Source organism: Cajanus cajan, chromosome 1 (assembly GCF_000230855.2).
Source record: "Cajanus cajan strain Asha chromosome 1, NIPB_CcT2T_4, whole genome shotgun sequence".
Lineage (NCBI taxonomy): Eukaryota > Viridiplantae > Streptophyta > Magnoliopsida > Fabales > Fabaceae > Cajanus > Cajanus cajan.
The window spans coordinates 9712665-9784753 of NC_138517.1; the positions used below are offsets into that span (position 1 = coordinate 9712665).

Consider the following 72089-nt stretch of genomic DNA (forward strand, 5'->3'; position numbering starts at 1 on the left):
TTAAATATTGGCTAAAAATCTATTTTAGTCCCTTATAATAATTGTTTGCTTCAATTTAGTCTCATTTTTATTTTTTGTCTCAATTTGGTCCCTAATAAATTAATTGGTTGCAATGTCAGACTTCGTCCAAATGATTTAAATAGAGTTAACTGTTGGTCATGTGGATGCCACGTAGATGCATACGTGGATGCCACGTGGATGTCAAATTTCTTGAATACACATGGAACCAGAACGGTCCGTTCTGAGTGCACTCTTGGTGTGTTAATTTTGCATCTGAAACGGACCGTTCTAGATGCAAAATTAGCACACCATGAGTACATCAAAATGGGTCGTTCTGAAACCAGAACGACCGTTCTGGTTTCAAAACGAGCCGTTCTGGATTCAGAACGGGCCGTTCCAGAACGCCAATAAGTGGAGACAATAGAATATTCTATATTATTTTTATTAAAAAATATAATAATTTTGAAAAATATTTTTTTACGGTAAAAATTTAAAATTACTTATTTTTATAAAATACAATTGTCTTATAAATAGAGTGATAACTTTTCCTTTTTCTCTTTCTGTCAGAAGAAATATTTAAGTGTCACTTTATAATTTTTTGCAACTTATTTAAAATTAGAGGAATAAAATGATAAAAATTAATAGGATAAACATAATAAAATTATTAATTTGTTTTCTTTTAGTGTCCTCTAAATTTTTACACTCATTTAAAACAAAAATATTTTATATGTTATTTTGAATTAATTTAACGAAGTATCATATGATTTTTAATTTTTAAATTTTTTTTTATAAATTTGATCTATACATGAAAAGCTTTTTAATTTAACAATTAAATTTTTAAAAATTTGATATAGAACATTAATTATTAAGTAGAATAAATCTATCAAGACTTACTCTTGAAGTAAGTAAATTTTTTTTTCATTAACAATGAAGATAATTTTACCATAAAATAAAAAATAATTAAACAATAAAATAAAATATATAAAAAATATTAATGTATTTATTATATTAGATATAAGAAGATAATTAAAATATAATTAATAATATATATTTTATAAAATTATTAATATTTTATATATAAAAAAAAAGAATGAAAAAAATTTTAGTGGGGGCAAGTGCCCCCACTATGATTAACTTAAATTTGTCCCTGCATGTGGTTGTGTGGTGAAATGTTAGTCATGTGTATTATCTTCCTTTATTTCAGGTTGTACCTCTTCAAGAACAGGTTGTTGTTGTTGGGGCATATCGTTAATGACTTCAAGAAAAAATACCATGTCATTTCATTCTTTACTGTATAGTGTCAATTTGGTAGTAAGTGGTTCACTCCAATTTGACTAATGAAATAAAATTTGTTACCATTGTCTTTAGTGATACATTGCGTTGTCCTTAATGATACATTGTATAGCCTACTGTTTAGCAATTGAAGTTATCAATTCCCATTAACAATATTACCAAATTCAATGTTTGAAATGTTTTGTACCTTGGGTCTTTTTCCTTCCACGATTCACAATCGTGAACTATAATCATTGACAGTTTGTGTTTGGTATTCTGGAACCAGAATGACCCGTTCTGGTTGAACTCTTAGTGTGTTAATTTTGCACCTGGAACGGGCCGTTCCGGATGCAAAATTAACACACCAAGAGTGCACCCAGAACGGCCCGTTCTGGTTCCAGGTGTTTTCAAAAAATTTGGCATCCACGTGACATCCACCTATGCATCTACGTCATTCACGTGGTCAACAAGTAATTCCGTTTAAATAATTTAGACGGAAGTCCGATATTGCAATCAATTAATTTATTAAAGACCAAATTGAGACCAAAAATAAAAGTGGAACTAAATTGAAAAAAATAATTATTATAAAGAATTAAAATAGGTTTTTAGCCTTAAATATTTGTGAGAACATTATTTTTATCTTTAAGAAAAAATTAAGAGTCGGCCCTGCTACTTAATCAAAGTTCTGATTCCTTTATCTATATCCAAAAGTTGTCTTCTGTTTTAATATGCATTGGTTTTGACGAGAAAGTTTCCAAACAATATAATCAATTGGTATAAATCAGAAACGAGCAAACAACACCAGGTGAGTTTATTAATTATAAAATGTTTATGCTTAATTTATTTATTTTCCGTATCACATGAAAGCTAAATAATTATAAATAAAAAATTCATTTGTTTAATTTCCATATCACATGGCTTGGATGTGAGATTAACTTCAAGAACCAAATTTATAAATGTTTGGTGAGGGTGATTGAAAACGTGGTTAGTAATTATTACTTATCTCCAAAACGGCGAAACCCAATCAATTCACGCAATTAAATTTCTTGGTCAACCTTTAGCATTTAACATGATTTATTTTTACATTTTATTTTATAATATAAATAGATAAAAAATGTAAAATATATCATTATTCTTTTTTGGAATATTTTAATTAATTGTATGATTTATACGATTAATTGTTAAATTATTATTAATTCTAAAGATCAAGAAATTTTGGAGAGTTGAGTGAATGTTAAGATAGTGTTAGTTATAGTTGAGTAGGTTTAGTTTAAGAAAAATTATATAATTTTTTTAAGACATGAATATTATAAATTAATGTTTTAAGAAAAGTTAGTAACATAAATCATGGGAGGAGAATAGATAATTGATTCTTTTTCTTTTTCTTCTTGAGCATCGGTTTTCTAAAATTGTTTATGAGTAGAATATGATGATTCTTGTATCTTAATGAATGCATATTGTTTTTGATGATGAAAATGAGTGACATGTTGCATATATGTATCATTACTTGTTGCATATTGGATTTAGGCTGAATTTCAGGTGGATTGGGAAAATCATGTTTTTGCGTAAGTATAAAAATTGTCATCGCATTGGACACACCTTTTTAGTGTCGAGCATGGTTTGAAGTCAAGGGTTTTCAATCTCTTAATGTCAAGCACAAAATTAGTAGCATCAAGTGAGAGGAGAAAGAATCCCCATAGTCCACTAATGTAGACCTTCCCTTCTTCATGACTGTCCACTTTCATCACATTAGCAGCAAAACCTTGCAAACCACATGGCCTTCTTCTCAATTCATGATAACCTTTACCATCATAGTAGTAACAGTACTATAGGGGCCAGAATTCCAATAGCCTACTCCAAAAGCTTTCAGCAACAATTCCACTAGCATAAAGGCTCAACTTGGCTAAACAAAGGAAAAATATGTCCAAGGGTTGGCTTAATTGGCTACTACTAGCTTTAGAAAAAAATGTCTTAATCATTTCTATGCATCACACAAATCATGACTTGTAAGAGACTCAACCCTAGTTGGAGATGGTTTAGATAACACAAACCTGTGTAACTCATCATAAATTATATGATGGCTATGTCCACTCCATGTCCATTAAGAATTGCATACAAAAGGCTGGCCCTTAGCATGTTAATACCTGAAATGTGGGTAATGGGCATGACAATGTAATATAAGATTTTTTTCCAAATGCGTGAAAAGGTCTTTAGATCTTTTTCTTAGAATCTTTACTGGTTTTTCAGTCACTTAATATTGTATAGGAACATCTAGGTAAATAGAGTAAGTTAGCCACTATACCAACATTAATTTGATAATTTTTCTTATCACCTACAACATCTTCACTCTCATTTAGATTTTCACTTATCCCTTTTTCTTACCACAATGCATCTCTTAGTAGTGATTGACTAACAATGCTTCTTAAAATTGACCTATGTATTGGCTGAGAATTTATTATTATGTTATTCTACTAACTACTTTTCCAATTGCCCCACTTGTATTTCCAAATTCCTTAAAGAGGCTTTAATTTTTTTTTGGTTGGTTGTGGGAACCTGCATAAATTGAGTGGTTGCCTCCTCTATTTTTGAAAATCTATCTGGTTGATAAGACTGTTGACTCTGATAAAGGTTTTTGAGGAAGTTGTCTTTGTGATGAGCCTGCTTCCTACTTCCACCCAAAATATTGATTTTGATTACTTCTCCAACCTTGTTTCTGGTTATAGTTGCTGGAGAAATTGCCTTGCCTCCCTGTAAAATTCATATAATTAAGCTCTTCCCCTTGCTCCTGATCAACAATGGTACAATGGCCATTTGGATGGTCCCCTACACAAAAATCATATTTTAAAACTTGCTAAGGTTGAGAGCGTGAAAATGATCTTACTTGAACCCTAGACATTTGTTTCTTCAAGTCCTCCATTTGTTAAGAAAGAAATTTATTTTGAGCTAAGATTACATTCTATGTATCTAGTTCCAAAATTCATCTTTTGGTGGGTTGGTTTTTATCATGGTGAGCTTGATAGTCACTGGCTGCCAAAGTATCAATAATAGTGATAGCTTCTTTAGAATCCTTCATCATCATTAATCCACCTGCAGAAGCATCTAACAACATCTTTGTTTGTGGTTCCAACCCATTACAGAACATATTCAGTTGTGCAACATCATCAAACTCATTATTTGGGCATTTCCTCAATTAAAACTTGTATCTCTCCCATGCTTCACATAAAGGCTCATTTGCTCCTTGAGAGAAAGTTGCAATGGCTAACTTGGCATTTATGTATCTAAATGGAGGAAAAAATTTGGCTAGAAACTTCCTTTAACTTCCTCCCACGTAGTTAAACTCTGATTTGGGTGAGATTGTAACCATGTCTTTGCTCTTTTTGTTAAAGAAAAAGGAAACAATTTGAGTTATACTACTTCTTCATCCTCCCTAGGTACTCCTAGAGTGCCATAAAGCTCATAAAAGGTAGATAAATGAGTGTAGAGGTCTTCATGATCCATCCTTGAAAAATGATTAGAAGTGACCAGTGAAAACAAGGTCAACTTCATTTCTACTCCTTTTGTGGGCCTGACTATGCTAGGGAAATGCCTAGGTCCCAACTAATGTGTGTATTCCTCTAAGAGCCTTCTTGGGCTGTTGTATAATCCTTCACCACCGGGTTGTCTTGCACCACTTGGATCTGCCATTGGTTCAAGTTGAGTTTGTTGAACTAAGATTAAAGTGGATGTACCTTCTTGTTGTTGCCTTTCCTAGTTTAGATTCTTTTGCTTCCTTTTATTTTTTATTGTTGTTCCTCCTAGTTGTTATTTCTAGCTTAGTATCCAATTACATCTGCTCAGCTAGAGTTTTCCCTTACATACATAATGAAACTAAACAAAGAAGTTAGCATAAAAGCAACAAATATTAAATCTAACTACTAGAAATATATACAACTTAGATAAAAACAAACTTAAACAAGGATAACTTAAATTATAAAATATCTTGACACAAGTCCCTGACAACAAGGCCAAGAACTTGATGAGATTTTGAGACAAGCGCATTAAGCCACTATAGTATAAGAATTAAACACAGGTTGTCGAACCTCAAGGACTTCGAAGATACTTATAATTAATGATATCCTAGTAAAAAATCGAAATAAAAAGTTCACAAATATTGTAAACATGACGTTGTTCAGATTTCAATAATGGAATTAAAAAAAAATTGTAAACAAAAAAGTAGTAACTTAGAAAGATAATAGTTGGTAAGTTATTGGTATTAAACTTCACTAATTTCACCCTTATGTGTTCTTAAGACATCTAGATATGATTTAGATTATCCAATATCATTCAGTTCATTAAATTCATTCCAAATCAATTCCTTGTATTCAGAAATTCTAAGAGTCTAACTCAATAAATGATTCCTCTATTTATCAAATTAGAAACCTTGAATTAAGTTTAAGAACTTATTTAACTAACAACTCTAAATCTATTCTTAGTCTTTACAGTAGTTAGGTGATTTGATTCAAAACTAGGTTTAGAAAAGGTTTTTCAACCAAAATCCAAATCAAAGATCAAAGATGAGTGATCAATTCACCTTAACAATAAAAACAGAATACAAATCACAAACACTAAATAATAGATCATCACATATATGAATCAAAAGGAATACATAAGAGTTTGATGGTTTACATTTAATCCCAACAAAAGAAAAGGATCATCCACTCATTATAGTGAGAACCAATCCAGAATACATGGAGAAAGAGTATAAGAAGAAAATAAAATCCTTAGAACCCTCGTTCCTAGTTGGTTCATAGACTTTTTGTAAACTCTGTTGTTTTTGCCCTCCTCTATTCTATTTCCCCCTCCATTTTGTCCCTCTTAACTTTATATATGTAACAAAATAAAATAGAGTATGAAGGACAGAGAGTAAACCACTCAACCTTTTTTAGACGGTTGAGCAATTTGAAGGATTCTTCAAGGTGAAGTAACTTCAAGGGCTAAGTTGTTTTTAATTCGTTGAGCCCTTGGCAGTTAGATTTTTCATCCTCTTTGGACCCAAACTGCTCAACCCTTTCTAGATGATTAAGCAATTTTGGGTTTTCTCCAATTCTTATTCTTTGCCTCTGAACCGCTCATCCCTTTACAAATAGTTGAGCGATTTTGAGTATGCTTTGAGACCTTTGATCTTCTTTAATACTTGCAATAGACAAATCCAAAACTTTATAAATAAAACTTTATCAACTTTTTAGAAAGTACTAATTTGTACAACCTTTTGATTCTTCCTAAATTTATAGGGGTTAAATGAAAAGAAACATCTTAATTTAAGCTAGATAAGTGTTAAAATGATCAAACATTTTAGGTACAATAGACACTTATCATTGCCACTAGCAAAAACTAGCATTGAGCCTTAGTAGGAGGGAAATGACCTAAAATATCAATACCTTACATAGCGAACAACCACGAAGATACTATGTTGTGGAGGGACTCAAGAGTAATGTGTATGAGATTTCGGTGCTATTGGAAAGGAATACACATCTTAATGTATTTAACTAAGTCTTGTTAAATAGTTGGCTAGTAGTACTCAACCTTGAGTATTTGGGCTGCCATAGACTTCCTTCTAGTGTGCATACCACTAGGGATGGCAACGGGGTGGGTCGGGTACGGGTTTTATGATACCCGTCCTCGTCCTTGCGACACAAACTCATCCCGTACCCGTATCCGTACCCGTTTGGTATGTGATTTTCATCCTCATCTCCGTCCCCATCAGGTATCGGGTATACCCGTACCCGTACCCGTACCTGTAAAAAATTATTTTTTTTTGCAAAAAAAATATAGAATATTTTTAAATTATTTTTCTATTATATTATAATTATAATTAGATTATTTCTTTATCTCATATTTTAATCAAGAGATTTCTTAATAATTACACAACTATAAATATTTCATATTATAATAAATAATTACACATAATAAAATATTAAATTTTTTTAATGTAATTAAATCGGGTATGGGTATGGGTACGGGTACGGGACGAGTATGTATATACTCGTACCCGTACCAGTTTAATTTATCGGGTTTTACCCATACCCGTACTTGTACCCGGTCAAACCGAGTATTCCCCGTTAAAGTCAGGACGGGTTTGGGTATTATCCACGAGTACAAGTTTATTGGCCATCCCTACATACCACCTAAGAGCTTGTTAAAGACTCATCCAAGGACAATCATCTCTTTCATGCCTTCTTTTGTAGCACACATAACGTTTGTCCCGATCACAAGATCTAGTATTACCCTTTTGCATAAACTTACGTTAGTGCTCGACTTGTATCAAAATTTCAATTTTATCTTTTAAGGCAACACATTCTTAAGTGGTGTGACCAAAATCGCAATGATAATGACAATGTTTAGTATGATTGACCTTCTAAGGAATGGGTACTAACTTGATTGGGAGTATCAAGTCACTGCTTAATGCTTCAATCGGGATCCCTCAAACGACTATCATTCAAAGGTGTGTACTAAGAGTATCTTAGTTCCTTTGTGATCTCTCATCCTTTTGGACTGATCCCTTTCCCTTTTGTCTCCCTAGGTTTGCCTTCTCCTTGCCTTATTCCTTATCGGAACGTTCCTTGAACTTGGCAAGCTCTTCCATTTGCATATATTTTGCTGCCCTCCTAAGGAGTTCTTCCATAAATAGCACCAGCTTTTTGTATAAGCTATCAAGGAAATGATCCAACCTCAAAGTCAACAACATCTTATGCATTGCAACCTCCTCGACTAAGTTGGAAATTTCAAATGTCACCTTCCAAAACCTATCCATGAATGAATAGATTCATCTTTACCTTACTTAACACTAATAAGAGCGACTGATATCATAGCATGTGGCCGACTAGCACCGAATAACGTGGTAAACTGGGAGACCATTACTCTGACAGAGTTAATCAAATGAGAAAGGAGGTGAGTAAACCATCTTAAGGCCATCTCTTTTAGAAAAGTGGAGAATAATCGACACATTGCTGCTTTAGTGTTAGTGAGCATGCTAACTTGAGAAATGTACAAGTTAACATGGTTTTCTGGGTTAATAGTTTCATCATACTTATTCAAACACAAATTTTTCCAGCCCGTTGGAAGGGTTACCTTCATAACTTCATCTATAAAAGGATGTTTGCGAAACTCTTCCAAAATGGTGGCAAAGTGAGGTGTTGGCATCCCAACCTAATGAGATGCTTGGGTGATTTAAATCTCCCAAGAGATTGGTACTTCAATCGACTACATGCTAGAAGGTAAAGTAGAGTCACCTGAAGAGTTAGATGAATTTGGTCGCTAGGTGGGGTTGTTGCTAGTAGTGATGATCTTGATACAACTTTGCAACTGCATGATCAATCATCACATTTCAGAGTTTTGAAGCCTAAGGAGTGTCATCTCCCCCTCATGTTATTTTTGTTTCCTTTCACTCTGCTCGTGCCATTGTTGTAGCTCCCCTTGCAAATCTACCAACATACGAGTGTTGTTTGGTATCTCATGGTTCCTGCTTGGTGATCCATCTATTCTAGCCATTTGCTTTGTCCATAAGATCCATTGGAATAGATTTTCTACAACCCCATGGTGAACGCCAAATGTACTTATTGTAAGAGTACCTATCCTCATCCAAAGTTTTCAATCTTTGGTCTTTGGTCTTCAGATTGGTAGTTGTACTTACAAAACTGACTCTAATGCTAAAGTTAATGATAATTACAGTGTATGAGTGTAATCTCAAGAGTAAGCATACCTTCTAAAGGTGAAATGCAAGTGTATAAATTAGAGAGAAAATGATACTGTTAAACAATAAGACATTTAAATGCATTCAAAACATTTTATTGTCATGTAACAATCGAATTTTACAATCTACTACTTGATTATGGAGGGATTTGTTTGACAAACCTAGTACTACTTGGCTATGGAGGATACTCTGTCTAATTAGTCAATGGATGCTCAAACCCTTACCATGTAACCAAGTATTAACATTAAGATGAGAATTAACAAGTCTACAATATGGGAGTTTGGGACTTATCGAGTACATCATCTATCAAGGTCATGGCTAAGGCAAGGGCAATAAGGTCTTTGTCTTAGGCCCCCAACCAATTTTTTTTAATATATATGTATATAATTAAGAAATATATTTAACTATATTATTTATAATCAATTTATTAATACATAAAATTATACAATTGTTTTAAAAAAAATATGTTTATACATGTATTATTCTAAAATTATTAGTTTAAGAAATTTTATTATAATTAAAAACTTATATTATATTTGTTTGAATTGAATAAAAAATGTTATTAAAATAAATATAAAGGTTAAATTTCATAAAAATATTATAATCTATAAGAAAATGATAGTGAATATAACAATAATGGTAATGATAAGAGTACTTGATTAAAGAGTAATTTTTCTAATTTTTATAAAAAAAATATTTTAAAATATTTTATTTTATTTTTTTACAACTTATTTAAAAATTTTAAGATATGAAATTACTTTGAAATTTTTATTTGAATTTCAATAAATAAGATTTTTAAAAATAATATTGTATTATTAAAGATTATGACTTTTTTTCTCTCTAAATTGAAATAACTAAAAAAATATTAACAAGAAAATTAGTGTTTCATTATAAATATTAAACTATATTAAAAATTTATTTTTTAAATGTGTTATATATATGTTAATTTGTAGAATATCATAAATAATATTTTTCAAAATTAATTTTTTCAGATTAATTTGAGAATATGTTGTAAAATAATTATTGAAAGAATTATCATTGAGATGTTCAAATTTTTAAAATATTAGATTTAATTGACAATTTATTGTGAAAAAAAATATAAAAAAAAAATCAATTATTTGAGAATAAATTTTAAATAAAATTTTTATCTTAGACCTAAAATTTCTTAGACACGGGCCTCTCATCCATATATGTGATCATGTTACCTATATTTTTTTTCTCTCATTTAAAAATGTCCACTCATTAAATATATATATATATATATATATATATATATATATATATATATATATATATATATAAGTGAAAAGTAATGTTATTATAATAACATAAAATAAGTGAAAAGTATTAAGTTTTGTTTGACTATTTTATTTACTTATTTTATGTTATTATAATAACATTACTTTTCACTTGTATATATATATATTGTTGTTAAGAAGTAAAGTAATAGTGTTGTTCTCAGAAGAAGCCAAAGTTACGAATTCAGCTCTTGAAACAATGAAGGACTCCTCTACCGGCAACTACGCTGGCCACCTTCCGGTCAGAACGGTCATGCAACTCACCATTCTGCTTGTTTGGTTTTCTGTGTTGTGGATGTTTCTCCATAACTCTTCCTTTATTCATTACTTATCAAAAGTAAGTCTCTATAATTTTTTTTATATATATAAATATGATATCATTATGAAATATTTACAAACTTTGAATCTACTTGACCACGTTTAATGATATTTCAACTTTCAATTGTTTTTTTCATTTCCAAGACTTTGAAATGAATGTTATTTATGTTTTTGTCTGTGTCAACTTGTCTTTTGCAATTTCCTTTTTGAATATTATTCTTGTGTAGATGTTATTATCAATAATATCATGCACGGATACGCCAATTTCAGTATGTATTTATATAGGCATATTAAATTCGTAAAAAGAATCAAAATTTTCGATACAAATAAGATATGATATGCACTACATAGATCTAGCTCGGATACAACAAGATAATCATACGTTTGACTTCCTTGTCCAAATTTATATAAATCAGTAATTCACACTCAAGAAATTGTGCATATGAGAAATAAATTTACCTTCTCCCATTTCCTCATTGGATTATGGGCATTGCATATATTCATACAGAGATCTGAATCTTTTTATTTCAGGTATGTAAAAGATAACGCAATTGTGTCTTTTATTCCTCTTTTTTACTTTACTATTTTCTTTGGCTTTTTGTGCAATGCACCCAAATGATAATATCAATGTTAATTTTCTTATATTTTTCCTCCGCCTAATGTTGAAATATGTTCTAATATCATTCTAATAATGTCCATCTAATAGTTCATTCTAATCCTTTCGCAATGTCCACTGCCAAATCACCATTGCACTTATTGTATAATATTAATTTGAATTGCATAGGATATTTCTTATTTTAATATGTATTTTTTAATCTGTATTGCATAATTTTTATCGTCTAATATTAATAAAAATATATGTATCGTTACGTAAAAAAAATTATAATTGATTAGTACTGATTTAGTTATTATCACGCACGTAAAAATTAATCTTGCAAAAAAATATTAATAGTTTTATATTTTTAACAATATTTAATGAATATATATTCTTAAATTGAGTTACTTAAATATGTATCTTAAATATATATATATATATAGAGAGAGAGAGAAGTTAATCACCTATACACTGCTAATGTAAATTTTTTTTACACTGGCAACCAATTATATCTTTTAATTGTGTCATGTCACTGTAAACACATTTACTTTTAACATTAACATAACACAACTAAAAGATATAATTGGTTGTCAGTTAGTGTATAGGTAATTAACTCATATATATATATATATATATATATATATATATATATATATATATATATATATATATATATATATATGAGGAGAGTTCAAACGACACCGGTGTAACTTTTACTAAGTGTTACATCACTCAATAACTTTATATTAAATGTAAATTTTGAAAATTCAACCGTTAGATTGAAAGTTCATATCTCTTAGATCATATATGTCAAATTTTATATTAATCTAAGATGATTTGATACTTCATTCTCATAAAACAAAAATTGACGTAATATATAAATTTCAAAATATACTAAAATATGAACACTTTGATTACCTTCAAGTTATTGTTCAATTTTAACAAAATTTAACATATATGATCTAAGATATATGAACTTTCAATCTAACGGTTGGATTTTCAAAATTCACATTTAATATAAAGTTATTGAGCGGTGTAACACTTAGTAAAAGTTACGGACCCTCCTCTATATATATATATATGTATATCACTGTTAGTGAATAATATTAGTAGCTTGATAATGTCACACTCTAAGCTACCATTTGATAGTTGCATATTAGTGAGAGGTTGGAGTTCGCTAGATAATGTATATAATTTTATCAATAACAGGGATTGGATATTGGTTTTATCTTTTTGTCAAACATATTACAAGCCACTTGTTAATTAACCTTAGCTTTTTGACTTGTCTTATTATAACTTTCATGTTTATTTTGTGAAATATGAACTTAGGTTACCAAGTGTTTGATAGTGGGTTTATGCATCAGGCTGATCATGATCCAAAGCTAAAGAGTGTTCTCAAAAGCGCGTCTATGAATAATAAGACGGTGATAATCACAACTTTAAATGGTGCATGGGCTGAGCCAGGATACATATTTGACCTCTTTCTTGAGAGTTTTCAACTAGGAATCCAAACACAAAAACTTTTAAATCACTTGGTGGTAATAACATTGGACCAAAAGGCACATGCTCGTTGCCTTGCTTTGAACAAGCATTGTTACCAACTTGAAACTAAGGGTGACAATTTCACAAGTGAAGCATTTTTCATGACCCCAAAATACCTACACATGATGTGGAGAAGAACTGAATTCCTTGGTTCTGTCCTTGAAATGGGGTACAACTTTGTGTTCACGGTACATATATATTTCTTCTTTGCAAAATAGCTTCTTATTAAAATCTTCATATTGCATACACCCAACTACATAAGATAACAACAATTTAGATTCAAAGTTAAATACACAAATTTAATACATTGTCAATGTAATTATTTTTAATATATCGTCAATCGTTAAAAAATTGTATGGTAATTTTATTGATTTTTAAAATAGAATTAAATGTATTTTTGGTCCTTAATTTAAATATCATAGTTGTATTATTTTAATCTCTCAAGTTTTAACTAAGTGTTTAGTCATCTTTCAAATATTGTTATTATGTAAATTTCAATTTATTATATTACAAATCTAATGATTTTGTTATCAATGTAATATTAATGAATTGATATGACAAATGATTTGGTAAATGATGTAGATATTGATGTATTAATAACAAAACATGATGATGTCACTTGTGAAAAATAAAAAAAAATGAATTGTCAAAATATTTAAATAGGAATAAAATATAGAGCTCTTACTAACACATTTTGATCTTATTTAGTGATTAAGTATTATTGTTGAAGGTAAGAGTCGTGTATTTAAATCTTATTTTAAATATGTTGACGATTCTTTCTTTTATTTTTACATTTTATATATATCACCATCTCATACCACTGACACATCAATATTTGCAACATATTATTTATCATGTCACTTCATTATTAAAGGATGACTAAAAATGAATTTAAGTCTTTCAAATAACTATTTAAAAGTCAATTCAAGCACCACTTCTAATTAATTGATATTATTTTTACACTTTTGATACATAGAAATTAAATTCATTTACATACGGTATATTTTTTTTTTCTTTTTTTCAGGATACTGATATAATGTGGTTTAGAAATCCCTTCAAGCAATTTCACAAAGATGCAGATTTTCAAATAGCTTGCGATTCTTTTAATGGCAAATCCTATGACTTAAACAACCGGGCAAATGGAGGGTTTAAATATGTGAAATCAAATAAACGAACTATTTGGTTCTACAAGTTCTGGTTCAACTCTAGGAATGCCTACCCAAAATCGCATGATCAAGATGTGTTCGACAAGATCAAAAAGCACCCATTCATTTCCAACATGAAGTTGAAAATTAGGTTCCTTAGCACTAGTTATTTTGGAGGATTTTGTCAGCCTAGCAAGGACCTTAACAAGGTTTCAACAATGCATGCCAATTGTTGTGTTGGTTTAAACAACAAGGTCAATAATCTTATTATGTTGCTTAAAGATTGGAAGAAGTATATGGCATTGTCTGAAAATGAGAAAAAACAGTCGCATCTTTCTTGGAGCGTTCCACAAAATTGTTGGGATTAATGTAATGTAAATTACTTTTGTTCATCGATCATAGTTTTGGTTATTCAATAAATAAATTGATTTTTGTAGAAATAGTTTCTATATTTTAAAATATATAGAAGCTACTATGCAGAATTTGTGGTGCTTAAAGGCCATATTACGATGTTTTGAGTTAATTTCAGGTATGAAAATTAATTTTCACAAGAGTTGCGTGGTTGGCATTCACTCAGGGATAGATTTTATTGATTTGACGGCTTCTTTTTTGCATTGTAAGGTGGGTCAACTACCGTTTAAGCATTTGGGCTTACCTCTTGGTGCAAACCCTAGGAAGTTGGCTACTTGGAGACCAATACTTGATAGCTTACGTAAGCGTCTATCCTCTTGGAAGCATAGGCATTTGTCCATTGGGGGGAGGGTGACCTTAATTAATTCAGTTTTGAATGCAATGCCCATTCATTTTCTGTCATTTTTTAAAGCACCGAACTCGGTGATTAAGGAAATTGTGGCCATCCAACGTGATTTCTTGTGGAGAGGTGTCAAGGATGGCTCAAAGATTCCTTGGGTAAAATGGGAAACGGTGTGTAAGTCAAAGGATGAGGGTGGACTAGGAATCAAGGATGTCAAATTGTTCAATTGGGCACTACTGGGGAAATGGGTGTGGAGGTGTATGTTATCTCCATATATGATGTGGGCTAAGGTTCTTCATGGTAGGTATGGGCGCATTGAGTCCTTTTCTAAGTGCTCAAATGTGGATAGGAGGGCTTCTTGGTGGTGGAAGGATATAGTGTGGGTGCTACAACAAGGAAATTTTTTGTTGGATGAAAAGATTGAACGATGTATTGGCGATGGCACTACGACCCGATTTTGGGAGGATAAGTGGATAGGTGGTTTGCGCTTTTTGGATGTCTTTCCTCGTTTGTACTCCTTTGCCTTTGATCCATTGTCAATGGTGGGGCATAATGGAACTTGGGAGGGATCTAGGTGGGTGTGGCAGGTTAATTGGAGAAGAGAACCTTTTATCCATGAAGTAAGGAGCGTGAATACCTTGTTGGAAATGCTTCAAGGTCTGCAAATTTTCTCTTCTAAGCAAGATCATTGGAGATGGATTTGTGATAAGGATGGTGTATTCTCAGTGAAAAGTGCGTACCTTTGGCTGCAGCGCTCGCTGGGTGGAGAACTTAGTTATTCCTCAAATTTTCACCTAGTCATAAAAAGTCTTTGGAAATGTAAGGCTCCGATCAAGTGCTTGGTGTTCTGTTGGCAGGTGTTCATGAATGCATTCCCATGCAAATCATTGCTACAAGTACGTGGTGTGGAGTTGGATAACAATTTATGCTCTCTTTGCTCTCTGTCGAAGACCCTCTTCATCTCTTTCTAATGTGTCCAATGGCTTTTAATACTTGGTTAGCTGTTGCTAATTGGTTGGAGGTTGCGGTGGTCCTTCCAAATTCTTTAATTTCTCTCTACCTATATTGGACGAATCTTGGAATATAGAAAAAATGCTCTCAGTATTTTCAAGTGGTTTGGGTGTCTGTAATCTGGTCACTATGGCTCCATCGGAATGTTATTATCTTTCAGCAAGGTGTTATGGATTGCAAGGAAGTGTTGGACAGCATTAAAATGCGTTCATGGAAGTGGATTACTAGTTCTGTCCCCGGTTGTTCTTTTAATTACATTAGTTGGTATTATAATTCGGGTTTGTGTATCTCATAATTTTTGTTTTAGTTTTGAACTCTATTGTAACGGGTTGGAGTACCCCTTGTACTCCAAATAATTTAAATCTTGTTTGCTTATCAAAAAAAAAATTTAAAATATATTATAATTATTTAATACTACATGTATACTTCCTATATATGATACTCAATTATCTAATTCACCAAGATTAAGAAAAATAGTTAATTTAGTTAATAATAATAAATTTGTCTCATTTATATATTTTTTTCTAAAATTATTCTTATACTATTTCTCTTTCTTAATTAATACTCATATATCTTCTAATCAATTTGAGTTCATATCTTATATTATTTATTTCTCCTAAATATTTATCTTTCTCTTAACCAATTAGAGTATATATTTTTAAAGAATTTATAATTAATGTATTTTACTAATCTAACATAACACACTTTAATTAACAATATTTTAGTATAAAATAATTAATCAATATATAAAATAATTTTATAATTATCCGTCAATTTGAATTAATGAAATGAAGTATCAAATGATTTTTAACTTTTTTTACTCCCTCTGTTTTTTATTCATAGTCGTTTTGTCAGAATTTGTCGTTTTTTTTTCATTGTCATTTTACTAAAATCAATGACTTATTAATTTTTTTCTCATTTTTACCCCTGATAATTAATGTATGTTTACTGAACAATGTGTCTATTTATTTCTAATGTTTACCTATTTTTTTCCAACCACCTATGTGAAGTTAATGTTGCATTTAAAAGAGTAATATGTTTCCAACGAAATACTATAAAAAAAAATAGAGGGTAGAATAGGAAAGTAAGTAATAAATATTTTTGAAAACTAAAATACCAATCATTTCCTTAAGTCTCGTGCAAAATCTTAAACGACTTTGAATAAAAAACGGAAGGAGTAAAATTTAAAGACTTGCTCTATTCGCTAAGAACTTTAAATTCAACGATTAGATCGTTAAAATTTGATGTAAAATATGAGTTATTGAACAAATTAAGTATAGTAGACTTACTCTTGAAATAAATGGATTCATCCTCATATATATATATATATATATATATATATATATATATATATATATATATATATATATATATATATATATATATATATATATATATATATATGTTCAAAAGACACAAGGAAATGCATTTTCGAAAAGATCATATATCAGTTTAAATTATATATTTTTTATATTGACAACATGGTTGGGTACTATATCTAGTTAATCCCGTAACCAACATTATTTAATTATTGTAAAATAATCATGCATTTTTATATCTCTGAGGGAATCTCTACCTATCTGTGTATGTGTTTTCTGTATATTTTGCTATTAATTTTTGGACAAGAGAAAAGACAAGATATACTATAACATGATGAATAATCCATGGGAAATAGAATTTGTAATGTTTTGACTTCACATGCCACTATTTCCAACGTGCATCGTTGAAATGGCACTCTTATTTGCCACTGAAATCATTTACAACAAGATTGAAATCCAATTGTAAAATTATACAAACAAGTTGAAACTAAAATCACATCATCATTTAATTGTGATTCCATCATTGCTGCTCCCTTGTGAACAGACGGTCCAAATTCTTTAAGATGTAATGAATGGCCAAGACGAAGGAAATTATGGAGATCAACCAACGTAATCCAAAGAAAACACCACCAGTTAGTTCAGAAGTAGATGATCCCTCACTCACACCTTCATCCCTGCATTGCAAATGAAAAGCTCTTAAGGGCATTAGACAAATTTCTTTCTTATTCAGATTAATCAACGTAATACTTGGTCATTACCATTTATCAAAATACATGCAAAGAACAATACATGGACTGTCAGTGTAAAGGTGTTTTACACTATCATTTAAACATAGACAATCATGTATAATAAGTTATTGGTTTTTATAATAATTATTACAAGAGTTATATCAATGATGATTTAATTAGTTGATAGTGTAATACACCAATAATGTATGTATGTAAAACTTGATATTCATTCATGTTACTTATTTTTGCATTGATTTATATGCAAAGCTAGATTGATAATAAGATATTCATTTGGACTTGTAGCTCAATTTTTACATGCATTGAATTACTTGCCTTGGGGTTGGATGATCTTTAATTTTAAATGGCGGTGGTGCTGTTAAAAGGCTTTGAGAAGTTCCAGCTTTCCCATGTTCAGCAACTTTTTTAGGCCTTGCTTTCGTTGCTGGTCTTCTGGCTGGAGCTGAAGGTTTTGGCATTTGTGCAAGTTCTTGCGTTGTCTCACTAGGAATAGGTACCTTTTTTGCCTGCAATACAATAAATATTTTCCACAACTTCTCAACAATTGTTGAATTTAAAGTAGTTATTGTAAGAGCAGTGTCAATCAGTACAAGTAATACCAATCAAAAGCTATTAAATTGGTAATAAAGTTTATAGTGAAAAGTTATTTTCATATTATCTTGAATTTTTTATTGGTCGTACTCGTACCTATAGACACTATGAAGTATTGCTCCTAAATTTATGACAAAGGAAGGAACACCATTTAGCATACTTACCAAGTTCCTGAATTGAAGATTATAGAACATATGGATGTATCTTTCCTTTGCTAATTTTTGCTCCTTGTTCAACCTTCTCCAAAAGCCATAAATTGATCCCATATTCAACACTTTGGTTGCATATATCTTCCATGTATAGCTGCAAACACGATACTTATATTAAGAAATCCAACCATGAATGTTGTTACTTAAAACACGTACACTTGTTGGTTAAGAATTACCATTCATTGATGCGCTGAAGACCAGCTTTTGACATTGTGTTCCAATGCTCAGGATCAGTCTTGCACCTTTCAAAGAAGTCAGCAATCTTTTCACTTGATTCATCTCCATTATAAGGATCAATTTGAAAGCCTGAGACCCCATCAACTATAATTTCTGCTGGTCCTCCTTGATTTGTTGCAAAAGTAGGTAATCCACAGTTCATTGCTTCAATGACAGTGAGACCAAAGGCCTCATAGAATGCTGGCTGCACAAAAGCTCCCTTTGTATCTGAAATGCACCGGTACAGCTCGCTGTTTCGGTACCGATCAGTTTGAGCTGCAATCCATCTGAATTGTCCCTTGAGGTTGTACTCCTTCATCAAGAAATGCATCTTCTTGATCTCTTCAGTTTCTTCTCTATCTTTGGATTTGGCTGGATCAAAGAATCCTCCAACAACCACAAGGTTCACCAAGCTCCTCAGCCTCTTGTTTCTTGCATACCACTCAACTAGGCCACTAAGGTTCTTCACTTTGTCAAGCCTAGCCATGGAGAATATTATTGGTTTCTTCATGTCTTCCAAAACTCCTCTGATTCAAAGAATATTAGTTTGACTTAGGCCATTTCAATGAAATGAGACACTTCCTTTACTATAAAGTGGAATGAGACTCACATGTGTTCTTCATTGTCATCCTTGCTATAAAGTAGTTCTTGGATGGCCGGATGAAATGTGGACAATCGCTGCTCTTTTTCTGTGGAAGGGAAGTAGACAGATTGATCAGCTCCAGGTGCCGCAATGTTGAACTTTGGATCAAACACGTTGATGCCAGAGACTGCGCGACAAAGTCCAGGCATGGTGAATGCAGTGTGTGTTTCATATTGTCCTGGCTTGTGTTTGCTGATGATATAAAATGTTGTGATGTTATCTTCACGATAATACTAACCATAGCATAGTTATTAAAGTCTGTTCAGATACAAGTTTAGAATAGTTTTTCTACTAAAAATAAAGTTTTTTCTAAAGAGAAATTCTCAAAAATTCTTCTAAACTTCCATCCAAATAAACTTGGTATATAAGAATGTGTTACTCCAAAGAAAAAGAAGGCATACCTTCCAGCAATCTCTTGGTATGTGCTAGTTATGATGAAATCAGCAGAATTCATTGCGATTATGTCAGCTGTGAACTGACATGAGAAGTGGTACTTTTCATCAAACTCCGTCCATTTGGCATCTGAATCCTCATATTTGGTCTTCTCCAAAGCATGAGCAATGGTTGCCTTCATTTGTTACGGATATAAGTTTTAGTTCAAAGTGCTGGTTGGAAAAGAATGTGCAAGTATGTGTGATTAAACAAAGCTAGCTAGGAGATTGAATGAACCTGAGTCACTCCAAGTTTAGAAGCCATTAAGGATGACACCAAGTTTCCATCAGTGTAATTTCCAATGATGAGGTCCGGCTTCTCTTCCATGAGGTCAAGAATCTTGGCAGTAGCATCCTGTTGACGATAAAGGCATGAATAAAAAGAGAAACACAAGCACACGTTCTATGTCGCATTTTTTTTTTTAATTCCTCTCATGTATGGAAAATGGGGTACATAATTGTGTACATGCCTGAGCAAATCTTTCTAAATATGGGTAGATATCAAAACGGGAGACCCATTGGCGAAGCATTCCCTTCTCTGTCCAGAAAGGGACCCTGAGAATGTTGGAGTGCTTAGTGTGGGTGACAGGTTCCAGTTCTTGGTTGCATGTTGTCCCTTTGGCATCTGGTATAAGACGAGTTACCTGAACATGGAACATAAGTTCAAAGCCTATAAAGATGGTGAAAGCAAAAGGAAAAGGAAGAAGAATGATGAAAATAAGATATATGGCTTTAACTTTTTGAAGCACAATTTATATTTTTTTATTAGAAGTTAGTACTTAGTAGCCTACCACAAGAATTTGAGGCTTCACATCAAGGCCTTGCAGCTCAATCTTATGCAGTAGCTCCTCCTCTAAGGCCCTTACTTGATCAAGAATATACACCACCTGTTTAGAAAGAAAACAGAAAACAAAAAGCCTCAGCCTCATCAAAGTTATGTATTTAAAGAGTAGTGTTTCACAATCAGTAAAAAAAATAGTAATGTTTTTGACAAAGTTCAACTATAATCAAGACTCAAGAGTTGTTAGAAAAAATAGCATGGTGAGGACTTCTCATACATGTAAATGTCAATGAGCTTAGCATGCCAATTCATTCATTAAAAATTTTAGGAACAAAGTTTTTGATTGTCAAGCTTTTTCTTATATGCAATCATTGAGGAGGAGGAATTCACACCTGGCCTCCTGTGTCTGGCAATCCAAGGACATCTGCTTGGCCAAAGTATCCATGAATAGATAAGATAACTATGTTGAACATATTTGGAAGCCTGTTGAAAAGTGATTCCAATTTCACTGGATCTGCTGATTCTAGAACCTCAGAAAGCAATCTCATTGTCTCTTTAACCCTTCCTGCTGTGTTGCCCCAACCTTTATCAAATCCCCATTCCTTGAACCTGCAGAGACAGTAATAGAGATTGTCAATTATGGAAATAGTTAAATAATTTTTCCCTTTTCATGTTTCCCCAGGAAAACTGAAGAAGAAAGGAAGAGATTATCAGAAGTTGGAAACTATGTTACTTAAGATCCTAACCTGGTAGGAAAGATAAAATAATACTAATGCTAATTCATGATTTATCTTTCAAATAAACCATCCTACGGGTACAATAAAATTTTCAAATGAAATTAATTTTTACTCTAAGACATCAGATGGGACTTTCTTAACCCTTTTTACCAATATTTTCATGCATGTTTATTCACTATAACCAAAATGAGGAATAAAGTAAAAAAGCTAGATGTTGACCTGTCTTCAAATTTCTGGTATGGTGTGTCTTTGTGGAGTGCAGATACATATACTTCAGCTACTTTCAGCGCTTGCTGAAGCTTTGGCATGGTATTCAAAGTGTCTTTGATCATGAGATTCTGCAGATTGATAAAAAAATATAAAAAAAAGCAGTCACTGTTGTTAAAACAACTTTTTCCCTATTACAAATTGCTTTTCCATTTGTATATAATATTGAATACTCCGTGCCTTTATTTACCTCTCCTTGATAGTTAAGGCTCAATAAGTAATCCAATAAAGGATTTATGCTTTGGGAGCTCTCACTCAACTTTGAGGTCAAGATCTTGGTAGTAAAGTTAAGTCCTTTTCCAATAGAAGAAGAAAGAACCATGCGAGGGGTCGAGAAATCAATAGCTCCAAAGTCTAACTCCAAAGCATTTTCATCACTTGCCCTGCACATTCAATTCTTGTCAGCGGAGACACTAATCATTAGCACAAACAAAACTCACTAGGCTCGGTCTAATGGCGGGAGATTCAGATACTACACATGAGTTTTTAGATTCAAATCTCAACACAAAGGAAAAAATGGCACAAAACAACATGGCTAAGCAAAAGGGTAATGTGAATGAGGTTGAGAGAGCACCACTTACCATTTCTCATCAAATATCATTTCCTTGTACTTCAAGTATTCTACAGCCTCAATACCTTCTACTTGCAAATCATCTGCATTCACTTTAACATATTCCCAGAATCCAGGATTGGGCCTCACTGCAAAAGCAACATATGGTGGAACCACAGCTGCCTCCTGAACACGATTCCAGATTGTTCCAAAAGTTATATATTATTCTCTTGAACCCCACGTTTTTTGGTCTCTCAAAAGACTAAAGAAACAAAATGTTAGCTATGAAATGAAAAAACTGTACCTGAGTGCAACTAAAGATGTAACCCAACATGCCATCCAAAAGCTTTTTTCTCTCAACCTTGTCTTCAACTGTTCTATCTACATCCTCCATCACATGTTGTTGTTTCATTAACCTCTTCCCACTTGCAACAAACCTGTTTCACAGTTTCCTCCCATGTAAAAAACCTTAAGGAAAATGAAAGAGCCAAAGCGTCTATTTCTATAAACTTCTCTAGAAACACTTCTAGGAGAAAAAAGTGAAAGAAGTTTCTTCATAAATTAAAATTAGCTTAAATATAAATTAATCTATAAAAAACTCTGACACATAGCTTAAATATTATATTTTGTTCATATTTTTTTCTCCTAGTCTGGGAGTACTTCAAGATAAGTTTATCCAAACAGACTCAAAAATGTGGAAGAACACAACCAACATGAAACTCATTTTTTGAGTTTTGAGTGTAACATATTAACATATAGGACCTGGCAAAGCATTTCTTCATATGGAAACGGCTTTGTTTCAAGGCATCGGGCATGCTATCTGTGATTGAATCTGATCTCTTCAAGCTTGAGGTAGTAGAAATAGAAGCCATTGTGACAATAAGAAAAAAAACAACTTGTGTTGAATTAATAAGAAAGGGTGGTTTTGTGCATGGTGTTTTGGAAGGAGTGGAGAAAGTATTTATATTGGATGTGACATTGGTGTGGGATTGAATAATAAATAAAAAAAATGAATGTTGGTTATGATTTGTCTGAAAGAAAGAGTGGAAGGAAGGAAAGAATATATGAAATATTGAGGATGGAGTAGAAAGCAAAACATAGATTGCTCCTTTGTATTGTTGATTTAGAAGTGGAGGCAAAGAATGTTTAAGGAACATGAAGTTGTTCAGTGAGGTAACATCCATGTTCTTTTCTTTATTCCATCTCAAATGCACACGTTGTTCTTTAGAGCTTTTTTTACTAATATATTACTACTGATCTTTCTATATGGTAGAAAAAACAATTACGTATACATGTGTGCATGCCTACACGTTGATAGAAAATACTAGATGAATTTAATTTAAATATTTTTTTTGTACTATCAATTCATTAAATAAATTACATATACGTGTATTTATACATACAGGGGGTTAGAAAATACTAGATAAATTTAATTTAGATATATTTTTACACCCTTTCTCGAGGAAATTAAAATTATGCTATTTTATTTTATGTTGTATGTTTTTATTTATTGGATGAAAAATTACATTAAATAATAGTAAAAGGATAATATTATAGTATTAGTATATTTATTATTCAATATACTTTCATATAATAAATTTATTGTATGAAAAATATATTAAATAATAAATTATATAATTTATTAACTATAATTTTTTTCTTATATTAATTATTATTTGCAAACTATATTTAATATTAAACAAGTATTTTTAAAATATAATTAACTTATACATATATAATAAATACACTGTTCATATTATAATTTAAATATTATAAATAAATTAATACTTTAAATAATGAATTAAAAGGTAAGAGATACGGATTGTTAATCTCTTTAGACTATTTTTATCATTATTTAATCTTATATTTTCTTATCGATGAATTAAAATTACGTAATTTTAAGAATTGAGACTAGAATTGGGTGATTAATTAAAAAATTGGTCAAAAATATAATTAATCTAATAAAAATATAAAAATATAAGTATTTAAAAAAATAGCTTTGGTCATTACCTTCACGTCTAATATGTTGTTAAAAAATGTTGTATTAAGCAATATACTATCAAGCTAAATCCACCAAATTAAACTTATGAAATATCCAATTTGGATTTTTTTTTATTGCAATATCCATTTTTTTTTATCAACTTTACATAATTACATTCACCGTTTCTTTATAATATGTAAAGTGAAAGTGAACTCTAACTTTATTTGCACTTAGGGATTTAAATAATAAATTAAATATGGGAATTAAATACTTCAAACTTCATATTCCTTTTTTTTTCCCATAACTTCACATTCTTAATACACTAAAAACTTCTCTCTAGTATATTAAATGTCTCTTAGAGTTATCCTCTTAAAATTAACTTACCGAAGTTTCATTTCAATAAATTTCTTAATAAGTACTCATAAGAATTTCTAATTTTGCTTCAAGAATTTCTAATTTAAGAATTAATCTCACATAAAAATAAAAAAAATAAAAAATACATAGTCGATGTAAGCTTTTTTTGAACTAACATCCAATAAAAGTTATCCATTTATATAACTATATAATATTACACATTAAAAAAATAAATTAAAAATATTTATACTAACAAAAAGATATTTCGTCCCTTATTAATATTGTGGGATGAAAAAGTTATAAACCGTTGATTATATTAATGTTTTGGGTTGAAAAAGTAACAAAAAAATTATGATGAGAAAAATAATTAATAGAATAAAATTATTGAATTATTCTCTACATAAAAAAAAAATTTGAGTAGTTACTACAATAAATAAATAATACAAATATTTTAAAGATTGTATACGTAAAAAAAATGAATCTCTTTTATATATTAGTAGGATAAAGCGATAAAAAAAATCAATATTTTAAAAATATGGATAGTTGTTATTTTAAAAGAGGCAGTTATTTCTTGTATATAAATTATTCTTAAATATAAATTAGTGAAAAACAAATGACAGTTTTTTTTTTTATTCTACAAGTTGATTTTTCTTTTTAGTAAATATATTTTTTTACTTTGAAACGTTGACTTTATTATTATACATATTTTTATATAATTTTTATAATAATAACTTGTTTGAATTAAAAAAACAGTAAATAATATATTAAAAAACATTTTGATAGTATATTAAAAAAGTTGTCTACATTAAAAAAAAGTCAATCATTTATACACTGCTAGTGTAAAAAAATTTTATATTGGCAACTAATTAAATCTTTTAATTGTGTCATGTCACTATAAACACATTTACTTTTAACAGTGACATGACACAATTAAAAGATCTAATTGATTGTCAGTGTAAAAAAACTTTATACTGACAGTGTATAGATTATTAACTCTTAAAAAAAACTCAAAGTAAATAATGACATTGACTACAATATTTTCAAGAAAAAAAATAGACAATAGTCTATTTTAAAATAAAATAATATATATATATATATATAATAAATATAAATAAAAATAAAATAAAATAAAAAACAAAAGCAACAACAAAGTAGGCAGTTGCATTGTCTACTTCAATATTAAAGAGAGAGACATTGACATTGTCCTTGTCGACTTGGTGTAGTAAAGAAAACTTTTTTTTTTTTAATAAATTGATGATAGTATGGCTGATTTACTAAATTTTTTAAAATAAAAAACATATTTAAATGAATCAAAGATAGGTGTGTCAATTGTTAAAACCTTGTAGGCTTCTCCATTGTCGGCTTACACTATTTATAGATATACTTTTCCATTTACACCAAATTGGTAATTATGATTTCAAAATACTCCATGCATGTCGAAAAGCCCCCCTCCAAAAACCCAATATCTATTTAATATTGTACTTAAATTAAATTTGACCTTAGTTCATTCAAAAAAGGCTCTTTCTAACTTTAGAAAAGGCTCATTTTGGGTTTTCTTGCCATTAATTCACCAAAAACAGATTGAGATGAATTAAGCTACTTTAAAATATGGACCAAGAAATTGTCTGGCTTTTTAAGGTGGGTTGATGGGTTGATATATATATATATATATATATATATATATATATATATATATATATATATATATATATATATATATATATATATATTCAAAAAAGGAAACTTAAGTTAAAAATCATTTTTTAATTTCTTTTTACTTATCAAAATTGCAATGAAAGCAATAAGAAGTGTAAAACAAAATTATATGTATATTATTCAACTCTCTACTATTCAATAGACCTAATAATTCAAATAAATTCCTAATTTAAAAGTGTTGATTCTTAATCACAACATTACTTTCTGTCAACAATTAAAGTATATTATCTCATGTGAAAATTGAGATTATTAAAGTATTGGCTTAATTGCAGTTTTGATCCCTCAAGTATTGTAACTGTGCAATTTTAATCCCTAAAATTTTAATTGAGTAATTTTAGTCCTTAAAGAATTGTAATTGTACAATTTTAGTCTTTCAATTTTTAATTGAACAATTTTAGTCCCTCAAATATCACAATTGTGCGATTTTTGTCTCTCTCATTAAAAATGTAATAATTCTAATATATATATATATATATATATATATATATATACACATATATATATACAATATTTTAAAATTATGCAATTATTTGTCTATTCAAGTTAACATATATTATAATTTTCATTAATGTATCAAATGATATATATTTATTATTACTAAATAAATAAAATTTATATATTATTATTTTTATAATATTACTAATAAATTAATATCAATAGTATTATTAATATATTTATAGATAAACTAATACTTTGATAAATATAACTTATTATATATTACTATACTTTTACAAAAATATAAGTATATTAATTAGAAATATACATATCTTATCTAATATATTTATATTTTTGTAAAAGTATATTAATATATACTAAGTTATATTTATCAAATTATTAGTTTATCTATAAATATACTAAAAATATTATTGATATTAATTTATTAGCAATATTAAAATATTAATAATATATAAATTTTATTTATTTAGTAATAATAAATATATATTATTTGCTATATTAACAAAAAATTATAGTATGCATTAACTTAAATAAGTAAATAATTGTATAATTTTAAAATATTATATATATATATATATTAAAATTTTAAAATTATTAAATTTTTAATAAGAGAGATTAAAATCGCACAATTATGATATTTAAGGGATTAAAATTGTTCAATTAAAAATTAAAAGACTAAAATTGCATAATTTCAATCCTTTAGGGACTAAAATTATCTAATTAAAACCTTAGGAATCAAAATTGCACAATTACAATACTTGAAGGATAAAACTGTAATTAAGCCTAAAGTATTTTATCTCTTTTAATGTTTTTTAATCCTTTTTAATTTAAAAAATAAAATTTGCTTGAAATCCTAATTGAAATTATAATAAAAAAAATTATTTTGTAATTAATTCATAATTTAAACCTTAAATCCTCTATTTGTTTCCTTTAAAGTAACCATCATTCTCAAATTATATCATCATTTTCTAATTTATTGATATTTTATTTTTTTTTCTCTCACCTTCTCACACAAATGAAACATATAATCTTTGTAACTAAGTTTTAATTATTCTTTGTTCTTCTCAAATCTTTAATGGAGTTTAATGATTTTTTATTTTACAGTTTTTTTTTTGGAGTTTTATGAATTAATTGATTTAATAAAAAACAATCCCTTCCATGTTGCTCCCTTGTTGAAAATTGTATTTCTCCATCTTGACTCCCTTCAATAACCATCTAAGTTAATCTATTAAAATTTGATATCTACTATATATATATATATATATATATATATATATATATATATATATATATTATACACACAAAAGCATTTACTTTGATAGTTAAATGTATTAATTTTTTTTTTTTACGTTTTTCCCTTCATAAAAAATGTATGATAAAATTAATCTTTTAAATTATGATAAAGTATATATTTAATTTGATAACTAAATCTGTTAATTATAAAATGAGTTGTCAACTAATTACAAAATAGTTAATTAAATTTTAAATATATTAGCTACAAAACTAATCATTAGAATAAATGAGATTTAAAAATTATATTCACCAAAAAAAAATTCAATTGCAAGAAAATAAAACCAATATAATAAAAAAGAGAGAATTTTTAGTGAACTGGTTTAATTATAAAATAGTTATGCACAAGAAAGGAAATAAAGAAAAGACATTCACGAGAATATATTTCAATAAATATTGCAATAAAGACATTCACAAGATAATTTTTACTAAACTAAGTATTACACCGCTCAATAATTTTATATATATTAAATGTGAATTTTGTAAATTCAACCGTTATATTGAAAGTTCATATCACATTTAATATGATATGAACTTTTAATCTAACTGTTAGATTTACAAAATTCACATTTAATATAAAGTTATTGAGCGATATAATACTTAGTAAAAATTACACCATGTTATTATAACATTTCTCATATATATATATGAGGAGAGTTATAATAACACCGGTATATTTGATATAATCGAGCTTTAAATATATAGGTTGAACCTATTCTACAAAATTAAAATCTAAATCTAACCTATTATCTATCATAAGTTTTTTTTATAAACCTAGCCTTTTTAAAGTCTAACTTAACATATTAGCATATTTAAATTATTAATTTTAATTAGGTCAATAAACTTGATTTTTAAAAATCAACAAAATTATTTTTAAAACATAATTTACTCAATATTATTAAAATTTAAATTTTAAAAGAAATATATGAAAAAAAATTGAATCATTTTTCGTTGAAAGGACAATCCATACGTAATCATGTATGTTGATGTACATCTAGACATATATCGTAAACTTATAAATCCTATAATAATAAAAAATAATTTTATAAAAAAATATTTTTTAAATATTGATAATTTATTTTTATTTTAGAAATTTATTTATTTATTTATATTTTAATAATATATATTATTTTTTATTATATTATATAAATAAATAAACTGACCTATAAGACTTAATAGAATGTCTAAATTTGACTTTTTTATTAAATAGACCAGACTTTAAAAAAGTTAGACTATAGGTCCCTATTTAAAGTCTAACTTATTCTCATCCTAATTAGACGAGAATAGATAAATAACTTTTCTTTTTATTGTATTTTACTAACATCAAAATACTAATTTAAATTGTTTTCACACCAATTTAAAATATTTTTAATACGTTGCATAAAATTTCATCTATACCTATAGGAGAGAGTAAAAACTTATATAACAAAATGATTATTCATTTTATGTGCTAAAAATAACAAATATATATATATATATATATATATATATATATATATATATATATAAATCAACATTAATTAGAATAAATAATAGTAATTTATATATTTTATGACAATAGATTTTGTCTCTAGGTTTGATCTTTTAACATTTTCTGTTTACAATTATTCAGGTGCAGAATTCACATTGGCATTCAGGTGAATCATTCTCTATGCTTGTTGTCAAGGATTTTGTTTCTTGAGATTGGTAAATTGAATTGTCATCTGAAACCAGTTTTTCAGCTAAAAATGTAGTATTATTATTGTCACAAGCTGTAGGAGACATTCCAGTAGTAATCCTCTCTTAGTAAATTGCCTATGGTGGAGGGGTCAAAACCGGCCACGTCGTAGTGTTATGGAGGCCTTATAACAGTTATTTAACAACATTGTTACCAAAAGATTTCATACTCGGATCAAACCTGAACCTTTTAGAAAAAGTGGGTCTGAATCAGATCAATTATATTGATATCATTTGTATTATTTTCTGATGTGATAAATTGTTCACTTTTAGGCTGTAAGATTCCAAGATAAAGAGTCTCGTCAAGTATTTTGAAATGTGTCTGAGATGTATGTGCAGGCAAGTTATATGCTTATATATTCCTTTTCCCCCCTTGTCTGTAATCTGAATGAAACTTGACATTTCTTTTGCAAGCGGATGAGGGTGGATGGGTCTGTGGGTGTTTGATTACAATGATATGACAAAGATTTATAAATTAAATTAACAAACTGATACAGTTTTGGGAAAAAAATAATAATGTCGCAAAAGTTGTCATAACAAATGCATGTAAGATCCAAATTAAGAAAGAGTGATGCATGGAGTTTAGAACTGTTGAAGCTTCTCTACATCTGGTACGAGTAAGATCCAAATTTTGTCACGTCCTTTTGTTTTTGGTAAACAAAGAATTTATTAAGATAGAAGAGAAAGGTACAAATTGAAGAGGATAAGAAATACTCAAATGATAAAGAAATTAAAATCAAAACTAAAGGGAAAAGAGATAAGAACATAAACATACATCACAGCATGTGAATCTCGATGTAGGCCTAACAAAGACATCCCGTAAGCGGAGCACCACAAAAGAACCGTAAATTAAGATGATTTAGCAGAGAATTTTTAGGATGGAATTGATAAGGGAGTAGATAAGTGGAAAAGATAACTTAGAGAGAATTAGTAGAATGAAAATGGTTTCTTATTTAGCTCGGTTCAATATTAATAGAATTAATATTCATAGACATGTGCCTACAATAACTAGAAATTTGCGATTAATTTGTCTTCTTCTGTCTTTTTTACCTATCTCTTTCATTATTACCCTCAAGTCATTTGCAACTATTACTCCGGGTCAAAGACTGAATCATAAGCATCTAGCTCCAAGATATATCCTGAGAAATTGTGATGGTATAAACTGAATGAGAGACATGCTATTGTTTTGCTATACGTTACATTTCTCAAAATAAGTGGTGATCATCAGAGTGTGTGTATAATGTATTTCTGAACTTCTGTTTCTTGCAGGCTGAGAAGAATAGGCTAAAGGAAGAGAAAGAATAGTTGAAGCGGCAGATGAGAAAAGATTATGCCCCATGCTGCAGTTGATACATCAAAGGATCATCTGCTTTGAACTCCAGTTGCCTAAAGTGGTTATCAATAGCATGCACTTCTTTGTTGTATGTGTTCTTTACTCGTGTTATATTTTTGTTCAAGTTATCCATAATGTCTATTGTGTGTTGTCTAAACTCATTAGTGGAAAATGTGGACGGAAACTGGTTTGGTTAGATATATTTGTGCTGCTGTTGTCTAAACTATAATAAAAATGTGTCATAGCTACAAACCGTGTCACGTGATTAAAAATGAGTTGGATTAAATCTATGCTGGAATGTTTTCTTTTTTATCGGTTCAGGATCTACAAACTGTGTCAAGGGATCATTTCTTTATTTTATCACCTAGATCTCTTCATTTTCAATAACAGAAAGTGACAATTGTCCCGAGATACTCACAGAATGCCATGTCCAAATCATTAATCACTAAACTAGATATATTCAATCAGGTCAGTGCAAAAAGATATTGAAGATGATTTTTCACAGTGAAAAACTACTTTTACTGGAAATTAATTGCTTGGGGGTTGTTTTCTTGCATTCTTTCACTTTTTGAAAGTTCTCGTTTTCTGGCAATTGATTTACTAGTACTATAAATCACTTTTTGGCTGTTCTAACTGCCGGTAAATGGTAAAAAATTAGCAAACTGTAAGTACAATTTCTGGCATTCTTAAAATACAACTTCTTCAGTTTTTAACCTCCAATAGTTGTATACCATCTTATGGAAAAAATACCAACGGTTACTTAAAATTTGCAAATGCACTGAAAACCAGCTTTTGACATTCTGTTCCAATGTTCGGAATCAGTCTTGCACCTTTCAAAGAAGTCGACAATGTTCTTTTCACTTGACCCATCCCTATTATAAGGATCAATATGAATGCCTGAGCCCCATCAATTATAATTTCTGCTGGTCCTCCTTGATTTGTTGCAAAAGTAGTCCTCAGCTCATTGCCTCAATGACTGTAAGACCGAAGCCTTCATAAAATGCTGGTTGCACAAAAGCTCCCTTCATATCTGCAATGTACCGGTACAACTCACTGTTGTAGTAGCGGTTACTTTGAGCTGCAATCCATCTGAATTTCCCTTGAGGTTGTACTCCTTCATCAGGAAATAGATCTTCTTGATCTCTTCAGATTCTTCTCTGTATTTTGGATTTGGCTGGATTGAAGAATCCTCCAACAATCACAAGTTTCACCAAGCTCCTCAGCCTATTGTTTCTTGCATACCACTCAACTAGGCCAATAAGGTTCTTCACTTTGTCAAATTTAGCCATGGAGAAGATGATTGGTTTCTACTTATCTTGCAAAAATCCTTTGATTCAAAACAAATTATAGTTTGAATTAGGCCATTGCAATGACACGTCCATTGCTATAAAATGATGAGAGCAAAGTGGAATGAGATTCACATGTGTTCTTCATTGTCATCCTTACTATAAAGTAATTCTTGGATGGCCGGATGAAATGAGGTCAATCACCGCTCTTTCTCTGTCTAGGGGAAGTAGACAGATTGATCAGCTCCAGGTGCAGCAATGTTGAACTTTGGATCAAGCACGCTGATGCCGGAGACTACACGACAAAGTCCAGGCATGGTAAATTTAATGTATGTTTCATACTGACCTGGCTTGTACTTGCTGATGATACAAAATAGTGAAATTTTACCTTCATGTTAATATTGACCACAGGATACATAAGAATGTATCACTTAGAAGAAAAGGAGCCATACCTTCCATTGATCTCTTGGTATGTGCTAGTTTTGATGAAATCAGCTGCATTCATTGAGATTATGTCAGCTGTGAACTGACATGAGAAATGATTGCCTTCATTTTTCATCAAACTCCGTCCATTTTGCATCTGAGTCCTCATATTCGGTCTTCTCCAAAGCATGAGAAATGGTTGCCTTCATTTGTTATGGATAGAATAGAAGCTTTAGCTCAAAGTGCTGATAGGAAAAGAATGTACATGTATGCATGTTTAAATTGTTGAAAGAGAGTAAAAAAAATGTAGGAGTGGTTGAAACCACGCGTTTTGACAACACAACAAAGTCTGTTTTATATAGACTTAATGCAATAAATACAAATAAATATGAGATAATATTCTTATTTACATTATACAATATGGGTATAATAATAAAGGTCCTAATTAAATAAGGAAACAAATTATAAAAAATAGAAATAAAAGAAGAGTAAATCCTAAAAGATCATCAAGGATACTCTAAATATTCTAAGATAAAAATGATATCATTAGATATTTCTAAGACTCCCTCTCAAGCTGAAGCTTCCTAAGCTTTCAGCATGTAATAAGAACCTAAGCAGTTGAGGAACACTCCCTAAAAAAGTTAGTTGCTAAGGGGGTAGAACCAAGTACTTAAATACTCCACCGATCATCCCATACAACTTGATGTGGGACTTAGTCACTTAGGCACCTCATAATACCCAAGTCCCTATCATTGCACCATTATTGGGAGTTGACTGACGTCTCAATGATTGACACTCGACAATGCTTCACTCAGTAGGAAACTATGCTAATTCATGATTATGTTTATAAAAAAAAACCATCCTATGGGTACAAATACAATTCAATATTCAAATGAAAATAATTGGTCTCTAAGGACATCAGATGGGACTTTCTTAACCCTTTTCTTTTTTAATCTTTTCATGCATATTGATTCACTGTTTCCAGAATGAAGGAATAAAGTAAAGAGTTAGATGTTGACCTGTCTTCAAATTTCAGATATGGTGTATCTTTATTGAGTGCAGACTGCAGATACATAGCTTGAGCCACTTTCAGTGCTTGCTGAAGCTTTGGCATGGTGTTCAAAGTGACTTTGATAATAAGATTCTGTAGATTGATAAAAGAAATATGCAGTCTCTATTGTTGAACACTGTTCTTACACCATTACAAAGTCATTTTTTTATTGCTTTTTCATTTGTATACATTTCAATATTTGATACTCTCGTGCTTTATTTACCTCTCCTTGATAATTAAGGCTCACTAAGTAATCCAGCAAAGGATTTATGCTTTGGGAGCTCTCACTCAACCTTGGGGCCAAGATCTTAGTAGTAGAGTTTAGTCCATTCCCAATAGAAGAATCAACCATCCGAGGGTTGGAGAACTCAAAAGCCCCAAAGTCTAACTCCAAAGCATTTCCATCACTTGCCCTGCAAATTCAAGTCTGTTCAACATTTGCACTAACCATTGGCACAAACAAACCCACTAGGGTCAGCCTAGGGTGAAAGGTTTAGATAGTTTGCATGAGGTTTTAGGTTTACACATCAGGACTCCATCATGAAACCAAAAAAGAAAAAACATTGGCACAAACAAAACAACATGGAAAACCAAAGGGTGATGTGAATGAGGTTCAGAGATCACCACTTTCCATTTCTCATCAAATATCATTTCCTTGTACTTCAAGTATTCTGCTGCCTCAATACCTTTACTTGCAAATCATATGCTTTCACTTTTAACATATTCCCAGAAGCCAGGATTAGGCCTCACTGTAAAACATGTGGTGGAACTACAACTGCCTCCTGAACACCATTAAAATTTGTTCCCAAGTTATATTATTCTCTTGAATCCCGTGTTTTTGAGTCTCACAAAAGAGAGAAATTGTTAGCTATGAAATGGAATAACTATACCTAAGTGCAACTGAGGATGTAACCCACATGCCATCTAAAAGCTTTTTCCACTCAATCATGTCTTTAACTGCTTTATCCACATCCTCGATCACATGAGGCTGTTTCATTAACCTCTTCCCACTTGCAACAAACCTGTTGCATATTTTCCTACCATGAAAATCCTGAAAGAGCCAATTGTGGAACACAAACAATGTGAAACCCTTGAGTATGACATATTAGACATATAATACCTGTCAAAGCATTTCCATATGGAAACGGCTTTGCTTCAAGGCATCTAGCATGATATCTGCCATTGAATCTGATCTACTCGAGGCTGAGCTTGAGGTGTAGAACTAGAAGCCATATGATGGACAGTGACAATAAGACAATAATAAATAACTTGTGTTGAATTAAAAAAAAAATATGATAGTTTTGTTTTGTGCAGGTGTGGAGAGAGTGATTTGACTTGGTGTGGGATTGAATAATCAAAAAGAATAAATGTTGGTTATGATTTGTCTGAAAGAAAGAGTGGAAGGAAGGAAAGAATATGTGAAATAAAAGCAAAATATTGATTGCTCTTTTGTGTCATTTGATTTAGAAGTGGAGGCAAAAAAATGTCTAAGGAACATGAAGCCTTTCTGAGGTAACATCGTTGTTCTTTTTTTTATTCTCATCTCAAATGCACTTATGCACAAGTTATTCACCGATTTCCTGTAATGCAAATTATAGTAGAAAATCAATTACATATGCCTGCATTTATATATATACAGGAGTTAGAAAATACTAGCTAGATGAATTTAATTTAAATAAACTTTTACACAATTATTCATGGAAACTAAAATGTTATTTTGTACGTAGCTGATTTCGTGCAAAACATTAAGAACTTGTGTTTTCCATTAAAAAAAAATAGTTTATTTTAATTTATAATTATTAAAAAAATAATTCGCGTAACTTTCTAAGTTCATAACCACAACACAGGTTGCTACTTTCACATACTATATTATATACTAACTCAATCTTTATTATAGAGTGAAAAGGATAAAAAAAATGAAAAATACTGAAAAATTTTAAAATAAAATAAACTTTGTTTTCTGTAATTTGACATATTTTAAAACTTTTCAAGATAAGTTATTTTATTATTTGAATAAATTAAACAATATTTGTATCATGATTACCATAACAAGATTAAAAGTGTAACTTAAGTAAGCATAATTGTTCCCGTGCTCTTTACGTGATTATTAACAAGTATATCAATTGGTTTTTATTAAATTAAATTAATTCAATAATTTAATATAATTTGCCTTAATTTTACTAATGCTTTTATTTTTATAAAGTACTTTTGTTATTAGATTACAACTATTTTTATATAAAATTAAAGTTGGAACGATCAACCCAGCCTGCAAGGTATAATGGATTGAGTTGAACTTAATTTTCAACCCAATGAAAAATGGGTCCAATGCCACTCAAAATCCAATCTATATTTCAGCAGGTTGAATTTGGTTGAGATGACCCAATTGACAACCCTAAAAATGAGGGAGTAAAAATAGTATTATCCTTTAGTTTAGCTTTTAAAAAAATGATTAAAATATTTTTTTAATTCTCATAATTCTACTTTATCTTTTAGATAGTATAAAATAGTTATTTTTAATTTTTATATTTATCTTTTTCAATTAGTTTTAGTGTCTATAGTTTAATATAGATATTTTTAATTATTATATTTATAATTTTTTAATTTTTTAATTTTTGTCATTAATTATTTTGTAACACTTTCTTTTCTATATATTAACTCAACATTAAGTATCTGAAGTTAAACTTATTTTGCTTGAAGTTACTCTAAATTAAATTTCTAGACTCGTCTCTTTCATATCTTTACACATTAAACTCATTGTTAAAATACTTTTTTTTATCCTCATTGAAAACATTTATCAAATTAATACAAAACAGATAATGTTATAAAAAAATAATAATAGAGATTATAAGAATTAAAAAGTTACAAGCACATAAACTAAAGAACTATATTAAACTAACAAAAAATAATTAGAAAAGATAAGTTTAAAAACTAAATGTCTATTTTAAACTATAGAAATTAAAAGATAAAATAAAACTAAGAAATAAAAATGTTACTTGTTCATTATTAATCAACCGAGATTCAAACCAAAACATACAAAGAATTAAGAACAAGTATTTTAGGCAAAATACTTATATAACGTAATTGATTTTCTGGCTGTTATATTATATTAAAACCACTATAAGGATAATTTATTTTATGCATTCTGAGTTGTTATTTGTTGGTACATCATCATCGCTACCCAGACAGGCAAACATCATCTGACGAGGATAGCATTACTAATTACTATACCGTCCATAAAGGGTTTTTCTCAACAGATTTAATAAATTTATCACTTGTTCGAATGCTTCATTTCATCGTAAATGTCGATATTCGCTTAGCAATGCTCGAATCAGAGTATCATTTGTGCAATAACAATAAAAGTATTAGAAACAACTAAACCCATTTTAAATTTAATTTTATATCTAGAACAACTTATTGTAGACCCCGCAGGAAGAATATCTCTCATCGAAAACTCAAATCAATCTTTATCCAACTAATGCATACGTAAATAACGCTTTATCCAATCCATCCATGAAATGCATTATATAACCAACAATGACAACAAGTAGCTTTCAACATTCATTAGCATAGTTTGCATCAAATTCGGTTTCTAATGAAAAGCAAGAAACATGCAAAACAGCACAACCAACCTCATAGTAGTTTTGCATCAAACTCGGTTCCTAATGACAAAGGTTTTGAGAAAAACGAGAAATAGAAGACAGCACTAGCACACCCTGGAGATGACATTCATTCCTTAACAGTAGAACATAACTCTTTTGACATTCTCCTTAAGAGCAGGCAACGGACGCACAGCGGCACTAGCACCAGGTGCTCGGGTGCTCCGGCCAAGTCCACCACCACCACCCATTCCTCGGCCAGCAACAGCCCCACTTGTCATAGAGCCGCTGTCCGAAGTTTCCGGCTCCATATAAAACCTTGCCCGAAAAGCAGCCAAATGTGCATAATATGCAGGAGGAACTGCAATTATTAAACAAACACCACGATTAGTGAAAAACACAAACGAATCATGAACAATCCACCAATTCACCACAAATTATGAGATGAAACTCACCAATTGAAACAGATCTCGTGCATCGAGCATATCTACCAAAAAAAGAACATCAAGTTTAATATCTTGATTATAAAATGTAATAGTGCAAGTTGAAAGGCAATGCAGACTACTTACGTGTAGCACAGGTTGTTTGTGAGAGTTTGTAAAGCATCAGCAGTGAAATTGTTTTCATCCCACAAAACATGATAGTGAGCTGGCCTACTTGTTCCCTGCAAGTAACATCAAAATAACACATAACATGACAACATAATTCAACACCAAATTATTTAATGCTGTGAGCAAAAGAGTAAAAGTTCACCTGTATTCCAGCATGGCTGCAAAGATAAAAGTCAAACTCGGTAGGATGGCAGATTTTGGAGTCTACAACTGTGCCTGCAATATTTTCAAGAACAGTGTTATTCAACATCAAATTACTGAACCAAGTTGTTATTAGAGTTTCAACAATAAAGTGTAGAGTGAGTATCGCTAACATTTTTCTTATAAAAGTATGCAATGAATAGCAAAGAAGAATAAATACCTGGCAATATGTTTCCACTCCTGTCAACCGAACTCTTGTCATGATGGTTGCTGGCAAAGAGCCTTGTGTGATGACGCTTTTGAACCACAACAAAGGTCACAGGAGGCTGATAGTTGGGTTCAAGGGATGCACAAGCCTGGTGGAGGAACAAAGGAAGAATGAACAAGTTTAGCATTAACAACAATATAAAATTTGTGCAAATGATGAAAAACTTATAATAGAATAGCACTCCACCTTTCTAATAGCATCAAGTTCAAACAATAGAACTTGATAAAACTGCCCCTCACTCACACCATCCCTGCAAATGATATTTAAGAATCATCATCAAGTCAAATGGACATAAGATCACTAACGTTAAAGAGCATATCTCTACCTGTAAAATATGATGCGCTGTGGCTTCTGTCCTGTAGCCCTCCTAAAAGATATAAGCAGTTCCCTGACAAAAAATAAAATAAAATAAGAAAATAGTCTAGAAAAACGAGAATAAAAATTGTAAACTACAAAAAAGCTAGCAACCCCCCAATGTGCATTAACCAGCTCACATATGAGAGAAGGGAAGGAGAGTACTTGATCATTCCGCCAGTTACAGTTCCTCTGACTGGATCTTGCCATTGTTTGAAAAGATCTTGAATGAGTTCCTGCCTATGTGCTTGGGCACAAACTAAACCAGCATATTTGGTAATTTCAGGATAATCTTGGGATGCCACAACCTACAGTTTTAACACATGAATTACGTAAAGTTGAGGATATAAAAAATCTTCTATCACATGTTTGCTTGAACCAATAAAATAATTAAAAATAATAACATACAGCTGCTATGGATGGGCTTGAATCTTCCCCAGGATGTGGATGAGTAACATCAGCACCAAAGATAATTGTGGGCCTGTCACTCACCAAAGGAATGCGGCGTGAGAGGGCATCAACAAGTACAGTGTTCCTTCCCCCAACCTTGACATTAATTTTCAAGGCAACATTTGCAAGGTACTGCTTGCTCATTTTGAATACATGCTTAGTTAAGCAACATTGTGATACAAGCCCAAGATCTGTCTCACATATACGTTTAAGGTCACCTACACAACAAATCAACACATGTTAAGATATGTTCACATGTCTGATCAGTGTGAAAGAAAAACATGTAACAAGGATCAGTCAATGCAACATTACCATAAAGAGATCCATTGTTATCAGGCAAAATAACAATGAGCAAATCAAGCTCCCTTCCCTGCAGTTTGTTTTTGGCATCATGATAGCGGGTTTTTAATACCTTTTCCACTTGATCAGGGCGAGCACTGACTGGGGGAACCACTGGCTCAGGATTAAATGCCTAATCTCATAAACAAAAAAGATCAAATAAATAAATCATCAAGGGAACTTTCTGCAAGAACAAATTTGTGTAAAGGGAATATAACATACCATGCCCGATATATAACACATCTGGGCAAGTTCATAGCAAAAGCCACGGGCAACAGTATCTTGAACATTCCTTGAAAAGTTTACGCAGAACCAGTTGTTAACTGTCCCCCCATTCACCATTTTCTGAAAGAATTATACATAGAAAAAGAATATTTCAAATTCAAGCAGTAAAATATATAACAGCAAATTATTCACAGATGCACAACAAATTCAAAAGGCATTAATCTGATTGCAAAATGATTCAACATTCTATATCCCTCTTAAAGACATTCAAATGACAAGCATCTCAATATGTGTGCTACTCATAATGCCTTTAATTCTAACTTTACTCGAATTTGAAAACTTCCAACAAAACTAGACAACTAATTAACCAACTGCAACTTAATTCTTATAATAGAGACCAGGAAAGAAAAGAATCAGCATTCCCACTCCCACACCACATCTTTAAACTGATCAGGATAAAAGAACAGAGACACCCAGCAGTTTCTATCTTATCTTCACAAACCTTACAATTGGGAAAAAAAACCTACAATGATATATACATGTAAAATCGTACTATTCACACAACCCCAAACATAAAGAAATGAACTATAGAATCTAAGCCAAAATCATAAGATGAAACAGAAATTAAGAGGTGTAATATGAATAGTGCTACTTGTTTTTGTATGGCTAGTGGCTACCAAAATGAACCAAACTAGAAAAAATACCTTGTTCATCATATTCCATTGACCAACTTGTGGAAGACAATCCTTTTCTCTACCTGTATCATGATATTTGAGCTGAAGGAAACATAATGTCAATTGTCATATAAAAGCAATTAAAAAGTTTAAAAGTCAATAAGCTATCAGAAGAAAAAAAATACCCAAGGAGCAGGAAGGATGCGTGCTTCAACTTGAGCAAGCTTCTCACTAATTTTGATTCCAAACTCCTTAGCATAAGGATCATCATGATATGCATTGTGGTGCACAGTCTAAAAAATGCAAACAAGATGGAATCATAAACTTTTCCATCCAAACAATAATCGACACAACACATTAAGAATCCAAACAATATAACGCCACACAAAGTCACAAGGCCAAAATATGAACTACTTATGTCACAAATGAATATAATGACTACACAACACTATGCTTACCTGCATGATATCACGCTCCCTCTCAACAGGGCGCTGGCATGTAACTTTCAGCAGAGCAGTAATCTGTCGCTCATTCAACCTCTTTGAGTACCTTTGACCTTCCACTATCTTGCAAACCTACATTGCCAGATAAGCTATTAGCCTAAAGCAGGCACATCCACACAACAAAAACAAAATAACCAAACACTGTTGACATGAGAATTCTTACTTCCATAGGCAAATAGTTTGGCCTTTGTGTGTTGCCCACTTGCAGACAAGGCCATTGAGTATGTTGAATGACAAACCCATATGTCTCATAGAAGTATTCCACAACAGATTTCATTGTACCCCTTTCATCAACAGGGAATCTATAATTGAGAAGCCAAAAGAAGGTCAGCAGAAGAATTTCTAATATTGCATTCAAAACAAAAAAAAGTCCATCAAATACTTACGTCAACTCTCGAGTTGCCTGTGATGTCAGACCAGAGATTCGATATTTTCTTCTCATGTTTCCACGATGTGTTACTTCAACTTTGATACCTCGGAGAGCTTTCTTAATCTGTTAGTCAGAAAGAGAGAAAGTCAATTTTTTAAAGTTTAGAGAGAATCTTATAGCCTGTTTAAAAAGCCATGCTGAAAAGAAAGATATCTCTAAGAGTTCAATAAAGTTTAAAGAACATTGATGCTGCCAAAAGCAAGTGTACTTTGCAAACAATATAAAGTAGTTAAACAAAAAGCTAGGCTATAGTATAGTGACGATAAATCACAATGACACTAACAAAATCTTACCTTCACTCGATCAGCATCAGACAGTGGCCGAGTTGATACATCCCGATTCAGCAGTTGAGTCACGAAATCAATTACTGGCAGTGGCTCAATAAATGCAGTGGAGGACATATCTGCATTCCCATTGGTGAGCATTTAGATTAAAAATTGATTTCAAAACCTGGTTAAGAAAACAAAATAAAGATTGTAGAGAAAAGGTAAGAGTTATACAAACTATAACATACCAATATTCAGTGACAGTCCCATCTGTGTAGGACGAATACTCTGATAGAATCCACGCCAGCTTTCCAATCCATCACCTAAAGGTTGTCTCCTACCCAAATCAGGTGAATAAAATGATCTCCCAACAGGACAATATCTACAGCATCAAATTATTCAGTTAGCAAAAAGGTCACAACAGAATACACAAAATTGGACGAAGTAATTATAGCAGGCACCTTGTAGTAGGGAGTTCACGCAGAACAATGTCAAGGACCTGCAACGCCTCTTGAGGAGCATCAGTTTGTCTTCCCTGTAAAAACAATCCTAAATGGTGAAGATCTGCTCGTGCAGCCAATTTGATCACAACTTTGAACTCCCTGTCCCTCCTGCATTGAAATGCAAATACAAGATTATTTACATAAAACAGTGATGAAAGCAAAAGCTAAGGAACCAATCAGTGATAAACACAGAAGCAAACCTTTGTCCTCCAGCTCCTTCATCATCATCAACGAGAGTAATTCTAAATTCCTTTGAAAGGAAAGGGAGAGGACCAGCAGTATACAGGCTCTTGCGTCCATCATAAGCAGGCAGTCTCTTGCCCAAGTGAGATTCCCGGTACAGCTTCACCAACTGCTCCATAACAGCACGGTTTACACCTCTTGAAGTCACTTCAGGAGTGATTGTTACCTAAGCAACCAGATGCAGCAACACAATATGTTAATATACTAAAGAAACAAATAAATAATTTTGACCAATCAATGTTAAACATGGAACATACATCATATTGATGAAGATCTTTGTTTGGTAACTCGGCAAAGAAATGATTAGCCTTGACGATACATTTGATGCCATAGCTACCCTTCCCAGGTCGGAGAGGAAACCTCATCGACGATTTACTTGCAGGAGGAGGAGCAGGAGTAGCTTCATGAACCACCATCTGCGCCATTGATTGTTCCAAATCAATGGGTTCTGGTGGCAGAGAAGAACTGGCCTCAGATGATGGTGCAGGTTGAGGAGTCACCCCAGTTTGATATGATGGAACTAAGGTTGCTTGGTGCAGCTCGGGTGCCGGTGGCCTGGATGGGCCACCATATGAAGGACCAACGCCACGGCCACCGCCCAGACCACCACCACCACCACCACTTCGGCCACCGCCATATCCTCCCCGGCCTCCTTGCTGAGGAGGGCCTCCCCTTCCCCTACCTTGGTAATCAGAAGGGGCACCATATTGCTGTTGGGGCATCCCTCGGCCCCGGCCCCCACTGTAACCTCCCCGGCCTCCTTGGGGACCCCAGGCTCTACCTCCTCCTTGAGGTCCAGGCCCTCCTGTGGTAGGGGTCTGCTGTTGAGGTGGAGCACTCCTTTCAGCGGGGCGTTGGGCCTCAGAGCTTTCACCCCCACTGGGTGCTTCAGTTCTCCTCTTTCTGACCATGATGAAAACCCTGCACACATTGGACACAAAGTTTGTGATTATTAGCAGGAAAACCCTTCTTTCGGCATTGACAATGCAAACTGATAAAATCGAATGACAAAAGCAAAATCATAAAATACAATCACCTTGAAGATAAACTACTTGCGACTGGGTAAAAGAACACAAGCCAAAATATATTTTCCGATCAAGACAATTTTAAACACTCAGTTCAGTGATTAAACGTAGCGCAGAACAAAACAATATAGGTTTATTAAAAACAAAAATAGCAAAAGGAGAAAGTGATAATCATACATAACCACATTTGTTCACAATTTTGACACAATATCAAGTTTCACTCAGAAAACACAGTCAACACTCAGAATAATAGATAAAATTACCGTGAACAACATCTGCAGACTAATCAACAGAAAAAATCATGAGAATTCAAAAACCATAAAAAAAAAGTGTAAAACTTCAAACACTAAGGAAAAAAGATAAAAAGCAAAGAAGCAAAGCACAAAGAATTAGCTTCACGCCCACCATACATAGCAACAGGGTTATTTTCTTCCCATACAAGGTAAAAAAAAAATCCAAGTAGAAATGAGTAATAGTTAAAAAAGAAAAATGCGTAGAAAACACACAAACAACTGAACCACCGATGAAATCCCAGACATTGCAACAGAATCCAAAGCCAACATAAAAATATCCTAAGATAAAAAAATATTAAAAAAAATCGATCTGAAACCCAAGCAAAACCTAGAAAACATAAACAACAAAGGAAAGCAAACCATAAATCTGAAAAATCAAAAGAAAAAACAGATCAGAGGCACAGCCAAGCACATCAACACCCACCATACGCTCCAGAGACACTAGATCTACGCAACTAACCCCCGGAATGAAAAATTTTGAAGAGCACCCACGACATAAAACCGAAAACCAAACAGACCCACGAAAGAAAACACCGAGAAAGTAGCCGGTGGGTGCCAAAACCCTCGAAAAAGCAGAGCAAAACAGAGCATGTATATTTACCTGAGTTAGAAGGGCGAAAGTGGGGAGTGGAGTGAAGAAGGAAGAAGAGAAGTGAGGGATAGAGAGAGAAGAGTGTGTTTTCTCTCGCTAAGAAGAATAAGAGAGAGAAAGAGAAAGAGAGAAATGGTGGAAGAGAAAGGGAAAAACACATGAAAGCTTGGAATTGGACATGTTATAAAGATGGGGTAGGTCTTCGAAAATGACCACTCCGTCCCTACCTCTCCTTCGTTTCTAAGCAGTTTACTCCTTCTCCTCTAAGCACTCTCTTTTCTGTTTTTCTCACCATATTTTATTCAAAAATAAGGTTAAATAACAAAAGTGATTAACAATTTGAGTAATTATAGATAATTAACTGATTTAAATAATTTTATATATGATTAATTTTTAATATTATTTTATATTATTTAATTTTTAAAAATAAAATTATTTAAAAAACTTAGAGATGAAAAAACAGTTATAAATTTATATATAGAAGTTGTAGATAGTTATTTAAAAAAGATATAATTTTTTTTTTATATCTAACAGTATAATGGTCCACTAAAAAGTGAAAACCAAAAGAATAATTACCAAAATATATTTTTTTATAGGTATAGATAGATTATGTATCACCTTTATATATAGGCTGGAGGGACCGAGACATTTCCTACCTCTAATAGTTAGAGGCAAACAAATATTAGAAATTGTAGATAATTATTTAAAAAGAAAATAAATTATTTATTATTTGCTTACATTCAATAAGTATAATGGTCTACTAAAAAGTGGAAATTAAAAGAGTGATTACCAAAATATATTCCATTTATAAGTATAGATGATCCACTAAAAAGTAGAAATTAAAAGATGATTACCAAAATATATCCCTTTATATATATATATATGGTCCACTAAAAAATAAAATCTAAAAGGATGATTATCATAATATATTCTTTTATAAGTAGAGAAGAAATAAACTCTTTATATATAAGGATAAATATATTTTTCTTTAACTTTTTATCTTATTTATTTTTATCTACCAAACATGTGAGTCGTAGATTCAAATTTTATTATTAAAAATAATTAAGAAGAATAAATTGGTTAAAAAAAAAGTCGATGGAAGAATCTTTCATGCAAATTAATTATCAACAAATTTGATGATATGTGTGACCTGTAATATGATAACTTAGAAAGATGGTAAATTATTGATATTCATATTTTTACCAACTATTATTTTAATTCGCGAGCTAAATTTTATTTTATACAACTAAGTTTAAATAAATAAATATTTTTTAAATATATTAATTACATTTTTATAATTAATATTTATAATTTCTAATAAACATATAATAAATAAATTTGATCATATGAATTATATTTTTTTATAACTAATATATATTGTTTTGTTAGGTTGTTTTAATTGATAAAAATACAAGATTATTTATTACATATAACTATAATTTATAATGAAATATATATACAAATAAATATTATACTAAAATATAATTTATTTTTAAATTTTGTATAATAAATATTTTTAAATATATAAATTATATTTTTTAGAGTAACATATAAATTATATTTTATATTTATAATAAATGATTTATATTGTAGGATAATATTATTTATATTTATTGATAATTTGTATTAAAATATTAAAATGTAACTCATAATTAAATCAAATTAGATAAAAAATTTAAAAAATCTAAAAAAATTCTCATTGGTGTAAATTTATTTTGATTTCTCAAATTTAAAACTATTGTTTTTAATCCTGTAATTTTTGAAAAACTTATTTCAATTCCTTATCTCATAATTAACAAATTTAAAAGTCACTGATTAAGACAATTATGCACTATTAATTGACCATTAACATATCTATAAGTAATAAATTAAGACAGTTATTTACTACCAATTGAATTTAATGGGATATGTTTACTAATAGGGTACTAGTAGGTAAATTTTATTTAAAAATATTTAACAAATTTTTTAACAAAATTTAAGCATAAATACTAAAAAAATATTTTTTTAAATTACAAAAATTAAAAGATCGATTTTAAATTTGAAAGATTAAAAACAAATTTACCTTAAAAATGACTAAAAACATATTTCAATCTTTTTATATTAACTTAGTAATTAACAATTTTATTTGATTTAAACATAACTAAGACTAAACATATTTTTAATTTGATTAGAAAATATTTTATACCGCGTTAATATTCATATTCAATTCAAACTTAAATAAAAAATATATTTTAAATTTAACAAAGAAATATTTAATATTGTGCAACCAATCTTATTTATTTTTTAACTTTTCTTAGTGAATATTATTTTATTTAAACTTAAATTAAATGAATCGTACTCTAAATTTGATATGCGAAACTTTAGTCTTGTGCTAATAATCTTATACATTCCAAACTTAAATAAAAGGAATCATATTTTAAATTTGATAAAGAAAACGTTAATATAATTTGATAAATAAATACTTAAAGTTGGACAAATAGTTTTATTTGATTTGAATGAAATATAGTTTAAAGGGATGTATTGGATTAAGATTTTAATATATTTTAAAAAATATATATTATAAAAAGGTTTTGTATTTAATCAAGATTTTTTTTAATATAAAAAAGTGATGTGATATTTAATCAAGATAATTAAGAATTTTTTTAAGAGTCCATCAAATTTTAGTAGTATTTAAAAATATAAAGATTTCAATAGATTATTTTAAATATTAAATTTTGTGAGATTTTTTAGTATAATTTATATGTAATTCATTTATTAAACAATCAAGATTTGTTTCGAAATTCGTCAAAATCTGATGATATTAAAAAATACAAATATTTTAATGAATTATTTTAAATATAGAATTTTATGAGACTTTTTTAGTACAATTTATATATAATTCATGTAAATATATTTGTTTAATTCACTCGTTAAATAATTTCATCACACATGACATTTTTTCCTTCTATTTGTATTTTTTCTTTCTTTTTTTCTTTCTTAAATATTTTATATTGCCTTTCATGTTTCTCTAATTTTTTTTTCTCTCTTGTTATTATTGTTTTTCTTTTTCCTTTTATTCTTTATCTTATTTTTTCTTTTTCTTTTTATTCATCTCTCTCATTTATCTTTTCTTCTTCTCCTCCTATCTTTTTTTTTATCTATCAATTAATGTATAATTTATCAGTATTTATTTTTTACATATTAAATATTTTAAAATATTTTTTGCATTATTAAATATTATCTTTTGTTAAATTTTTAAATTATTAAAATTTAATTGTTTGTTTGTAATGAAATTTAATGTTGAAATATATATTAACCCTAAAAAAATGAAGTTTTCAATTTATGCCTTGCATCCTTAATAAAAATGTGATTAAGAGAGAAAATTTAGTATTTATAAGACACGAGATAAATTTGTATTATCATGTAGCACTACATAATTTTCTTTGTAAAAAATGTTGTTATGATGAATTTTTAATTGAATTAGTAAATGAATCTTCATCTTCATTGCTATCAGTTAATAAAAAATCATAATATTTTCATGTTTTGACAAATAATTATCTCTATCTTTTGACAAATAGTTGACTTTAATTTTTCATATCTAACATTTTTCACATATTTATGTTATATTAGTCCTCTATAAATTGACATATTATCTTTCATATACTTGAGACTGAACAATATTGTAGTATTGCAAATCTATGTTTTCATGTTAATTCATAAAATCTTTTAAAATCTTATAATATAAATTCATTAAAATTTGAATTATAAAGTCTTGATTAAAATTCACGTTTTAAAAGTCTTTTGAAAAAATCATAAATGTTATGATATTCTTACAAAACATTTAAAATCCATTAAAATTCACACAAAAAAATTATGTTAAAATTATCTCTCAAAATCCTAATCCAATATGCCTCCTAAATTAATAAGGAACTATTTACGATCATGCTAGTAATCTCATTCGAATCAAACTAAACTAATGTGAATCAAATTTAAAAAATTACTTTTTTCAATATTTTTTTCTTAATTTGTTTATATTTTATATTTCTATTTTTGTAATATTTATTTTCAATGCAAATTAAAATTCAACGAGGAAAACTTTGTTGTAATACTATTGATTTTATTTTTTGACACCCTCTACCCCAACTTTAATACACAATAAATGTAAACAATTTTTTTCTCTTTTTGAGTAAATAAAATTTTCCATAGTTTGATAACATCTTTCATGATAAAACAAATGTCTCAAATCATAAGGTAGAAGATTCACATTCATAACTCATAAATCATCACTCCAATGTAGAAATTATAAAAGAAAAGAAGTTAAGATTTTCAATACAATTTAGTGAAAAATAAGAAATCATATATATATATATATATATATATATATACAAATAATAATAAAGGAAATATAAATTAACTTCAGTAAAGGTGGCAGTGCCTCCTGGTTAGGGATTAATTTATAACTTCCAAATCATGTAATAAAAATATAACAAAGATGCACATTTGGGTCTTTTATTGGATTATAAACTTTATCTATGTTATCTCTTCGTTAGAAATTACAAAAGAAGAGAAACTAAAGTTATTAAAACAATAACATATTAAACTAAGCTAGCTATGCCCCGATGTCACATCCTATCAGAGCATGCCTAACTGAAGCCTTAAGCCTCATCAACCACATCCTCATGATGTTGATCGCCTGCAACATAATTTAAACACATACAAAAGCAACAAGGGAGTGAGAAATATCTCACTCAGTTTTAGGTGAAGAAATAAAGGTTAGATAGCACACACACGCACAACAAATATAAGTCACGTGTAAACAATACACATAAATAATCAATATCACATATATACTCATTTATCATGCTTATGATGTCATGGACTCGACTCATAAATGCATGCATGTGGCGCCATACGGAAGATTCACAATTCATCATTGGTGACCCTAAGGTACACCTAGTTACATCACTGGTGACCCTAAGGTACACCTTGTTAGCATGTTACGTCGTGGGTGACCATAAGGTACACCTAGCATGTTACGTCGTGGGTGACCCGAAGGTACACCCAACATGTTACGTCGTGGATAACCCGAAGGTACACCTAGTTAGCATCGTTGGTATGCGGCCTCAACGACACACCTGGAGTAATATATGCATATGATGCATGTCATACCTTCATTATTTCATGGACTCAACATTTAACTTATTACAGAATTTCATCAAGTATATCATGTCATTATTTTCCATATTCCTATAATCATAACTTGTCTCAATAGTCCATTCTTAGGTCTCATGTCATTTGTCCATATTTCACATGGTCATGTCATTAATACTCCTCATAAGGTCCGCATAGGAATTCATAGAGAAACATTCTTTTTCATATTAAAACTTATTTAGTTTTAGCATTAATTCCATATTCATTTATTACTTTCAAGGAACAAAGTAACAAGGAATAAAGTAGAGCTCCCCTCAAAAAAAAAAAAGGAATAAAGTAGAGCAAACAGAAAAACAGAACAACAGGCAAGGGATTGGGGGCCAATCCGACAATCAAACTATCCAACAATTATCCCCACACCCCCGAGTGAGGTTTCTCACTCCCCCCCTTACCTGGATAAACAGGAGTTGAAACTTGGGCAGGACTTCCTCCTCTGGATTCCCTTTTTCTTTCCCTCTCTTTCTTTCTCTTTCTCTCTCTCTCTCTCTCTTTCCTCTTTCTCTCTCTAAGATTTTACCTTCTCACTCAGTATAATTTTTTTTACCCCCCCTGCCTCCAATTTATAGGCATTCTAGGGTCCCCGGAACAACCAGTTCTGAATTTGGAACGGCCCATTCCGGATCCTTCGAATATAGGCAAATTTTTCCACTGAAACGGCCCGTTCTAAAATCGGAACGGCTCGTTTCAAAGAGCAGAACGGCCCGTTCTAAAATTAGAACGGCCCGTTCTGGGATTCCTTTTTACACAGATTAATCATAAGTGGAATGGCCCGTTCTCAACACCAAAACGGCTCGTTCTTAAATCAAAACGCCCCGTTCTGGGGATGATTTTAACCCACCTTGACCATAATTGAAACGACCCGTTTCCAACTAACAATTTTAGGCTATTTTATAGCCCTGGAACGGCCCGTTCTACTTTTTGGAACATCTGTTCCGCTTTTTAGGAACAGCCCGTTCCGCTTTTCGGAACAGGCCATTCTGAACCTAAAAAAAATCAGAATTAATTTTTTTATAAATAATTTAAATTATTACAAACCTTTAAAATATTCTATAAAGCCCCTTTTATTTAACTAAAATAATAATCTTCATAAATATAAAAATAAATAATAATTAATAGTCTATTAGTAGAAAATTTGGGGTGTTACAATTTTCAATGCAACTCATTTTGATTTTTCAAGCTTGTCACTTAAACTAAGAAATCTAATATTATTATCAAGGTAGAACAACTTTGGTATGAAATTATCATAACCTTAGCTTGCAATACTAAGTCACCTATGAAATCAATCCACCAACTACCCTTTAAGTATTACGTCCCTCCAATATTTGATTATGAATTAAGATCTTGACTTTATACTTACTCGTTTGGTTATTTTATACATGTATGTATTGACCTTGCTCACATATAGATACCACATAAATCTTAAAGGAGACAACATAATAGCTTACCATTTAGAAGTCAACTTACTAAAGGTTTTAACACTTGAGCTCTTAAAGCATCAACGTATATCTTCACAATAGGATATTAATTTTTGAAAGCAACACTTACTCTCTTTTAGTTTTTATGTATCTTAACAAAGACATGCATTTCTATCACATGCCTAACAACTTAGCAGCTTTAGCAACTTTAATGTCATACAGTTTCACAACTCATTCCACTACAGCATCTCACGACTTATACAACTCATTCTTTAATCAATTTACAACTTATCAACATGAATATCATCACATAACTTATCAACTCACATCATATAGATTCATCATCATACATCATCATCAACTATTAAAACAACTTAAAACAATAATTTTTATCATGCAATTCACGCCCGATGCCACTCACAAAACATTTGGTGCCAATGAGGCAGAGGCCTCCCTGTCTCATCCAACCCTGATGCCAAACTACATCTGCCTAGTGTGGTTAAGACAAAGAGTCTCCCACTCTCTTATGCCTAGCATGGCAATAAGCCACGCCCAACCTCAACGTATAGGGGTTCCTACATAATTCACATCCAAGGCCACTCTATTAGCATCCAGTATGATTACACACATAAGATGAGTCTCTTTCTTCACATCCAATGCCATTCAAAATACATCGCCATGATTTTAATATAAGACTTTATCTTCTCACGCTTAGTGCCACCAATCCTATGACCGACGTGAACGAGACAAAAAACACATATGGCACCCTGAAGACACGTCCGACGCGATATCAGTTCCACACTATGCAAAAACTAAATTATTCCTAAATCACCTAAAACTCAGTGGCCCAACAACATGCAATATGAAATACAACACTTTTGCATCATATAAAGTTCAGAAACAACACTAAAATCAACATGCAACTAAGAATTAAGAAGAATCGCCATCTATTTTTTATAAGCAACTCGTAGAACATATCAACTTCACAATTCGTGACACATGGATTTCAAACAACATTAGTTATGAATCTAGTGATTCTAATCAACACAAGTCATCCTACAACAGGATTAGCCAAACATCAAACTTCCTTTACCTCTCGGGGAACTAACTTAAGGAGAAACGAAAAATGTTTTTTGCACAATCCCAACTCAAAATCTTCAGCTCCTCAAACTCAAATTTCAAGCTCAACAACTGTCGATCAACTATAAGAAGGGAGAAGACGAGAGTTCTCAAAAGAAATGGAAAAAGAAGAAGATTTAGTTCAAAGAATCTTCTCTCAAACCTCTCTTAAGAGTTTTCTGAAAACTCGAGTTATGAGCTCACTTCTAAAAAAAACTTTTATATACCTTTTTTGACTTGACCCAACTTATCTCTAATTCAACTAAATCAAAGACCAATTTAAGTCTCAAAGTCCCTCTAACCCTGGAATTCTAAAACAACCCATCTAACAACATATATAATTAAATATTAAACCACACAGAACAATAGTGTTACATACTTATTAGATTCAAACATAATTTAGGTTAAGTAAATTAAATTAAAAAAAATTATATTTTAAACAATTTTTTACCTATTAAAAAAATATTATTGAATTATTTTAATTATGCCACCTTGCTATCAATTTTATTTGATTCAAATTTAAATAAGATGAATTAAATTTTACAACATATTTTTTTCTTAACTTTTAGTTTTGTATTTTTACTTTTATTAGTTTTAATATAACTTTAAATTCAATAAAAAAAACTCTTTATTTATAGACTAATATATTTATTTGGTTCACACTTAAATAAGTTGAATTAAATTTAATAAATTATTTTTACTTTTAAGTTTTAACATTTTTCCTTATTTGTTTATACTATTGGATTATTTTAACTTTAGTAGGCATTTGGTAAAAGGATGAAAAGTTTCATCTACAAGATTTAGGATTCCTAAGAATCAATGATGGTGTTAAAAAATCAATGATTGAAATTTATTCAATTAATCATAAATGTTTTCAGAAACATTTGTATCATCTCCCTTATTATCGCCATAAATTTTGTATTAAAAAAATTTGAATAAAATCATTAATGATCAATAGTATAACAAGTGGATATTTCCTAAAGGGAAGAGGACAATCAAGACTATAAGAGCATCTATAATGGGAGTTGTTTATAAGCAACTCCTAACCACTTTAAATGGGTTTCACTGTGTCACATCACTCATAATCAATTCATATTATACTTTTACAATTTTTGTTCCAATAAAAAATGTTTATAAGCACCCTTACTTTTTTACAACTCATATTACACTTTTTGACACCTCACACTACACTTTATGATAATTTTTTATAAAATTAATTATTATGGATAATATATAAATATGAATAACAAAAAAAGAAATTACATAATAAAAAAATTTCAATAATAAAAAGAAATTAGATATTAAAAAGAATTACCAACAAAATTAAAATTAAAAATTAAATACGTCTCTTTCCCTTCCCTTTCTCAACTTTTAATTATGCATTTGACTGCCAGAGCATTACTTCTCAATCATACTCATATATCTTTGAAAAAATAAATCATATCACAATTAATGGATATTAAAACTTTTAAGAAAATTAGATATTAAAAAGAATTACCATAAATTACAACAAAATTAAAATTAAAAATTAAATCCCAACGTCTTTTTTTTTTTCTTTCATTCAACTTTCACCTTTCCATTCTCATTTTCCTTTTCTCACAACGTCTCTTTCCCTTCCCTAGAGGTGCTCTCCCTTCTTATTTCACCTTTTCTCACCCTTCACTCTCTCTCTCTTAATGTTTCACCTTCTCATGTCTAGCCTGGAGAAAACAGAGCGCGCGCGGCGTGGTCACCGCCGAAGGATTTCACGCGCGGTTGACGACCATGGGTCCGACCAATTTTGTGCGCGGTGTAACATCCCGAATTTTCTACATAGTTAGTTATTATTATTTTATATTTATGGAGTTTATTTTATTAAGGGGATTTTATAAAACATTTAGGGATTTTTTTATATAATGAAAAATTAATTTTTTTATGAAATTCTATTTTTTTAGGCCTAGAACGGGCCGTTCCAAAAAACAGAACGGGGCATTCCCATAAGCAGAACGGGCGTTCCAAAAAAGTGGAACGGGCCATTCCAAAATAATAAAATGGCCTAAAATCCTAAGTTAGAAATGGGTCGTTCCAATTATGGTCAATGTGTGTTAAAATCAACCCCAGAACGGGTTGTTCTGATTTTAGAACGGGTCGTTCTGATTTTAGAATGGGTCGTTCTGATTTTGAGAACGGGCCGTTCTAGTTGTAAATTTTGCATATAACGGATGGGTCCAGAACGGGCCATTATGATTTGAGAACGGGTCGTTCCGGCCACCCTTGAATGCCTATAAATAGGAGGCTCAGGCTTGATTTCAAATCATACTATTCACTTCTGACTTCTTCTTCTAAACCTTCTAAAGACCAAGGAGAATCCAGAGGAGGAGATTAGCAAGGTTCTGCTCTAGTTTGAGCTCCTGCTTATCGAGGTAAGGGAGGAGTGAGAAACCTCGCTCGGGGATGTGGGAATAATTGTTGAGTAGTCGAATTGGTCCCCAATCCCTTGCCTGATGTATGTTTCTAGGAACATGAATGTGTTCTGTTTTACTTTCTGATTACTCTAATGTGTTCCTTGTTGGAGATGATGAATGAATATGTGGTTATTTTGAAAATAGATAAATTTTAATATGAACTAAAATGCTCTATGGATTCCTGTACAAATCCTATGACAAACAATTATGACATGACTATGTGAAATATGAACAAATGACATGAGACATGAGAATGGGCTATTGAGATAAGCTATGACTATGAGAATATGAAAAATAATGACATGAGGTAATAAATAAAATTATGTAACAAGTGAAATGTTGAGTCAATGAAATAGAGAATGTATGGCATGCATCATATGCATATATAACTCCAGGTGTGCCGCTTATGCCGCATACTAGTTATGTAACAAGCTATGTGATGAAATGACTTATTCCAGGTGTGCCGCTTATGCCGCATACCAGTGATGTAATAAGCTATGTGATGAAATAACTTATTCCAGGTGTGTTGCTTATGCCACATACCAGTGATGAAACAAACTATGTGATGAAATGACTTATTCCAGGTGTGCCGCTTATGCCGCATACCAGTGATGTAACAAGCTATGTGATGAAATGACTTATTCCAGGTGTGCCGCTTAGGTCGTATACCAGTGATGAAATGATGTATTCTAGGTGTACCTTGGGTCACCAGTGATGAAATGATGTGATGATTTATTTCAGGTGTGCCACTTAGGCCGCATACCAGTGATGAGAAATGTGAACTTCCGTATGACGCCACATGCATGCATTTATAAGTCGAGTCCATGGCATTATTGCCTGATAAGTGAATGTATATGTATTCTAATGTATTTATAACTTAAGAGTTATGATTGGTGATGTGTAACTTGTGTGGTATTTGTTATGACTGTGCGTGCGTTGCTTAATATTTATTTCTACATCTGAATTAGAGTGAGATGTTTCTCACTCCCTTATTGTTCTTGTACATGTTTAAATTATGTTGCAAGTAATCATCATCATAAGGATGTTGGTGATGAGGCTTAAGGTTTCAGTTGGGCATGCTCTGATAGGATATGTGACATCGGGACATAGCTAGGCTTAGTGTAGGATGTTATTATTACTTTTTTTTAAACCTTAGTTTCTTTTCTTTTGTAATTTCTAGCGAAGGTATAACGTAGATAAAGTCTATAGTTGCAGTGATTGAATCCAAGGAAAGTGTATGTGGAGAATTGTAATTTTGAATGTTCTTGATGAAAGGCCAAAGTGTGCATCTTTGTTATATTTTTATTACATGATTTGGAAGTTATAAATTAATTCCTAATTAGGAGACACTGCCACCTTTACTGAAATTAATCTATATTTCCTTTATTATTTTTTTATGATTTCTTGAGTTTTGATACTTACATGTTGACTTTTTATGGTTTATGAGTTACGAATGTGAACTTTCTATCTTATGATATTTGAGACATTTGTTTTATACATGAAAAATGTTATCAACTATGAAAGATTTTTTTTACTCAAAAAGAAAAAAAATTATTGTTTACATTTATTGTGTATTAATGTTGGGGTAGAAGGTGCCACAGGCGGCTGAGGATCTGACCTCCGCCCGAAGAGGCGTGCGCGCCGTAAATGGTCGAAGATGCGCACAGAGATCTATTATGCGAGTGACTGACAAGATCGGCTGGAGAATCGCGCGGGTGACGACCACGACTTTCGCGCGCGTGCACCGCCATCGTCCAAGCCGGCGGCTTCGACAACCATGCCGCATCGAACGTGCGACCGCGGCTGACAACATGGCCACCTGACCGAAAAATCTCCGAAGCGCCTGAGGAGACCCATCGGAGGGAGACAACGGAGGACCAGGTGCTATTGTCTTATAAGTTTTTTTGGTTTTCAAAAACTCTATCCATGTTCCACCTTGGATCAAATCAACCAATCACACCTCTCCATTTCATTTTTCAGATTGCTAAGCACTGTTGCTTCTCCAAGCAATAGAGCTAAAAAATTTGGAACTTGTTTTGCCACATAGGGTGACTCTAATGGGAATTTCTTATAAGCAATGTTGCTTATTTTTAAGATACACAACAAGCACCCCCACTGGAGGTGCTCTAACTCCAATTTGTGATCTTGAATGCACATGAAGTTTTTTTTTTGCATTTTTAATTTTAGAAAAAGGTAAATATTGAACTTCAAAAAGAAGACAATCGAGATTATAACTCCAAATTGTGATCTTGAATGCACATGACATTTGTTTTTAGACATCTTAAAATCCTATTTTTGTAGAGAAAAAATATGGATGGAACTTTAAAAGGATGAAATATACTATAATCCTATATCTTAAAAGGCTTCATTGGTATTTCTTAAATTTTAAATAGGACCTTTTCTTAGAAAAAAAATTATTGAATTCTTCTAGCGAAAGTCGAGCCATATAATTAGCTTCACTAAGAGTCTATTTAGTTTAAAGAAGAAAACAAGAGAATTTTTCATAACTAATTTACCTTTACACCCTTAAAATTTTGAATTTTAAAACACGAAACTAAGAGTCTATCTAGTTTAAAGAAGAAAACAAGAGAATTTTTCATAACCAATTTACCTTTACACCTTTAAAATTTTGAATTTTAAAACACAAACCTATTTTTGACATTATACAACAATTTTTTTAAATCTCATTGCCTTCCTTCCAAATCACTCTAATATTGAAGCAAAGTTAAATTTAAATTATAAATTTTTTGTTCCCCTTTATCTCTTCCCCTCTTGCTTCATTTCCTTTAACCAAATATTATGTAAGGTATTTATTAGCCCCCCTCCCAAGGGTCATAAATCACCATTTATGAATACAGATGATATTTATATTACAATAAAACTTTCATCTTAACTCAAAATGTTAATTTTTCATGACCTTTGATAAGAATATTTTTGTAAAAAACTTAGGTTTTTAGGCTTCCTTTACGCTTACATTCTCTTTGTGCATATGAAGAGATTGAAAAACCAGAGGCTATTAGAGATCACCCCAAAGATCTACACCATATGTCTAACATTCACAAAGGTATGGGGGAGAGTGATTATTCTTCTTATGCGTCTTATTTATGATGATTGAGATATATGTATGATTGATTTCATGATAATTGCCTTAAACGTAAATCGATGAATGCATGTAGTTCTTGTAAGAGCCCTAAAGGATAAAATAAAGTGAATTACTAAGTGAAAATGATGTTTTGGATGTAAGGATTTTAATGTGTGACTTACTTATACGAAAATAAGGTTTAATTTGAGATCTTACTTATTGGATTTGTATTGAAAGTGTTAAGGAATGATGTTAAGGAAAGTTATAAACCTATGAAACGTATAATATATCTCTCAAAGCAAATTTAGGCTCACCTAAGTGACCTTAGGCTCACTCAAGCGAGTCCATGACAAAGAGTTATGGGTAGTAGCTCACTAAAGTGAATTTTAGCTTGCTTAAGCAAACTGAGTCTCGCTTAAGTGAATGATTTGCCTGCTTAAGTGAATAGATGATCGAATTTGCTTTTGTGGTCTTCATGAAATTTGTAGCACTAAATGTTAGCTTTCAAATTTCGTTTGAATCACCTTAAAAGAAGGTTTAGAACGCAAGTTATGATTAAATTAGTAAGCAAAAGTCAAGTTGTTAGATTTAGGCTAAAATATTATGATTTTGTAATTTTAAAAATTGGTAGACAACAAAATCAATTATTGAGATCAACATAAAATTTTTAGATATTTATATTAGCTTTCTAAAAAAATTAAGATCAATTTGATAACATATATATGAATCTAGATATTATGATTAGAACATACGAGGTTCTAAAAGATTAAGTTATGAAAATATAGTTACAAATGATGCTAGTGAATTGTCATACCCTTTTTAATCTTAGAAATTGTTTGAGGTGCTTATATCAATGTTTAGGAAAAAATAAATTATAAGAGAGTAATTTTGATTAAATTATAATGTGAGTTGATTATTAACGACTCAGATATTACCATCAATATAACTTTTACTTATTTATTAAGATTTAAATATATTTTTAATCATTATAAAATGAGAAAATTTTGATTTTGATTATTGTAAAAAAAATTGTTTTGCATCCTATAAAATTTGGAACTATTATTTTTAATCCCTAATATTATATAATTATTTTTAACTATTTATTTATTTATTAAAATATGAAATCATTATCTTAAGTGTTACCTGTGATTATTAATAATACTATATTTGTATGTAACACCTTTATTTTTTTTCTAATTTTTTAAAATAAATATTATTTATTTACCATAAAATCGTCATTATGAACTAAAAATATTGATTTTATATTTTAGACAAATTCACTTATTTTACATAGACTAAAAGCACAATTAAGTATATTTAATAATTATAAAATTCAAAAACTTACCATAAATTATAGTTTATGAGTAGGTTATTTTACCATATTAGTGTATCACATATTTTCCCATATTAAATATACAATAATTATTCTCTTTTTGTTTTAATTTTTTATTATTATACTTATTAAACATATTATATTAATAAAAATCAATAAATGCAACATATATTTATTAAATGTATGACTTATCATTTAAATTAAAATATTTAACAAATAAATTAATATATAAATTAATTAATGCAAAATATATATTTGTATTAAAGAAATACATTAAACTTTTTTTTTCTTTTTGTTGAAAAATAGTTTATCATACTTAATAAACATATTATATTAGTTAAAATTAATAATTCTTTTCCCAACGTAAAAAAACATAAAATTATTAAATATAATATATTTATTAATTGTATGTTTTTAATTTTAAAATATACTATTATGTAAATTAATTAATGAAAAAATTATTTATATATATATAGAGAGATACACATACATATGTATATGTATGTGTGTTATAAAATACTTTATTTTTTCATTTGGTTGAAAAATAGGTTATTATAATAATAAATGTATTATCTTAGTAAAAAATAATAAATGTAATATTATATTTACTAAATGTTTGACCTTTTTTTTTTAAATATAAATTTTTTTGTCAAAAAATATTTATAATAGAATATAATGAATATAATATATATTTTTACAACAAATCTTACATTAAGAAAGACATGACTCCATGTAAGGTTAGAGTTAACCAAGGACCTTATTGAGGTTTTCCAGTTGGATTATAGATTGTCTACTTCATCTCCAATGCAAGTCCACATGAAAAGATAATAAGAACAAATAAACTTAATCAATTATGTCATCCTTTTAGATCAAATAAATAGAATATTTAATTAAGTTTAATAATATTTATATATATATATACACATAATAAAATTAACAAATATAATCTATTTAAATAATTTTATTAGAAACTCATTATTAAAATACACAACTTAACTAATTCATATCAATGTAACATTTTGAATCTTAGAGTATTGTTGTTGATTTTATTTAATTATATGTTGTTTGTAGATTGTTGTTGTGTTGAGGAACTCTGAAATTTGAAGATTCCTTTGAGTTTAAGTAGTGCTAGGGGTTTCTCCAAGTAGAGATCCAATTTTACCACAAGAAAGGATATATACAAGGTTTTTGTTTATAATTGAGTTTCATAAGTTCTATTCTTAAAAAATATAGAGAGAAGTGCTTTGGTATGTGAGGTTTTTTGTTCTCAAAACCTTATATAATGAGGTGATTTTCTTCCTGGAATCTAACCTAGGTTGTTTTGTTTGTGCTTCAAATCATTAGGAACCTTGAATCAAGTTGTTGATCCGTTCAAAGTTGTGTCACAGATTGTTCAAAGTTATCTTCTTTTCTTCTCTTGGTTCACTTCATTTTTTAGGTAACAGAAGCTGAATTTTTGCTCTAAATTGAGTTGTTGAATGATGTATGAGTTGTATCTGGTATGAATTCCTTTGAGATTTGTAATATTCTGAATCTTTGGTACAATATTATAATACACTAAATTTTATTATTATTATCTTATTTTTTATAATAATCTAAATTTGTAGCTACCGTATTTGAAAAATAAATAGAAATATAATGTCTCATTTTTAATGCTATAATTTTTTTGTGAATATATATAAAAATTCAATTACATTTTTTTAAAATCTAAATGTTTTTAGAATAACACTTTAATTATATTAATGAAGTATAATTATTCCTTATATGTATATAAAAGATATATATTAAATAAATTAAAAATAAATAAATAAATAAATAAATAAATAAAAACCTGCAACAAGATAAGTGTTACAGGTGTACTTAGAGATAAACATTATCTCTAGCTAATGATGTTTTAAATGCATCTAACTAGATAGTTACATTTTTTTTTAAATGGGCCTATAAATAGAGGAAGGGGGGACCATCAGGGTAGGAAAAAAAAATAAGCAAGAGAGGGAGAGTAAACGTAGGAAAGAAAGAAAAAAAGAGAGAGAGAGAAGGAAGAGAGAGAAAGAGTAAAGAAGGAAAGTAAAAATTTTAGCAGTTAATTTTCAATAATTCTACAATTTTAAGGTAAGGAATAGGTGACTCTTATCCTTTTAAATTTTCTATACTATTATATTTGTTGCTTTTATGTTATATCTATGTATATTTATTTAGTGAGGTGCCCCTAATCTCACTCATTTGTTTAATCTATGATACTTTTAACTCTAAATAATTAATGAGGTGTTTCTAGTTTATGTTGTATAATTATTTTTAGTTGTTATTTAAATAATTAAAATTAGTAAAATTTATCTAACTTAATTATTTTTTTTATAATAGTTCTAACTATAATATAGTTTTGTTTAATTTTTCCTAAGCTCATACTGTTGTTATTTCTTCATACATTATAAAGATAAATGTTATTTTATGGCCATAAAAATAAAAGTTTGAATTAATTTATAGTTGGAGGTTTGACCTTGGGGACTTAAATGAGTAAAGAACTTAAGGTGAAATAACATTTTGTTATTTGATATTATAATGTTCATTTATACTGACTAGTCACTACAAAAATAATTCAATTTTTTATTATATCAAGAAGGACCAATATATTCACTTAATGTTGGTTAAAAACATTTCTATGCATTTTGTTTAATTATTGATATTTATTGGATAATTATTCTCACTCCTTATTTTTCTTTATTTAAAAATTGAATTAATTATAATATAAAATAGATGAATCTGTCAGCAATACTGGGCCCTTTTCCTTCAGTTATATCAGCAGTATTTTCCGGAAAAGTTGGAGTGTTAATGCGGTTGCTAATTTTGTTACCTTTCACAGTGTAGCATTATCAATTTTTACATTCTCTCCAACCTAGGAAATTCCCACTGTTATTGATGACCCTATAATAGTTATCTTCTATCTACCCCTAGCCAATTATGTTAACCCAATAGTAAATCTATATCAACCTAATATGTAAATATTGTGGTAGAAGTAGAGAATATATAGTATGTAAATAAGTATACTATTGTAAATACTTTAGAATGATATGTAATGTAACTATAAGCTAACTATATATACACATTAGTTAACAAAATCTTCATTATCTTTATATAAAATATTATTAGTATTACAATTGCATTAATAATTTCTAATAAATATATATTTAGTATTAAAAACTATAAAAATAGGCGTTACAAGATTCATGGTTGTGTTGATCAAATCAAAGTGAGCTGCAAACGAGAATTGGGGTTTTGAGTTCATGAGGAAGAATGCGATGATTTACTATGAATTATTATTGCATGTTGATTTTGAGTGCATTTCTATGTTGGTTGTGGGGTACATAGTTGATTTATAGTGTTGCATGCTTGGAAGTTGTTGAGTTTCAGGTCTTTTAAGGTAGATTCGCATTCTACAAAGGTGGATATTGCTTGTCACGCCAAGCATGCCTTCGAGGTGTTGGACATTGTTTCAACATGAGACTCTCTATCTTGTCACGTCGAACACAATATAGGTGGCACCAGACAAGAAGAGAAAGACTTGTCACGGGTAAAAATGGCATTAGGCGTGAAAGAATTAGAAGGTCTTTGACTTAATCACATCGGGCCTGGTGGAGTGGCGTCAACTGTGGCCAAGTCAACACTCTCTACCTAAACGACATCAAGTGTGACTCAGGTAGAAAACTCCATACCTGAAATTAAGTCATGCATGAAATTTTTCCACATCAAGCCTAAGGTCCCAATGGCCTCTACTTGGTCCACATTGGGCATAGTTGTGCGACACTGGGTGTGGGTGAGGTATAAGGTTCCATGCCTCAATGTTGTCAGGCACTAGGCACTAGATGTTTATTAAAATTCTTGTTGGTTGTAGTATGAGTTGAGAGAAATGAGTATACTTGAGTTGTCTAATACATGTTTTAAGTTACTAAATGTTGATTATTATGTAGATGTTGATATATGATGGCAATTAGAGATGATGGATGGTTGAGAGCTGAAAGTTAGTTGAGTTGTATGTTGTGTGTTGGTGATATAGTTATGTTGAATATGCTTAAAGCATAATGTTGTTGTGTTGTTAAGATGATAAATATTAAAAAGGCTTTAGACATTTAGGCATGATGTTGAAAATTGTGTTGTTCAACTTATGACTAAAGAAGAGATTATTTTTAAAGTTGCAAGTTCTATTGTGTGTATATTGTGTTGTGGTACTCTAAGAGCCCAATTTGTTAATAAAACTTTTATTGGGAAGTTAGCCTTTAAAGAGGAAAGTTGAGTCTCCTCTATGACCTTAGTTAGAACTGTGTATGGATAAAGTCGAGGCACACATGTATAAAGCGATCACTGTATAAGAGTGACCAACCAAGTTAAGTACGAAGTTAAAAACTTAGTTTCTGATCGAGTATCGGAAGGACGTAGTATTTGGAAGGTAATCAATGGACTAATCCTATAGGAAGCTCATACCTAATTGTTCTACCTTTACAGTAGTACTAAACTTCCTTATTTAAGTGACGACATCTAAAAAACCAAGTTGTTGTATTGGATATCCAATTTGTTGTTGATCTAGCAAGCCAAAAATATAATCTTGTGTTGTTAGTTTGGAAGGGTCAAGTCACTTAAACTGCTCAACATGTGTTGTAAGAGATCCCTTAGTTGAAATGTGTGACGATGCATATAGTTGTCGTGTTGTATAAGCTGTGTTGTTGTGATGAAAAATTTGAGTTGTTGATGTAGTGATGTTCTTGTTGATATTGTGTTGTACTATGTGACACCCTTACTACCCCAACACATATATAATATAATTTAATTAAGAAGAATAAACTTCCAAAGGGTTCGTAAAAGGGTTCACATAAAACTCTAAAACTGTTATTTCTTCAATATAAGAAAATGACTAAAAATTAAAACTTGAAAGGTAAAATTTAAGAGTTTACAATTTTAAAATCATTTATTACAATATCAAATCCATATAAATATTATATCCTAGAAATCCTCTGCCCCGATGTCACACTATCAGAGCATCCCCATAATTTAACTGTTGGCATTCTAGATGCCACTCGTAGCCGGATCTTCTTCACCTAAAATATCCACAGTTTATACTGTGAGAAAAGAAAATATCTATAGCAAAGTACATACAAACACATCACAATATAATCTCATCATAATTCATTATTTGATAAAATATATATAGATATATATATATATATATATATATATATATATATATATCAATCATTCATCATCTTCACATCTCAATTCACATTTAACATATCTCATTTCACATACATATCTCAATCCATCATAATCCACACCAATTATACAATTTACAACATCATTTCCATATCCATAATTCATGTCAATCTTACAATTAACAATATCATATTCACATCCATAATTCACACCAATCTTACAATTAACAATATCATATCCACATCCATAATTCACACCAATCTTACAATTAACAATATCATATCCACATCCATAATTCACACCAATCTTACAATTAACAATATCATATCCACATCCATAATTCACACCAATCTTACAATTAACAATATCATATCCACATCCATAATTCACACCAATCTTACAATTAACAATATCATATCCACATCCATAATTCACACCAATCTTACAATTAACAATATCATATCCACATCCATAATTCACACCAATCTTATAATTAACATTATGCCAAGACCTCGCCACATCTGACACAAGTGATACGGGTTAATTGCCTCCCACACCAAACCAGGGTCACGCCCTCCCTGTAGCATCACTTACCCAGGGGCCGTGCCATCCCTAGTCATTAAGGAGTACGCTCGTCCCTGAAGCATCACCTACCCAGGGTTCGTATCATCCTTGATCCTTTAGTGTGAGGAATCACAATCACATTACAATCCACACAATCTCTTGCAATTAACCCTATGTCAGGGCTGCCATAATTGACATAAGTGGTGTGTGTTAACTGTCTTACTCATCCCACACCATGCTAGGGTCACGCCCTCCCTGTAGCACCACTTACCCAGGGGTCGTGCCATCCCTAGTCATTAGTGTGAGGAAACACATCGCAACACATTCTTAATCATGTCCATACAACATCTCATCTCATATCACGATTCCTTATCACATACACAATTCCATATCACATACTCAACAGATAAGTCTAACGAAATAAGGGTTTCATACACCTCAAGCAATTCACATATAAATCATCAATTTTTATCAATTGATATAACAATAATATTCATAAATTAATATAATACTCAACAGAATTACCAATTTAATATGATTTCAACATAACGGTAAAACCCCCAATTGTTCCAAAACCTAGCTCACAGGAACTTTTCTACAGTTTCGTTCTCCCTCTCAGATCATCATTCTTACAAAGTAAATATATATTTCTAATCCTGAACACATATAGAATCTAATGGGATCATCAATTCCTCAAACAGAAATAATCCAATTTTTCCAAAACCTAACCTACAGGCACTTTTCTATAATTTCGTTCTCTCTCCCAGAGCATCATTTTTACAAATAAATCATATATTCATAATCCTAAATTCATATAGAATCAAATAAGACCAATAATTCTCCAAACAGAAATAATTATAAAATTGCTCATAATCCTAAGGGATTCTTCCTCTACCCAATTCCCTCATGTAACTCTTACATACAAATAATTCCATTTTCCTCCGTACCTGGATAAACAACAAATGAACTAAAACAGAGATCTATTTGTCTCCTCCTCTAAGTTCCCCTTGGTCTTCAGAGAGAAGAAGAGGGAAAGAAGAGATAACAGAAGATAATAGGAAGAGAGAATGAGACATGTGTGAAAAAGACAGGCGAGGGGCGCTATTTATAGGATTTCAGGCTCACCTACCGGAACGGCCCGTTCCAAAAGTGGAACGCCCGTTCTAGACCCTTCAAACCTACGCAAATTTCTCAACTGGAACGGCCCGTTCTAAAATCGGAACGGCCTATTCTCAAACCCATCAGAACGGCCCGTTCTCCCTCCAGAACGGCCCGTTGTCCAAACTAGAACGGCCCGTTCTCCAATTGGAACGACCCGTTCTCCCACTTCATTTTCTAAGCATTTTCTTATTTCGGTACGGCCCGTTTCACTTTTGAAACGGCCCGTTCTGGGCAACAAATTGGGCCCTTGGGCCAGCGAAAAATTGGGTTGTTACATACTAGACTAAGTTGTTCATGTTGACACATGTTGGTTGTGTGGTGATGTTATATGTTGATGGTGTTGAGGGTGCAATGATCATCGCAGTCTAAACCACCATGGAAATAGAAAAGGGTAAGCTAGAGTTTACAAACATATACATATAGAAACAAGTATATAATATACAACAACAGACCAGATATCATGTATGAAAACTAATCACATCCCAACCAAGCATGTACCTCACCCAATCATGTCCCAAAAGACATCAAATGCACATGAACACATCTCAACATACATCGTATGCAAACACATTGACCAATGCGTCGTCAGGCATTCACCTACGAGGATCTCCTAACAACATGAGTAGTCTAAGTGATTTCCACCCTCTCGAACCAACCCAATCTTTTTCACGCCCGAAGCGCCGACCGATCACAACAAAATGGGATACCAATCCCTCTTCTGGTTTCTCAGGTCTCATCACTTACGCTAGGAAAGTCCAGTTCCACCGTCAGGAGTAATACAACTGTCTATAAGCTTACCACAACATTGGCATGCATTACCAAGTCACATATGGAATTCGTCCACTGATTATTCTTAAGGAACCACACAACCTTTCCACTGATACTTGGTTAAGGGTTGTAGCCCTCAACCTCCTACCTTACTCAACCACTAACTAAGGATTTGGAGGAGACTCAACACATCTCAAAACCTACTCCAAGAGACACAACTACTAAAGGAGGGTTTTCCAAACAGTGGCCTGCCTAAGCACGACTCCAAGATACCCTATGTGGGATTTTCAATTTTCAACATATTTTTCTCTCCTCAAATCTTAGGTTAGCCATCATGGTACAATTCCACACCGCATTCTTAGCATCCACACCTCATCATACATCTACTGTATATATTACATTCAGTCAATGCATATAGAGATCAATAACATCAATCATGTACATCATACCAATGCTTAACATCTCAACCAATAACAACATACCAATGATTAAAAATTCATACAATAATAGCATATCAATGCTCCACAATTAATTCAACATAGCATATCAACCATATAAAGCATATCAATGCTCATCACCATTTCAAGTACACAAGGATAACATTCCAATGCTTATTATCATTTCAAGTATACAAAGATAGCATATCAATGCTCATTATCATCATCCTATAACACACAAACTGCAATAGACACAAGCATTATATTCATGTTTACCAATTTCACTTATCATACAAGCTGTATCACATGCAATTTATCAAAAGCACTTATTCCTACACTAACAACCTTCACCTAAAACAACCCATAGGGAGTTTTACTACTCCAATAACTCTCATACTTATCTCATATGAAAGACAAGAAGATTTTATACAACTTTCATGAAGAACTTTGGTTCTAATTCACTCATCTACCATGTTAAAAATTGTAAAAACTGCAACTATTTTCTTAAATGCTGACAGCTTGACCTTTGCTCACTAAAAAGGTCATAAATGGAGCTCTAAACCTCTTTTTTGAGTGATTCCAGCGTCATTGGAAAGCTATCATCTAAGGCTACAACTTTTATGAAGAACTCAAAACCAAATTCGGTCATATACTCTCACCGTTGCAACGCTCAAATTAGTGCTTTAGCGTTGGATTTCTGCCAGCTCAGTTTCCTTCCCACGGCTATGACCATGAACCATGACCATGACTGTAGGTCTCTGCCACTATATTTTTACCCCACAGCTATGACCATGCACCACGACCATGGTTGCAGGTCTCTGCCACTACAATTTTTACTCAAAGGCTATGGCCATGAACCACGGTCATAGTTGCAAGTCTCTGCCACTACAATTTTTACTCGATGGCTATGGCCATGAACCATTGTCATGGCAGCAAGACTTAACCACTTCATTTTTGCCCCATGGCCATGGCCACGAATCACGACCATGGTTGTAGGTCTCATAATTTTTTGCATTTTCATGGATTTCACCTTCGATCCTCTCCTTCTCTTCACCAATCTTCCCCTTAAACATGATCTACACCCATGATTACTACTACACTCGTTCAAGCAACCCATAAACCACAGAAATTTTGACATGCATGCATCAAACTCAATGATCATCCATTTTTACCCAACTCATTCAAGAACACCATAGTCACAAACAACATGCAACCCACCTAACTCAACTACTCAGCCCCCAAATCACATCCTAGATGATAATCCAACTACATGCAACCCAAAATGTACAACAATTCGAGTTTTAGCTTCCTTCACCTCACCCATATGAAGAAGAAGAGAAGAACGGAGAAGAAGAGAACGGAGGAAAAAAAATAATCTTTCTTCACAGCCTAAGCTTCACCACTTCAGCCTTGAGAAAGAAAACAACAATGAAGAAACTTCAGAAAGAAATGAGAGTGAAGAGGGAAAAACAAGGGTTTCGGGTCTCACAAGTTCATCAAGTGGATGGTGAAATCAATTATATTTTATTTCTTTTGTTGTGTAGTACTTTGTATAAGAGTTGTTTGACCATCAACTTAGGTTGTATGGTTATATGATAAGTCGTTACAATCAATACTAAATAATTTATAAAGATATTATTGTAACCTAAGTATTTAACATGAAGTAGTTAACATCGGTGTGCTAACAAAAAAATATTTTGTGTCTCTCTTATTTAAAAAAAAAAAAGAGAATAAATGTATATGTGTAAAGGGGAAAATAGTAATTTATGATTGAATAATTTTAAGTGTAAAATTGGAATTAAAATGTATATGTGAAAAAGACTTATCATCTTTATTATAGTAATAGATTCAGATGAGTATTTCAAAAAATAATTTAAAAATTTTTGCCAAATAATTTTTTGAATTTATGTATTTATGTTTTAATATGGGTTAAATAAGTTTTTAATCCCTCAACTTTTTAAGATTTTAATTTTTGATTTTTTTTGGGTCAATTTTTAGTCCTCTATGAAACCTTTGTCTCATAAATTAGATTTTAAGGTTAAGTCTATTTTATTAAGTAACGATGTATGCTAATAAATTATGTTTAACTCGACTATTGATTTCACGTGGCTATGTGATAAATTTTATGATTACGACACTTTTCTCCTTTAATCACGAATGTCTAGAAAAATTACGCATGTTATATGATTTAACATATATTAAACGGTCATGTGAGTACCAATAATCAAGTTAATCATGATTTATTAATATACATCATCACTTAATAAATGAGATTTAACCTTAAAGACTAATTTATGTGATAAAAAAAGTGATGGAAGATTAAAAATAGGTAAATTTTTTTTAAATGATTAAAAACTTATTTTATCCTTTTATTTTTATACTCAAAGTAATTTCACAATAAAACCGATATAATTTTTAACTAAAGTAAAAGTTATTTAAAATTATTTTAAATTCAAATTAATTTTGAACTAAAATCAAATTTTTAATTTTTAATGTGGGACCAAACTTATAAAATTTTATGTAAATTTGATGTTTTAAAACAGTTTTGAATATCTGTACAAAAAAAAGAAGAAGAAGACAGTTTTGAATAATTTAATGCGGTACGCACTTAAAATATTATGCATATGAGTGCCCATAATTATCTATACCGAGGTCCGAAAATATTTTTATAGTTGCAGATAGAAAAAAGGACAAAAAAATAGTATATATAAATGTTAAATTATACCTAATAAATATCTTTTAAAAAAACATATTCATATTTTTATAAAATTACTAACTTTGTTTGATTCATATTTTTTTTTTTTCAAGACAAAAGATATCTTTTTACCGAAAGTAAGATCACTATGGATATGGATGGTAAAACTCTGTTTAATTCATATAATTCACTACACTGAACAAACAAAAATAGCTGTGTTTGTTACGGAAAAATTTTATGTTGTGTTTGGTGGATAGAAAAGAAATAGATGAAAAATAGAATGAAGAAAAATAAAAAGTAAAGAAAAATAGGTAAAAAAATAAAATAGAAATTTAATTATTTAATTAAAGAGAAATAGGTGAGAAATGTAAAAAATAAAATATATATAAGAAAGATGAGAGAGAAATAAATAAATAAAAAAGATAATATCTATATCACTTTTTAATTTTTTTCTCATTATCTATCCTGGATCAAACAATTTATCTCATTTTTACTATTTTATTTTTACTTTTATCACTCTATTTTTAATCTATTTTTTCTCTAACAAACACAACTTTAAGGAAGTTGATAAAAAAAATTGTTAAATTAAAAAATAAAAAGAAAATGGAAAACGGATAGATAGGGTAAGTAAAGAAAATGGAGGAACGTGGTATGTTACGTGAGGATCAATGTGACGCTGACAACTAACGGTTACAAAATCCAAACGCAATTGCTGAGTCTGCATGTGTGCGCCTCTTTCGCACTTTCACCCAAGGACAGACAACTTATACACATTTCTTTCTAATTAATCAATTTTATTTTTATTCAAATATATTAAAATCGTGGTATTCACATTTTAAAAAAATACTAAAAAATGTTTTTAAAATACTAATTAATTTTTTTTTTAAAGATAGGAAAGATTAGAAAGATGGTTGTAGGAAGATTGAACCTAGGTCCTCATGCTTCTAACTACCTCAATCCCTCCCAATCCAATCACTAAACTAATTCTAGTGGTTCAAATACTAATTAGTTGAATAAATAAATTTATTAAAATAATAAAAATTTATTCTATGAAACCTGCAATGTTTTTTATATATAAATAGCAAAAAAATTACTTTATCTATTTTTTTAAGAATACTCTCTCTTTATAATAAGTAAAAATAACTCTCAAATTAATTCTTATTTTAGTATTTTAATATAATATTATTTAAAAAGTTTTCAACATAAACTAATTTTATAAAATTAATTTATTAATTATTGGTTATATAAAAAATTAAAACGATATTTAATTTTTTATTATGATAATCAAATTTGATATCAAGAGTTAGTTAAGTTTGATTCACCGATAAAATGACACTTGTTATAAAATAATAATATTTTTTTTAATTACTCTTTGTCTAAGTTTGTTATGTATATTATGTATTTTCATACAAATTTGTATTAAAAATGAGATAAATAATTTTTTTTAAAATCTTAAAAAAGAGAGTTGATGGTTGTCTTTGACCTTAAAAGTCATTTTCTTTTTAAATATATTTTTTTAATAAAAATATTACTCTTTTATTCCTATAATTTCATGAATTTTTTTTTAGTTTCTATAATTTAAAATATTTTTTTTATTATACATACTATTTTATTTTTTCAGTCCTTATAATTAAGTAAATTTTACTTTTTAGCTTCTAAAAAAGTAAACAACATGAATTAATGGGTACAAATTAAATTGATATATATATATATATATATATGAATTAAAACCGAATATTTTGTAATTACAAAGACAGAAATATAAACTTTATGAAATTATATAAAATAAAAAGTAATCAAACATAGTATTTTTTTTACACGAATCAATTTTGTTGAAACTAAATACAATCATTAAATAGTTAAAAGGTTTTCTGATTATTTAAGATATTATTTAATAGAATCATTAAATAGTTAAAAGTTTTTGTGAGTATTTAAGATATTATTTAATGTTGTTTAAGTAAGGATATTTAAGAATAAGCGTTGAGATAGTAAATGTGGAGGGAGAAGAGATGGTAAAAAGCGGGTGGGTCCCACAAGCAGAAGTGACTGGCTCAAGGAACCAACGTATATTCATGTTTGCCAGCCTTTCAGTTCATCCTTTTATCTTCCTCGAAATTCACACCCCTCTATCCTCTTCTCTTTTTCTTTTTCACAACTATCATTTTTTTTATTCTAGCAAGAAATATCTCAACTGTAATAACCATATTTTTTTTAATAAAAATATTCTTCTTGTACACAATTTATATACATATATAAGAGAGTTAAATCAACTAAGTGTTAATTTGTTGAGTTTCATTTCACAAGTATATTTTGCTAGTAAAAAATTATATATTTATTTAATCAAGTCTCATAACTTAGTAATGATAAGATCTGTCTTAAGATATGAAAAAAGTTTGGTGTTCTTAAGTT

At 30.4% G+C, this 72089-nt stretch overlaps 4 protein-coding genes, 1 non-coding gene and 1 pseudogene across 10 annotated transcripts; 2 read left to right on the forward strand and 4 right to left on the reverse strand.

The window, feature by feature from the left end:
• Positions 1-12383: 12383 nt before the first annotated feature.
• Positions 12384-14489, forward strand: LOC145953874 (uncharacterized protein At4g15970-like). Its single transcript, XM_083067662.1, has one exon. It carries the CDS (start codon positions 13791-13793, stop codon positions 14265-14267), a length of 477 nt encoding a protein of 158 aa, XP_082923788.1. The 5' UTR covers positions 12384-13790; the 3' UTR covers positions 14268-14489.
• On the forward strand, positions 12532-12972 carry LOC109803370 (uncharacterized protein At4g15970). Its single transcript, XR_014433806.1, has one exon. It is a non-coding gene; the product is annotated as an uncharacterized protein At4g15970 (transcript).
• Positions 14490-17278: 2789 nt separating the features above from the next.
• Positions 17279-23129, reverse strand: LOC109803338 (sucrose synthase 7). Its single transcript, XM_020364861.3, has 15 exons — positions 22917-23129; positions 22459-22591; positions 22186-22340; positions 21795-21987; positions 21557-21675; positions 20993-21209; positions 20611-20706; positions 20290-20463; positions 20058-20174; positions 19790-19956; positions 19356-19580; positions 18706-19272; positions 18485-18623; positions 18045-18235; positions 17279-17657 (listed from the first exon to the last, which is right to left on the reverse strand). The coding sequence occupies exons 1-15, from the start codon at positions 23024-23026 to the stop codon at positions 17504-17506; spliced, it is 2757 nt and encodes a 918-aa protein (XP_020220450.1). The 5' UTR covers positions 23027-23129; the 3' UTR covers positions 17279-17503.
• An 8525-nt stretch (positions 23130-31654) lies between these two features.
• Positions 31655-32382, reverse strand: LOC114916186 (sucrose synthase 2 pseudogene; annotated as a pseudogene).
• On the reverse strand, positions 31655-36609 carry LOC109803339 (sucrose synthase 7). Of its 6 annotated transcripts, none has more exons than XR_014433797.1 (7): positions 34881-36292; positions 34651-34782; positions 33984-34173; positions 33729-33853; positions 32739-32912; positions 32447-32581; positions 31655-32327 (listed from the first exon to the last, which is right to left on the reverse strand). XR_014433797.1 is itself a non-coding variant. In XM_083074471.1 (6 exons), exons 2-5 carry the CDS (start codon positions 34755-34757, stop codon positions 32714-32716), a joined length of 621 nt encoding a protein of 206 aa, XP_082930597.1. In that variant the 5' UTR covers positions 34758-34782; positions 34881-36609; the 3' UTR covers positions 31655-32581; positions 32675-32713. The 6 variants fall into 6 exon arrangements, 3 of the variants coding, with proteins under 3 accessions (XP_082930597.1, XP_029128215.1, XP_029128214.1); XR_003804541.2 differs by having other exon boundaries at positions 32447-32646; positions 34881-36269; XR_003804540.2 differs by having other exon boundaries at positions 32422-32646; positions 34881-36266.
• Positions 36610-37254: 645 nt separating this feature from the next.
• Positions 37255-44441, reverse strand: AGO1 (Stabilizer of iron transporter SufD / Polynucleotidyl transferase). The gene is made up of 22 exons (XM_083074463.1): positions 44283-44441; positions 42621-43284; positions 42321-42529; positions 42079-42228; positions 41866-41999; positions 41645-41754; positions 41308-41414; positions 41085-41223; positions 40877-40993; positions 40604-40711; positions 40449-40520; positions 39742-39864; positions 39493-39652; positions 39139-39398; positions 38896-39038; positions 38702-38764; positions 38563-38626; positions 38329-38464; positions 38110-38183; positions 37926-38020; positions 37812-37843; positions 37255-37717 (listed from the first exon to the last, which is right to left on the reverse strand). The coding sequence occupies exons 2-22, from the start codon at positions 43272-43274 to the stop codon at positions 37494-37496; spliced, it is 3174 nt and encodes a 1057-aa protein (XP_082930589.1). The 5' UTR covers positions 43275-43284; positions 44283-44441; the 3' UTR covers positions 37255-37493.
• Between the last annotated feature and the right edge of the window lie 27648 nt (positions 44442-72089).

Excerpts from the sequence above, each read along its gene's own strand:
- LOC109803339 (XM_029272381.2), bottom strand. The coding sequence starts at position 34,757 with ATGAAACAGCCTCATGTGATCGAGGATGTGGATAAAGCAGTTAAAGAC. Across the intron at positions 33,854-33,983 it reads GCCTTAATTATCAAGGAGAG|AATCTTATTATCAAAGTCAC; the intron begins GTAAATAAAGCA and ends ATCAATCTACAG. Across the intron at positions 32,913-33,728 it reads TATCTGAAATTTGAAGACAG|GCAACCATTTCTCATGCTTT; the intron begins GTCAACATCTAA and ends TAACAAATGAAG.
- LOC109803338 (XM_020364861.3), bottom strand. The coding sequence starts at position 23,026 with ATGGCTTCTATTTCTACTACCTCAAGCTTGAAGAGATCAGATTCAATC. Across the intron at positions 20,464-20,610 it reads TGAAGCCTCAAATTCTTGTG|GTAACTCGTCTTATACCAGA; the intron begins GTAGGCTACTAA and ends TTCCATGTTCAG. Across the intron at positions 19,273-19,355 it reads GATGACAATGAAGAACACAT|AGGAGTTTTGGAAGACATGA; the intron begins GTGAGTCTCATT and ends TCTTTGAATCAG.
- LOC145953874 (XM_083067662.1), top strand. The coding sequence starts at position 13,791 with ATGTGGTTTAGAAATCCCTTCAAGCAATTTCACAAAGATGCAGATTTT.
- AGO1 (XM_083074463.1), bottom strand. The coding sequence starts at position 43,274 with ATGGTCAGAAAGAGGAGAACTGAAGCACCCAGTGGGGGTGAAAGCTCT. Across the intron at positions 38,765-38,895 it reads GTAACTGGCGGAATGATCAA|GGAACTGCTTATATCTTTTA; the intron begins GTACTCTCCTTC and ends ATTTTTTGTCAG. Across the intron at positions 38,465-38,562 it reads AACTTGATGCTATTAGAAAG|GCTTGTGCATCCCTTGAACC; the intron begins GTGGAGTGCTAT and ends TTCCTCCACCAG.